Source organism: Eublepharis macularius, chromosome 12 (genome assembly GCF_028583425.1).
Source record: "Eublepharis macularius isolate TG4126 chromosome 12, MPM_Emac_v1.0, whole genome shotgun sequence".
NCBI lineage: Eukaryota > Metazoa > Chordata > Lepidosauria > Squamata > Eublepharidae > Eublepharis > Eublepharis macularius.
The window spans coordinates 61,524,557-61,596,645 of NC_072801.1; the positions used below are offsets into that span (position 1 = coordinate 61,524,557).

Sequence of the window (72,089 nt, forward strand, 5' to 3'; positions counted from 1 at the left end):
TTTAGTAATGGTTCACATAAAATCTTAGGTTAAGAAGAGCAGAAAGTGTTTGGAGCTTGGAGGGGCAGAATGGGAAGGAGTTTTAGAAGGAAAAGTGTAGGTAGGTAGCAAATTACACACCCGGATAATGTCTCCATGCCAAATTCCCTGTTCCCAAACCAGCTTTTTTCCTTCAATTTTTTAAAAATGAGGCTTTGTAACTTGAAGCTAGACCCTCATGCTTCTATAAATCTCTGCCTTTTCTTCAAGATGATAGAGGAGGCACTGCAAGCCTGAATTTTAGAAAGATCCCATCTTGTCTGCTTTTGCGCGTGCGCGTGCGCGTGCGCGCGCGTGTGTGTTATATGCTATCGAGTAGTTTCTGATTCATGGCGACCTCATGAATTAATGATCTCCAAAACATCCTATCACTTATAGCATTGTTTAGATCTCTAAATCATACAAAAGAAACAAAACAAACTATTTAAATAATATAGGCACTTTTATTTGTCTTTATTCTACCTTTTTTGCCTATTTTTGCATCTAATAATTTTATTAGAAATATGCATTGCCAATCTTTTTTTACTTTCCCCCCTTTGTCTCTTGTAATACTTTTTGCTTTAAATTTAAATTTGTAATTTTCAGCTATAGAATCAAAATACCCTCAATTTTTTTTTGAAATTCTGAGATTGTCCTATTGCGTATATAGGATGTTACTTTTGCTATTGTCACATGTTTGGATAATTTATTCTTCCATATCTTCAGATTCAGACATCATTCTGCCTTACATTTTGTTGCAAATACTACTCTTGCTGCTGTCGCCATGCTCTTAAATAATTCACAATGCGTTTTTGTAATACGACTTTAGAAAATACTTAAACATAGTTTGGAGAGTCATCACAATGTCTTTTGCGTTTCATGTATTTTATCCAATATTTTCTTGCTTTCTTGTATGTCCGCTACATGTGGTAAAATGTGGTTTCCTTATTCTGACATTTCCACCACTTTCTGTTATACTCTTTATTAGTTTTCGCAATGTTTTGGGTAGTAATATACCATCTGAAAAATATTTTATACCAGTTCTTCCTTAACATTTTACATACTGTAAATTTAATTTCTTTAGCCATAGGTTTTCCCATTGGCTCATGCCAATATTTTCTCCTAAGTTTACATCCTTTTTATCATGCAATTTTTTTATTTCCTCTATTGTGTATTGTGTTACAATGTTTTATATATTTTTCCTAATAAGTGCTTTGAGTCTCCCAATGATTAATTGTTCAAAAATGGGTTTCTCTCTTAACTGGCCTCCTCCATTGGCTATTCTTTAAATTTAGACACCATTTGATAATACAGAAACTATGGAATGTTTTTTCTATCTTGGATTTCTTGCCATGATTTTTTTTTTGCTTAGCCATCATATATGTATAATTTATACAAACAATTTTGGTTTTTATACTAATGTAGTAGGCATCAATTGGAGATACCCACAACTCGGTTGGCAGACTTATTGTATTTTTACATTGAAACCATATTCTTAATAATTCCTCAGTATATGTGCCATCTTCTTTTTGAATAGTTTTTGATGTTTTTTTAAATTATTAATTACATAATTGCTTTAGTATCACTTATTTCCAACTTGATATTTTTTTTCTATTTGGGTTTATAATCCAATCTGATAATCCATACAAGTGATTGCTTGGCAGTATAATTTAATATTTGGTACGGCTAAACCTCTTTTTTCTCATCCTGTAGTACCTTAAGTCTTATTTTTGGTTTCTTCCCACTCCATACAAAATTATTTATCATTTTTCATTGTTAGGGAAAATTCTTTCAAAAGTACTCTGCTTTAATTTTGTTTTCCATAACAGCCGTTACTCTCCCCATTATTCAAGACACCAAACTGTGATCAATGAAAAAGTATGAGTTTTATTACATTTATTTAATAATAAAGCTCAGATGCAAATTTTTTAAAATTTAATTTGATTTATATCCTGCCCTCCCCACAAATGGGCTCAGGGCACATCAGGGCAGGGCTCAGGGCACATCATAATTAAAACACAAACATGAACAATACACATAGACTACAAAAACTAACACACTTGGTATAAAAATAACAAAACGAAAGCAAGCAGTGCAAGCAGACCCCAGGCAGCAGCCTTGTAGGCTGGAGCAGGCAAGGGGCGGGGCCGGGCAGATGGAAAAGCCCAGCCCTTGATGGAAGAAGCTGCCTTGGCAGCAGCAGCAGCAACAGTGCAGGCAGACCTCTGGCAGCAGCCTTTGTAGGCAGAAGCAGGCAACGGGCGGGGCTGGACAGGTGGAAAAGCCCAGCCCTTGATGGAAGAAGCTGCCTTGGCAGCAGCAGCAACAGTGCAGGCAGACCTCTGGCAGCAGCCTTTGTAGGCAGAAGCAGGCAATGGGCGGGGCTGGGCAGATGGAAAAGCCCAGCCCTTGGTGGAAGAAGCTGCCTTGGCAGCAGCAGCAGCAACAGTGCAGGCAGACCTCTGGCAGCAGCCTTTGTAGGCAGAAGCAGGCAACGGGCGGGGCGGGGCAGATGGAAAAGCCCAGCCCTTGATGGAAGAAGCTGCAGCAACAGTGCAGGCAGACCTCTGGCAGCAGCCTTTGTAGGCAGAAGCAGGCAACAGGCGGGGCGGGGCAGATGGAAAAGCCCAGCCCTTGATGGAAGAAGCTGCCTTGGCAGCAGCAGCAACAGTGCAGGCAGACCTCTGGCAGCAGTCTTTGTAGGCTGGAGCAGGCAAGGGGTGGGGCTGGGCAGATGGAAAAGCCCAGCCCTTGATGGAAGAAGCTGCCTTAGCAGCAGCAGCAACAGTGCAGGCAGACCTCTGGCAGCAGCCTTTGTAGGCAGAAGCAGGCAACGGGCGGGGCTGGACAGGTGGAAAAGCCCAGCCCTTGATGGAAGAAGTTGCCTTGGCAGCAGCAGCAACAGTGCAGGCAGACCTCTGGCAGCAGCCTTTGTAGGCAGAAGCAGGCAATGGGCGGGGCTGGGCAGATGGAAAAGCCCAGCCCTTGGTGGAAGAAGCTGCCTTGGCAGCAGCAGCAGCAACAGTGCAGGCAGACCTCTGGCAGCAGCCTTTGTAGGCAGAAGCAGGCAACGGGCGGGGCGGGGCAGATGGAAAAGCCCAGCCCTTGATGGAAGAAGCTGCAGCAACAGTGCAGGCAGACCTCTGGCAGCAGCCTTTGTAGGCAGAAGCAGGCAACAGGCGGGGCGGGGCAGATGGAAAAGCCCAGCCCTTGATGGAAGAAGCTGCCTTGGCAGCAGCAGCAACAGTGCAGGCAGACCTCTGGCAGCAGTCTTTGTAGGCTGGAGCAGGCAAGGGGTGGGGCTGGGCAGATGGAAAAGCCCAGCCCTTGATGGAAGAAGCTGCCTTAGCAGCAGCAGCAACAGTGCAGGCAGACCTCTGGCAGCAGCCTTTGTAGGCAGAAGCAGGCAACGGGTGGGGCGGGGCAGATGGAAAAGCCCAGCCCTTGATGGAAGAAGCTGCCTTGGCAGCAGCAGCAACAGTGCAGGCAGACCTCTGGCAGCAGCCTTTGTAGGCAGAAGCAGGCAACGGGCGGGGCGGGATGGGGCAGGGCAGATGGAAAAGCCCAGCCCTTGATGGAAGAAGCTGCCTTGGCAGCAGCAGCAATAGTGCAGGCTGACCTCTGGCAGCAATCTTTGTAGGCTGGAGCAGGCAAGGGGTGGGGCTGGGCAGATGGAAGAAGCTGCCTTGGCAGCGGCAGCAACAGTGCAGGCAAAGCTCCAGCAGCAGCCTTTGTAGGCAGAAGCAGGCAACGTGCGGGGCTGGGCAGATGGAAAAGCCCAGCCCTTGATGGAAGAAGCTCCCTTGGCGGTGGCAGCAACAGTGCAGGCAAAGCTTCAGCAGCAGCCTTTGTAGGCAGAAGCAGGCAACGTGCGGGGCTGGGCAGATGGAAAAGCCCAGCCCTTGATGGAAGAAGCTGCCTTAGCAGCGGCAGTGCTCTCATGCTTTCGTTGTGACATATACATAAAGATCAACCATAGCAGAGAATCTTAACATGGGGCCACCCACAATCCACCGTACAATCCCAGATCATGTCCATGGCCACAAATGGCACAAAAGAATCAGACACCCATTGCTTCGTGGCACTGCTATGGCGCAAAAACCTGTTCCAAAAGCACAGATCCTTATGCGTCCTATGCCTTTTTATACGAACTCACCCAAAACTCAGCATGCAATCCCAAAACATGTCCGTAGCCACAGACTTAACCTCAAAAATAATCCATCCACCTCTTGATTGCACCATTGTGCCTCAAAACCCACGTTGGAATGCATGTATCCTCATGGATATTGTGGATTTTTATATGGGGTCACCCAATCACATAACATGTTCAGAGCCACAGACTGAACCCCAGAAGTACTCACCCATTACTTTTTGGCTGTGCCACATTGCAAAAACGTGGTTGGAAAGGATGGAACCTCATGGAGCCTCTGGATTTTTACATGAGATCCCCCAAAGTCACCATACAATCTAATACCATATCCATACCCACAAACTGAACCACAAAAATCTCCCACTCCCTATTTGAGGGCACCACCACACTGCAAAAGGTGGTTCCCAGCCATGGATTCTCTGAATTTTACACTGGGGTCGAATCCACATTCACCCATTACCCGCATGTTTATCGGATATCTTTCGTTTGCCTCCAATCCGCGATTTTTTCCTCTTTGTTCACATTCCTGCTTCCAATCCATCTTTCTCACGCGTCCCTCCGGTCACACGGCTGCTCGAAAACCGCTTTTTTGGGCGGGACCTTTTTTTCCTGCCCACTTTTTAAATTTTTTTGAGCGCACTTTTCCGTTATTTCGATCTTGCCTTATAAAGAAACATCATTCAGTGCCTGAATTTTACTGAAGTTTCACTTCCTTGGAGTGTCATTATTTCAATATTTCATAATTTCGATATTACAGTAATATAAAATAAAAAAAATAAAAAACAGTTAAAAAGGAAGTTTTGTGAGTCCGTTCTGAGGATGGACTTGCCCTGTGGCGGCGCCACGAAGGTGTGGACAGCTTTATCTTTGGGTCCCATTTTTGGCAATGGACATGATCGAGTATTGTATGGTGTATTTTGGGTGGCCCCATGTAAAAATCAAGAGGATCCATGAGGATCCGTGCTTTTTTAGCTTGTTTTTGTTCCGTGGCAGCACCACGAATTCGTGAATGCATAATTGTTTTGTTGCTCTCTGTAGCCTGGGACATGATCTAAGATATGACAGCCTTTTTGATTTGTTTCAATGTAAAAATCATATGAATTCATGAGGATCTGTGTCTCAGATTCACGGTTTTTTCACCGTGGCAGGGCCAAATATTTTTGGATCTGTGTTTTTTATATTTCAATCTGTGGACCTGGCTGTGATATGTGATTTGATGTTTCATTTGTGTTTTTCCTATTTAAAAAACCATAGGATCCGTGAGGATCCTGGTTTTACTTTCTTCCTGAAGTTTCTGTATGCTCAGTGAACACTGGATATGGAGAAAAATGTTCATTTTAAAAAAAGCTACAAGGAATTCTCTGCCACACCCCCATGGCCTGATAAAAACTAAGCCATTTTAGAAGTCTTAACAGTGCAACCCTAGAAGAGGCCTTAGACTGGAGTAACTGCTTAGGATTGTACTGAAAAAATATTAGGGCATAGTCAAGGGAAAAGAGGGGAGAGGAAATGGAAGAAACAAAGGACAATTTGCTGACTCAGCTTTTATAGTAGTCTGAAATGGGAAATTTGCATTTGATCTCAATAGTTTATCCCCTCATAATGTTTTTTTGGTCCTCAGGTGGGGAAAGCCGTAACCCTCTCAGGTTTGCTTAGCAGCCACTGCTGCAAAAAAAAACACAAAAGAAAACAGAGGTTCAGGGCTCGAATGACCCCAAATCGTTTACAAGAAAAGGATTACAGAGCTCAACAAACTTTGAGCTTCTGAGGAAATTTGGCAAGCAAAGTGTTACAAGGTCAAATTGTCCCACTTTAATTGTCTGAAATGAGTTGAACGGGTTCCTTCTTCCCAACTGCATTGTGAATTGCATGTTTTATCTTTGTTCTCTGATCGTGTGATCTAGTTTTATTGCACTGTTTATTGTGTGTATTATTTTGTTATTGTTCTGTAATCCACCTGGAGTTCCAGTGAGAAAGGTGGACAAAAAAATGAAGTAGGTGAACAGGAACCCTCTGAACTCATCTGTCTTGCCCTACTGAGTTGCTGGATGGGTGAAATTCCTCCCTTCTTTCACAACTCCTTGCAGATCTCCAACTTGCTGAAACTATTATTCACTGTTCCCTTTAAAATCAAACCCGATTTAAGAGCCAATACAAACGACAATGGTAAGAATAATGAGCACCAATGGAACTGTGAAGCTCATGCTGAACCACATTCTCAATTACATGACTACCACATGGAGCATGCACCAGAGAAGGGTGGGGAATGGTTGCAGAGCAAGCATGAAGTCCACAGGTTAGGGATCCTAGCAGTTTACCACCCCCTCTATTGGTAGCTGTTTCAAGCTGCGAAACACTCACCGATTACAAGCCCAGCAGTGCAGGGCCCCAGCCCAACTTACTAGAACATGGTGTGGGTGCCACATTGAGGAACGGGACACAGGTGGCACATAACAATAAAACTCTATGTAGCTAACTGAAATACTGTGTATAGCTGCTGTAATGGAACGAGTGTGTTACAATACCTATAACAACAGCGTAGGATTTCAACGAACAGCTTTCAGTACTAGACATGACTCTTCTGTCATATTTTGCCCCCGCCGTTAAAAATGTTTTCAGTCGCTGCAGATATTGAAATACTGTGCTGTCAGAGGAGAAAAATTTGGAGGCGGTGGGAGCTGCAGGTTGCTGCTCTGGTTGACACACGAGACGAGCGTGATGCGTTAAGTAAGAGGGAAGAAACTGAGAGAAAAGAGGCCAAGGGGTTCGGAGAAGAATGGAGAGTTTCAGAACTGCCTTGTAAAGTCTTACGGTATGCAAGTTTACCTAGAAACAAATATCTCTTCAGCCAATGCGACTTACTTAAGAGCATAGCACAAGATTAAGCAGCGAGCTAAAGAGACCGCAACGGCGCAGAAAGGGCGCGGCTGGAAGGCAGTTGCGTTGCGCGCGGCTGGAAAAGCCTCGTTCCCGCAGGGGGTGGAGCTAATAGGTTGGAAGCCCGAATGACGTCTGGGTTGTTATTGGACGACAGGCTGCCTATCATAACGTCTTTGTCCTCTCACGCGTAAGGTCGAGTGGAGGAAGGGAGCAGTTGGTGAGGCGAGGCTCCGGCTGGTGCGCTGAGGAATTGCTTGCGAGAGCCTTAGAGGAACTGCAGTGCTGATTCCCTTTTTCGACGCCGTTACATTCACTGAAAACCTTTAAAATAATTTACAAATAAGTAATTTAAATAATCTTATGTAAATGGATGAAGGAGCCAAAGCGGGACCAATTGGCAGGTGGTGCCTCAACAAAGGCACTTTAGTATTCGTCAAAGGGGCGGAGGTTTGGATAGAACAGCCCTCTTGGGATTTATTCTCACTTTACAGAATAAACCAGAAGAGGGTAAGTGGGACAAATAACCCCTAGCTGGAGCTCCCTACCCTGAGGGTAGACTCCTGTGTATAAGTCTGGATTTGGCCTCCCTCAGTAAGAAAGCTTTAAGAGTTGGTAGCCTTCCATTGTTTCCACAAGCTTTTGGCAGAGTGGTCTTCGTGTTTTACTTTGTGAAAGCAGTTGGCCTAGGCTTCTGTACCACCAAGGTTTGGGGCTCCCTCCCCACCCCCCACCTTCACTGGATTTATACGGTTCTTACGATGCCCTCTTTTCCCATTTTAGGCAGTGTTGTTCTAGAGAGAAAAAGCAAACAAGATGGACTGGATCAAATTGCGCACCTACTCTGAGAAAAGGAAGGCCCGAAAGAATGTACACTGTGCTTCTCCTGTGCCAGGCATGGTAGTTCCTGCTATTGTGAGCAGCAGGAGGAATGCCCCTGGGCAGTGCTTAGACCTGCTTTCCAAGCATAGAAGGCAGCCTTGTGCCAAAAGTAATAATTTCTGCCCTGTGCAACTCACTTTCCTTCCCACTTCCATTCCTGTGTGACTGTATGAAATGTGTTTTCTCATAAACAATGCTATAGGCTAGCTATGTGTTATATATGAGGTGAGACTCTAATTATAGGTACTGCCCAAATATTATCTTAATCTCAGTTTTTGATAGAGGAGTGGAGGATGGTGGAGTGTCAGTATGCATATGCTTAGATTCGTGCAAAATCTTTTTAACTAGAGTTTTAATTAGAGGCATAAATCAAAACTGACCAGGTCTGCCATTTATTGAGGAATTTCATAATGGCCTATTTGAATCATAATGAGTTGGAAGATTGAACTATTTCATTTTTGATGGGTCTTTAACTATTTCTTTCAAAATTAGTTTGGCTTTTTTGTTCAATCTATAGCCAACTGAGTTATAAAGATTCTTCTAAAAGCAAGATGTGTTGGGGTTACAGGTTCATCTCAGTTATATGTGGTTCTTATGTCAGTGGATCACTGCTGGCATATTTACTTATTAGTAATCAAGACCTGGTGCTTTATCCAGAGATTTCTTTAGGGGAGTCTGGCAATATTCACTTTAAAAAATTACTTTGCAGGGTCAGAAACAACCTTTTTTTAAAAAAATGGGGGTAGGGGTGGATCTGACTAAAAGAAGGCTTGTTTTCTGGGTCACTAAAATAAATTGCCCCTCTTGAAATGTAAAGAGCAGATGGCAAAGCTTACACAAACATAAGTCCTGTTATTTTTAAGGCAATTCAGGGCACAGGCATCCCTTTTTAAAGTAGAGGAATTGCCATTGCATAGCATGCTGTTCTAAAATGATTTTCCCATGTGAATGCTGAGTGGAAAAGTAAAGGATCTCTTTTACCTCAAAAATGGCCATGTGAGTCAGTCATCACAGTACCTATACTAAGAACACCCCCAAGGTTTTTAATTATAGATTGTTCACAGTGCATAAAATTGAATTTCCAGAAGGGGGAGTTTGTACCCTTTGGAAAGACGTAAAACAAGTTGGCTTCACATTTGTAATAAACTGATGTGGAAATAACAAAAGGTGAAAGAGTTGTTCTTACAGATCTCTGTAAAGAGAAAGATTAACAGTTGTCATAATCCCACAGGTCTGTTAGAATGATCTTTCAAACTGTTTTCCTTTGAGAAGGCAAATTCCCTCAATAGTCTTTTTCTTGTTCCCTTGTCATTTGCAGGAGCTGTATTTCCATTAGCCAATTTCCCACCCCATGTAGGGTATTTAGAACTTTATTACCTTGGAGAAAACATCTTTTTTGTGCCAAAGTGTGTGTTTTTGTTGAGGATATTTTGTAGATGCACTCTCTTCCCCACCCCCAAACAGAGTCACTTACAAAGGGATTAATTATGCTTATCTGTGATTGTTTTAATGATCATGCTAGTGAACAGCAATTTGATTATTTTTTGCTGGTATGATTTTTGTAGATATGGTACCAAAATGCATAGGGTAGAATTGCTTGTTCTCTTTTTTTTCAACACAGCAGAAACCAATCTTTGCTAAAATGTATATTCTTAAAAGTGCACAATTTTTTCCACACAATCTTGCTAATCTAGTTTTTGAGCAAGTGTTTGCTTTTCTCCAGGCCATATTGGAAATGTCAGTGCAAAAACGTTACCAGCAATTCGAGAAACCTCTACGGTGGACTACTTTTCAGCTGAGCAAAGGTATAATATTACACTCACATGAAATACCATGTAGATTGATCTTGAGGAGGATCTCAGCATGATGGTGTCAATTCATACAGTGTATATTTGCAAGCACTATGGACAGCCCTTCTCCTTTTTTGGTATGACTTGCTCTTTTGGTAGCATCTCCATAGTAGCCATAATGTAACCTCCAGTTTGTGAGGGTGTTGGATATCTGGATTATGTTCCAAATTAAGGCTATTTGCCAGGAAGAGGTTCCAAATAGTGGAGAGGGCTTGAACTGTTCCATGACAAATGTAGCCCCATAATTTTGTTATTTACTTTTCATATAGTGTTGAACCAAATTATAATGAAAACAGTGGCAAGGAGGTGAATGAAAATATCATTGAAATGGGCAGTAATACATTACAGGTATGAATGTTGTTAAATCTCTTAATCCTTAGTAAGTCTGAGCAGTATGTGGAAGGCAGGCAAAAAAAAAAGGAATTACCGCCTACATCCTGTCAAAATACATGTAAGAAACTTTGTATGCAACTAATGGTACAACGGTGTGCTCACTAATATTTAGTGATTATAAGATTACTTTGGGAAGCCATGTAAACTGGGAATGCAGGAAATACCATGGGGAGGGGGATCAGAACAACATTTCAACAAGTTAATGTTGAGGGAAAAGATAATTTTTTCCTTCTGACAAATGATTCAGTAATTCAGCCAATTGTTCAGCTTTGTATTCAGTACTACTCTGTATCTCAATAATTCTGATTTTAAAGTGGGCGTCTTTTCTCCCGCTGTTAAATAAGTGGTTATCAAGACAGCTTGCAATAGTTACCAGTATAACTGGTGGTAAGAATATATTGGTTTCTTAGTCAAAATTAAAACAGTATTGCTTCAATTATTGACCGTGTAAAACTGTGTGTTAAAGGGATATATGTCCAGGTGATTGTTTATGTGAATTTTGTGTGGTAAAAATTTCACGCTCTACCATTTAAATCTTCCACTGTTGACTTTAGGATTCTCTGCATTTAAACTCTGGAAGCAGAGAGAGCTTGGAAAATAGTGAGGCTAGTTCAGGTTAGTATGCTCAGCTGTGGTGTGATCAAGATCTTTACTTCTAAGTATGTATTTAGATTTTACTCGCATGATTAATATTCATGTAAAGTATTGCTAAATATTATTTTGGTTTCCTATGTCAACTCTATTGCCTATACTGTAGTGTTTCTAATGCAGGCTAATTTACATCGTTAGTTTTATTAATTAATGGCATAAAGAGGGGAAGAAATTCTGGAATAAATCTAGAAGTACTAATGAAGTATTTTCAGAATATTTGTAATGCTGGTAACGTAATGTTCGTTTTGTTAGTGCTCCCAAGTAGATTTGGATCTGCTGAACATTTAAATTAGTGTTGATGAAAAATTCAGTAGACCAGGATTTATCTGTTAATGTCTTGAGGGTGTGAATGGACCAGTAAGAGAGATTATAAATTAACAATTTGATCCTCTATTTTGTGCACTTGCTACTCACAGTTCTAGGTTCTCTTTTTCATGACTGTATAATGCTGCCAGGATTGGGGCATTGGCTACTTCCAGAAATAATAGAGAATGGTAAAGAGATTTCTTGACATAGGGAAATAGCAGGGATTAGGTAATTGACTGTTTGGTTTAGTGAAGTCTACTGTCCTATTCTTCTGGTTGTTTTGTAGATTACAATAGCTGAATCAATTTTCTTAAAAGTTAAATATTCTTAATGAACTACTGTAGCTACATGAGTATATATTATTCATACAGAATGTGTTTTACTTGACATAAAGAACAAAGATTCAGGTTTTTATCATGGAACCTGAATAATGTGGTTTCTGCATGGTAACTATGAGAATACAATATGTACTTTATTAACTGTACTTTTTGCACTTACTAGCTTTGTCACACACACTTTCTATTTGCATTCTGTTTTGTAAAACCTATACAGATATAGTCTGAATTGAAGATACATAGCTTTTGACAAAAAGAAAATCCAACCGTAAAATTTTGTATCCTTGTGTAGGAGTGGCTTACATGTTTGCGTAGAATGACTGTTTTCAAATGTTAATGATTCAAACATTTCTACACGTTCTGTTTAATTACAGGGATGACTCTACCAACAGGTGTTTCAGACTTTCTTCTGGAGTGCTTGGATTCTAGTATAGATACTAATATAGAATCTAGTGATGGAATAAATAGTTACTCATCACCTGAAACATTCAGGGATGAAAACGATACTATTTATACTTCATACATTGAAGATATGGGTGAGAAAAGATACTTATAAGAGCATATCTGTATTTCTCTTTCAGTGAATCCCGCATGTATGTTGTATATTTTGTGCACGATATGCATTAGTACAAGTAAAGCCAGTTTGGTGTAGTGGTTAAGAGCGCGGGACTCTAATCTGGAGAGTCGGGTTTGATTTCTCACTCCTCCACTTGAAGCCAGCTGGGTGACCTTGGGCTAGTCACAGTTCTCTGGAGCTCTCTCAGCCCCACCCACCTCACCGGGTGTTTTGTTGTGGGGATAATAGTAACATACTTTGTAAACCGCTCTGAGTGGGCATTAAGTTGTCCTGAAGGGCGGTTTATAAATCGGGTGTTTGTGTTGTTATTATTTTAACTGTATTCTTATTTGCTGAGTGAGGCACCTGGAAATAGTCATGTGGGAAAAAAATTGTCCTTCTAGAACATTACTGAGTGTTTCTTATTTATACAAAAATATTGTTCCTTTAATCAAACTGATTATTTTACTACATCCCTTATTTTTAATTTTTGGTCTGGCAGTTCTTGACCTCTCTAGTCCTGGGACTAAAGTAATCTATTCTGTTTTGGCAGTTTCACCTTTTCTGTATCTTAGTGCACTTTCACTTCATACCTTAATCATAGACACATTTGTTAACTCCCACTGAAATCAGTTGGATTTGCTCTAGAATAATTAGTTTACAAATGCAATGTTAGTATTGGTTATTGGGTAGTCACAACAAAGAGGAAAGGCTGAAGAGCCTAGAACTTTTCTGACCAGAAAAAAGACAGCAGTGGGTGGATGTGCTAATAGGTTTATACAACTTTGCATCATTTTTTTATGTCGCCTTTCTTGCTGCGACTCAAGGTGGATTACACAATGCAAGACAATTTAAATCTACAGGAAAGGGATATTCAGTAAACAATACAATAGAGGTCTGGATTGCGGAAATTTGAAAAAATGAGCAGAAATATAACCTGAAACAATATAACCTGACCTGAACCACTGGTCTGATCCAGCAGAGCTTTCTAATGTTCTTAACTTAGTGATTTTTAAGCTGTGGAAACAACTAATGTGGTTTGTCATTTTTGTTTAGAAGAAACCTGTACTAGTCTCAAAGGATATCTTGGATGCAAGAACTCTACCCTCCTTGATACCAGCAAAGCCAACAATATAGACAAGATAACACCACTGCTAAATTTTTCAAAGATATTTGGTAACTTATTGCATGTTATAGAAGTGTATACATCTGAAGTTCATTCCTTATCACCTATTCTGTGGATTACCAGACTGTTAGTGTGGCAAATGTGTCTGGGAATAAATCATTTGAGTGGGGATTGGTTGAAGGAAGTATGGGAATGATTAAGCATTTCCAACTTTCCATTTTTCCGTTGCCAGTTGCTGCCCTTTCAAATCAATTGCTGCTGTTTTACAGTTGGAAAGCAGTGTCCTAGTCTCCTAGATCTGTACCTTTTGCCAAATACTTGAAGACAGATTAAGGTTATCATTAAGGAATGCTTACTCTATGTCACCTTTTATTTTTAAGAACAGCATGCATTCCCTTCTGTCAGTCATACCTTCTCTGTAGTTCAAAGCAGCATTAATATGTAACACAAAGCTTTAATGATACTCATATTCTACACTTACTCATTTTTTAGAAAAAACATCGCAAGGTCAAGATGAGCACATTCCAAGGTAATATAGAAACAAAATACTTTGTGTAATGTCATAATTTGTTCAGCATGTACATCAGAATCACCCAAGACCAAAGCCAAGAATATTCCAAGGTCCAGCCGGCTACTGCCTCCAACATGTTCGGCAAAGCAGCTGCCAGTGTGCCGGGCAATTGGTACAACAGGCAGATAGCTAAATTTTCCTCAGCATCCTGCACCAGCATCCCGCACCAGGCTCACACAATCAATGCCAGCAATCTTTGGTGCAGGGAGCAGCCTGATGGAGAAAGGCTCTCGAATGATAACTGCCATTCCAATTCCATGGTCACTGTCCTGGGACTGATGAAAGACTGAGAATCCTGGGGTGGGGAGAGCTCTCTCAGGGTGATAGTTTCGCCTTCCCGTACTCAAGTCTAGGTCACGCACATCAGGTTCACCTTTGCAAAAAAACTGCTGGAGAGTAGTAGTCTTATTATTTATGGACCTGGTGTTGCATAGCAGCAGTGTCAGGAGAGGGCATTTAATCCTAGCCCCGCTACCAGCTTCCCTTGGGATGGGGCAAAGGTTGGAAGGAATCTGAGTATGACCATATCTCTGACTCCTTCTCTTACAAGTCCTAGCCCCACCGCCATACTTCCTTCGCCCCATGAGCACTGGGATCCCCAAAGCCATGCTGACCACCCACTTTGGAGATTATTGTGCCCCTAGTGCAACCATCCTACAATACAGGCCATGCTGTAGCCCAGGCACATGTAAAACAACAACCCTAGCTAGTAGGTAATCATTCAAACTTACACCCTAATCTAATAGACAAGTCTCATCTTCCCTAAATCCCAACCAGAACAAGACCTATTAAGCAAACAGTAAAGGGGCTATACCTACTGCATCCTGCAACCAGATGATACAAATAAGCAACCAACCCAGCCCTAGCAACAATAAACCAATCAAAGGGAAGACAAGACAACAATTAAGGCTGGAGTGTAGAATGCAACAGAAACACAAACAGAACCAGTCTCAGCAACCAGGAGCCAAGAATAGTACAGTAGTCTTGTTTTCAGTCCAGCCTCTGCTGTCAGATGTAGATCCCAGCCAGAGGCTTCTTATGTTAACCAGAGCTGGTGCCACAGTCCAGGCACTGCTTCCATGCACATATTCCACCACTCTAAGAAGCTCTGATGGGAGCAAAAGGATCTGGGGAAGCCAGCGGCAACCAGGTCACTTCAGGACTTTCTGAAAACACCAGTCTCTCCAATGATCTCATCTGGCCAACACACAGGCAGAGGGTGCTGGGCAGTGGCATTAGAGCCTTTTCGATTGTCATAGAGCCTTTTGGATTGTCCACGTTGATACCCTGGGCATCAGTTGCGCTGGTTGAGCTCTGCCAACTCCTCCACACTATGCCTGCTGGCAACAGCAGCCAAGTCGTCCCAAACCCAATAACAGCCTCGGCAGGGGCTCCAGTACCTCAGTGGACGCCTCAGTGCAGTGAATGGGCTCCTCAGCTATCTCAACAGTGCAAGACGCCAGCAACAAGCTTGTCATTTGTCCATGCTCCACAGATGTTCATAGTACACTGCAGGTTTCCCAGCTCCCAGTTTCAGTCAGCATTGATTTAACAATGGCTGCAGCCTGAGCAATTGGGCCCTCAACATTGAGAATAGCCAACAGGCAGCTTTCAAGCAGCTCTTAGGTGCAGGTCCACGAGCTATAGCAAACAGCAGCTGAAGCAGCCCTCCAGCTTCTCTGTTCTCAGCTCTGGCTTCTCAGCTCTGAGTTATGTCCAGTTACAATTTTCTAATGGCTTAGTCCCCAACCTAACCTAGACCTAACCTATGGGTACAATAACAAAAGTAGCCACAAAATACCATCTTCCTCAGTTTTTGAATGTTTATGGTTGGTTTTAGGGGTGTGCAGCCTCCAAAAATCTGGGAAGTCTGGATCCGGATTTCAGGGATCCCAAAAAATCCAGGATTCCTGAAATCCAGGAAAGATGATCTGATCCTGTTAAGGCATATCAGAGAATCTTGGATTTATTTGGCCATTATTGCCTATGGGAAAACTATCTTGGGGCTATATAGGTTGGGGGGCATTTTTCAAGCAAAATTCACCAGAATTTCATGAAACCTACTCCTGACTATCCTCTAATGACTCCTCCCCCCCCCCGAGTTTCAGGAAGATTGGACCCCAGCATCCAATTTTATTGGCCCCTGAAGAAGGTGCCCCCCAGCCACTCCATTGTTTCCTAAGGAGAATATATTTCCAAGCAGGCTCTCAGGCAAGGCTGCCAGTGGCCAAAAGCACAATCTCAAAGGCAACCTAAACCCAGAGAAAGCCCAACAGAACCAAACTCCCCTCAAAAACACGTGCCCCCTGCATAAGTCACTCTCCACTGATTCCTGTGGGGAAAACATTTCCAAGAAGAGTCTCGGGGAGAAACATACAGGAGAAAGGCAGCCAGTGGCCAAGAACACACTGTCAAATGCAAGTGGAAACCCAAACTGAAGCAAGAGAATGGATGGAATCCCACCAGAACCAAAGTAAATGAAGGGTACTAACACCATTTTTCCAGATTTGCCTGGATTTATCTGGGGATCTGGATCTAGATTTCCGAATCAGATCTGGGATACTCTGATTTGATTTGGAAAAGTCAGATGAAGGACTTCCGGTTGGGGGTAATGGCGAGACCGACGTGATTCGGAGCTCCGGATCATCCAAGCTGCTGTTTTTTGGCTGGTGGGGCACATGGATCGCCCACAGCCTCCTGATTTCAGCTAGAAATCAGGCTGGAATGCTTGAAGCCCTAAGAGTGAAGGGTCTCGGCGGGTGGGAGGCTCTGAATAAAGGGCTTTCCTCCCAAGCCTTGAGATCCTCCTCGGAGAAGGGCGGCTAAAATCTCTGCAGCAACTTTTGGAGTCATTAAATTGGCATAGGCTCGCTGTTCCCCCAGCCTCGGGAACAGAATTGGACAGAATTGGACGTTTGAAGCAGTGAGTACAACCCAAGAAGTTTGTGTTAAGATTACTATCTCCCCCAATGGACTGTTTTACTGAACAAAGACCAAGTTTTTAAAAGAATGAAAGACTGAGATACCAAGCTGAAAAAGCATACTAAAGAACTGAGCAGTTTAATTTGAGGTTTGAGAACGAGAAAAAGCCAAAAAGAGCTAAGAAAGAATATTGTTTTGCATACCTGTGGTTGGGGAGATAGCGACGCGGAGGGCGGATCGTGGGAATTGGAAGGCATGCTGTGAGACAGGAAGTGGAGGATAATAGACGGAGAGGAGGTAGAGATAGAGAGGCGAGGGAGAGGTCAGGAAGAACAGGAAGAACCGGAAGGAAAACAATGTTGGAAGAGGAAGTGAAGCACCCACCATTGAAAGTAAGGGAAAGGAAGCGGAAGTAAAGGGCACACCATTGAAAGTAAGAGAAGAATACTGTTGTGACATTGTTACCATAGAGAAAGGTCACCCGGCATTTTGCATCACAGAGAAACATCGCCCGACATCTTAAGGGAAAGGGAAGCCTCAACCGCCATTTTAACAGAGGGCAGACATTTAATATATTGATATATAAAAACAGAGACTTGAATTAAAAAGAAGACGGAGCTAAGAAAGAGAGCGGATTCGTGGGGACCCAAGGCAAATCCGATGGCCTCCAAAAAAGAAAAGGATTGGCAAGTTGCCATCGAGAATTTGGACAAGAAAATAACGGTGGGAAATAAAGAGATTCAGGAAATGGTACAACAACTACAGCAAAATTTAATGACGGAAATAAAAGAAGTGATTAAGTCGGAAATAATGGAGGTTACAAAAGATGGAGGCAATAAAAACAGATTTACAGAATACCCAACAAAAGTTGCAAGAAACACAACAGATGGTGCAGAATGGGGAGAAAAAAACGGAGGCCATACAGGCAGAGACTATGGGTATGGGTGATAGAATTGTGATGATGGAATGCAAAGCAATGGACAGACAAATTCGTATGAGGGCAGTCCCAGAAAAAATGGACGGGTCTGCTTTGAAACAAGTGGCTGAAATATTGGCAAAATTTTGGGGACAAACAGAGGAGGAAATGATGACACATTTAGATATCGTGTACAGAGTCAATTCAAAATACGCAGAACAAAAGAACTTACCAAGAGATATCATTGTCCAATTGACCACAAGGGGAATGAAGGAGGAAATTATTAGAAGACACTTTGAAACTCCACTGGAAATAGCTGGGACACGGGTTCGAATTATGAAAGAAGTACCGCGAAAAGTACTCCAGGATCGGAAAAAATATAGAGATTTGATACAAAAATTGAAGGCAGCTGAAATTAGATACAGATGGGAGCTGCCGGAAGGACTGACTTTTGAATTTCAAATATGCAGTGGACGTCCTTCTGATGGAGAATGGAAAAGACTTTCCTAGCTCAACTAGATTATAATTATGGAGTACAAATTAATTTCATGGAAGGTTAACGGACTCAATTCACCCTCTAAACGAAAAGCTGTGTTACATTGGCTATCCAAACAAAGAAGTAATGTGATTTGCTTGCAAGAGACTCATGGTAGAGATCAAGATGTTAAATATTTAATTAATAAGAAGTTAGGAAAGCAATTTGTTTCGGCAACCAAGCAAAAGAAGAGGGGAATTGTTATATATGTTAAGGAAGAATTGCAACCCAAATTAATAGTGTCTGATAAAAATGGAAGATACCTGGCTGTGGAATTTTTATGTAATGCAAAAAAAACCCTTGATGCTTGGATTATATGCACCAAATGGCTCTAAGGAGATATTTTTCAAAGATTTACAAGAACAAATGGAGCAATGGACTTATGATCAGATAATTTTAGCTGGAGACTTTAATGGAGTGGTAGATTTGCAACTGGATAAAAGTTCATCAACAAGTAAAGTAAGGATGGGGAAACTACCAAAGTCTTTTTGGAATTCAGGAACAAGAAAATTTAGAAGATATTTGGAGAAAATATAACCCTACAGCGAAGCAATATCCTTTTTTTTTAACTAGCCATCAATCTTTTTCCAGAATAGATATGATCTGGGCGTCTAAGGATCTGGCAGTATTTACAAAAGAGACTGACATTTTACTGAAAATTGGCTCGGATCATAATCCTGTGATGTAGAGATTCAGAAGGAGAAATAAGAAACGGAGATGGAGAATTAGTGAGGATCTTTTGGGCGACCCAGAATGTGTGGAGGTGCTTAAAAAAGAAACGAATTTTTGTATTCAGTATAATGTGGATAAAGGTGTGTCAACACATAAGGTCTGGGATACATATAAAGCAGTAATTATAGGTGTGTTAATGGATCTAAATGGTAGAGACAAAAAGAAAAAAGAAATGAAGTTAAAAGAGATCCAGGAAAAAATTATCCAAGTTGAACAGCAACTGAAAAAGAGGCCAGGTAAAAAGAAATTGTTGTATGAAATAAAGCTATTGCAAGAACAAATCAGGGTTATGGAAAATAAGGAAGTGGAGTGGGAATTGAAGAAAATGAAGCAAAAATCATTTGAAGGAGCTAATACACCAGGGAGATATTTGGTGTGGCAATTGAAGAAAAAGAGAAAAGAACAATAAGTAAAATAATAGAAGAGGGGAAGGAATTATATGATCAAGGATTGATTGAGAGAGCATTCTGTAAATACTATGCAAGACTATACCAAAAAAAAAAGTGGACTATGATAAGATACGAGACTATTTAGACATGATTGATTTACCTAAGGTGCCGGAGAAGTTGAAAGAGAAGCTTAATGCTGAGATAACAACAATGGAAGTGGGGCAAGAAATACAAGCTACTACAGTGGGTAAAGCTCCGGGACCGGATGGAATTACAGCAAAATTTTATAAAGTGATGGTAGAGGATTTAAAACATCTGATGCAAAAATTGATGAATGAGATATTGGAGGGGGCAGAGATGCCGGATACATGGAATGAGGCTAATATTACATTGATACCGAAGGAGACATTAGACTTAAGCAATGTAAAGAATTATAGACCAATATCTCTAACTAACAATGACTATAAAATATTTGCTAAGATATTAGCGGAAAGACTTAAAGCATGGTTAGTGGAGTTTATAGAAGATCAAGCTGGCTTTTTACCAGAAAGGCAAATAAAAAATAATTTACGAGTATTGCTGAATGCTATTGAGTATTATGACGAAAATCCAGGGAAGCAGGTTGGCTTTTTCTTTGTGGATGCGGAGAAAGCGTTTGACAATTTGAACTGGGATTTTATGTGTGCAACAATGGAGAAGATGCAGTTGGGAGAGAAATGTATACAAGCAATAAAGGCAATATATAAAAACCAATCTGCAAACATAATAGTTAATTCGGATGTAACAAAAAAGTTAGAAATCAGAAAAGGAACAAGACAAGGATGTCCGCTCTCCCCACTTCTGTTTGTAATGGTATTGGAGATTCTACTTAGGCAAATAAGGAAGATAATTTAATAAGAGGACTGAGAACAAAAGGATTTGAATATAAAGTGAGAGCTTTTGCTGATGATATAATGGTGATAGTGGAGGATCCAATAGAGTGCATGCCTAAATTGATGAAGAAAATGAAAGATTTTGGAGATTTAGCGGGATTCGTAATAAATAAGGTGAAGTCCAAAATACTGTGCAAAAATATGACTAAACAACAACAAAAGGAGTTGATGGATAAGGTGGAATGTGAAGTAGTGAACAAATTTAAGTACTTGGGAGTGGAAGTGACAGTGAAAAATATTGACTTATATAAGAATAACTATGACAAGTTATGGCAACAAATAGATAAAGATATGATTAGATGGAATAAAATGAACTTGTCATGGTTAGGTCGTATTGCAGTAATTAAGATGAATGTTCTTCCAAGAATGATGTTTCAACTACAGACAATACCTATTGTTAAAGACAATACCTATTGTGAGAAGTGGCAGAGAACGATGTTAAACTTTGTTTGGGCTGGAAAAAAACCCAGAGTTAAAATGAAAGTACTCTATGATGCGAAAGAAAGAGGAGGATTACAATTAGCAAATTTTAAATTATACCATGAAGCGATATGTCTGGACTGGCTAAAGGAATGGATGATATTGAAGAATTTGAAGTTGTTAGCACTGGAAGGATATAATAAACTATTTGGATGACATGCATATCTATGGTATGACAAAGTAAAAGCAGACTCTATGTTTTTACATCATTATGTAAGAAGAAGCTTGTTTTCTGTATGGATTAAATACAAGAAATATATGGAAGAGACTATACCAATGTGGATTATCCCTGTGGAAGTAGTAAATCCAAGAACAGAATATGCAGGGGAAGATTGGTTGACATATAAAGAAATTCTTGAGATACAACAGAATAATTATACGCTTAAAGGCAATGATGAATTGCCATTCCAATATGGATGGTTTCAATATATGCAGATAAAAGATTTGTATGAGAAAGACAAAAGGAAAAATGGTTTTAGACTACAAAATTCTGAGATTGAGAATTGTTTGTTTCAGGGAGGGAAGAAAATGATTTCTAAAATATATAAGATACTATTAAAATGGTTCACGGAGGAGGAGGTTGTTAAAGTTCAGATGGTTAAATGGGCAATAAACTGTAATAGGGAAATTCCAATGGAAGCTTGGGAAAAGGTATGGAAAAATGTAGTTAAAATTTCAGCATGTACCACGGTATGTGAAAATGTTTATAAAATGATGTATAGATGGTATTTAACACTGAAGAAGTTGGCCAATGGTAACAGTCAGATGTCTGATAAATGTTGGAAATGTAAACAACATGAAGGTTCATTCTATCATATGTGGTGGACTTGCGATAAGGCAAAACAGTGCTGAGGGGATATAGTTAAAGTTATGTCGGATATTTTACAAAGGAATCTAAATAAAACCCCAGAATTGTTGTTATTATGCATGAACCTAGAGGACAGAGTTATGGTATTTTATATGATTGCGGCGGCCAGAATGTGTTATGCACAGTTATGGAAGACTCAGGAGATACCATCTATGGAGGATTGGATTTTGAAAGTTCTGAACATGGCAGATATGGACAAGCTAACAAGGAAATTGAAAGAACAAGAAGAACTGGAATATACATCAAGCTGGGAAAAATTTAAGAAATATGTGGAGAAAAAGTGGGACATGAAGGGGAAATTGTGGTCTTTGGATAGTTGTTAAGGGGAGATAGAAACTTACTTAAGGTTAAGAGGGGGTATATTATTATATCTTAATGGTATAGTATAGAGATAGAGAGTTACAGTGTGGTAGTAGTATAAATTTAAGAGTAAATAGAACAATTATATGGGAAAGTATAAGATTGAATAACAAGATTGTATGGGTAATAGTAAGTATATACGATATTTTAGGGATGTAATAGAAGTAATAGATTTATAATACAGATAACAGGGAGTTAAGGAATAGTATATTTTATATATATACATGTACTTATTATATGGTTATATAATTTTTATACTCTTAATGTAGGTAGGTATTATATTATGATATAAGTAAATAGATTAGATATATATGATATATATTATTAGAGATTTTAGGATATGATATATTCTTTAGATTAAGTTGGGGATGGAAAACTGTTGGGAGTCACCAGAAAAAGGATGGGGGAAAGGATGGGGAAAGTGCAATGGGGTGGAAAATGGTAATGATTTGTATGTTTATATTGGTTAACCCATCCAATAAAAATTTTTAAAAAAGGAAAAGTCAGATGTAGCTGAATTGGCAAAAATCTAGCTTTCCCCCCTAAATACCAGCCTTGGAATGCACACACCTAGTTTGTTTTGTACAGCTCTTTTGTTTAGTTTAGCTCCACTAACTCCATGCAGAGAGGTCTCGGCCTTTTGGGAAAGCTATTAAAAAAATAAACATTTTGATTCCTGTAAAGGTGTGAAGATCTATCCTAGAGAGGATGTCTGGGATCTTGCTGTGTTCCTAGAGTGGTATAAAAGTTTCCCTTAACCACATCACAATCACTTATTGTAGAAAGATGGGCTTAATATCATCTGCCACCATCAAAGATTGTACCGTAAAAGGACCATTCATGGAACATCCTTTTGGTTCAAAAGGGAAATAATTGTTGCCTGATCAAAATATAGGAGTATCTGATGTCACACTGGAAATCTTGTAAATAATCAAAAGTATGTAGAGTCTTGCATTGAGCTAGTATCATGCTCTTAATTTTGTCTTTCCACAATGATTCCCAAAGCAGTTTTCAGCAGATCATGGGTAAGAACTGGGTGCTCCATGGATACAGCTACTTCTTAGGTTTGGGTGTTTGAGTCTTTATCTGTTGATCATGGGAGATGAATTAAGTGCTGACACATGAAAATTGTTGCTTTGTGGCAGCTATGCAGATTTCCTTTCACACATGACAAGCTCACACAAATGGATCCTGGGTTACAATGAGGAAATACTATACTGAGACCATCTTGAATGTAAAAGAAATATTTTTTTATTTTTTTCCCCTCAGTGACACACTGTCCAAAAGCAAACAGTGTTGTGAATCAACAAATGTGTCAACTACAGTAGCAGGTAAAATCATATTGTGTAAAGTAAATAGCGTACTGTGTGTACATTAGTGGATCTACTAATATATCTGTTTCTGCAGTATGATATTAAAATATGTTACCTGTTGTTAGTAAGGACCTCAAAACCTAGCTTTTAAAATAACACTTTATTTATATGATCTACTGTACTTTTTTCTCTTAAAGGAGCCCAAAGCAGGACTTTTTGCCTGGTGTGCTTGATGACAATCGGAATTGAAATTCCTTTAACTAAAACCACCACCATGCATATTGTTTTACTATCATCACTGTAACTGAATGCACATTCAGTGGTGTTAACTCTGGTGCATCATGCTCAGTCTGTGTAATATTTCGTTTTTAGTTCTTGGGCACATGAATAATGTCTGGGCACATACATAATTGCTTTCAGGGTTTTTTTCTTGGCTGACTTATCTGAATGATTGGTACCCACTCATCCCACAACTGCCATTTAGAATTGCAGTACTCCCACGCAAAAAGACTTTCCCCCCTATTAAAGAGTGGCACATATACACACTTAGAAATACATGATATCATAGACCAAGCTATTGAGGTTGGCCAGTGTTTGGAGTTGTTCAGCTTGCTTAAACTTATTTTGTTGTTTGAAGGGAAACAAGTGTATAAAATCCTGTCATCAAAGGAAAAAACACCAAAATCAAAACTTCCTGAAATCTCTGCACTACTGCCAAAACAAAGAACACAGGTGATGGCTTACTTTCTTAAAGGTTTTATCCTATTCCTCCTCCAGGAGTCTCAGAGAAGCCCACAGGAACATTGTTTATCCTCACAAGAATCCTCTGAGATAGGCGATGTTGTATAAGGGCTCTCCCCCTCAGGAAAACATATCCTGGGAAGACTCTTTTTCAGGAAGAGAGGACAGTAAAGATCTCAAAATGCCACTGAGAGGAGATGAGCAGCTTTTTTTCAGTGGGAATGCAGTGGAACGGAGTTCTGGCACCTCTCATGTCCGGTGGCCCCGTCCCCTGATCTCCAGACAGAGATCAGTTCCCCTGGAGAAAATGGCCGTTTTGTAAGGGGGCCGTGTGTTTCTCCTTCATTTCCCTCTTGAGAGTTCCACACCTCTTTTCTCAGAAAAAAGGGGGTGTTTGCCTCTATCTCCTGTGCTTTGGGAAATGTAACATCTACCCATCAGCTCATATTTGGGAAGCCAAGGTAATATCAGGGTAAATCTTAAGTTAGACTACTTAGAACAGAGGTCCCCGACCTTTTTGAGCCTGTGGGCATTTTTGGAGTTCTGACACACTGTGGTGGGCACAGCAGCAAAATGGCTGCTGCAGGAGACAGAACCAGCCACAAAATGGCTGCTACAGCTTACCTTCAGTCACAATGAATATTTTGCTGTAGAAGCAGTTTCTGCAAAAGCAGTGTTTTAAAAAAATCTGCTCAGCCAATCAAATCTCCTGTAGCCAATCAGAAGCCCTGCTGGGCAAAAGCCCCACTTGGCCCCACCCACTTTCTAAACACATTTAGCAGGCACAAGGAAAGGTATTGGTGGGCACAGTTGTGCCCATGGGTACCATGTTGAGGACCCCTAAGTTAGAATGCTTTATTTTTCTTTGTTTAGTTAGCCTTTTGCCATGATATTACCTTCCTTTCATTTCTATGTTCTGCAACAGAGTTTGTTTAGTAAGGATCTTTTAAGAAGAAGGTTGTGTACCTAACAGTTCGCTCATGCTTGGTACTTTTCATGTGCTTAGAGGCTCACTAGTGCTAAACTGCTGGTGAAATGGAAGCCTGAAAATCAGTTTGGTGGTGGCAGGTCTGAAGGAAATAAAGTCAAGAGAAGTGGAAGTGTGGGGTCTTGCCCTCTCATAGGCAAGTGCGCATCTTCTGTGGGGCGATAACAGGCTAGATAACAGATAAAGTGTTCCATAGTCAGCCAGTGACTTTCATGACAGTGTTGGAATTTGAACTTGAATCTCTTCGGTTTTCTTCATCTAACTCTCTAACCACTACGGCATATTCACTTGCTCTCATATGCTGCCTTATGCAAAAAAGATAGCAGTGCCAAGGTGTGATAGGTGTGCTGATCCATGTTACTAGTGTCTGCTGTTTTTCATAAAGAGTGGAGACATCTTGTTTCCATGCTTGGCAGGCTTGCATCTTCTCTCATTAAGTGATTGGTAGTATAATTCTTTATCTACATAATATCTTGCTACCTTATATTTAGGGAAAACACTCAATTTGAAATAATTTTAATCAGGGCAGGTACTCACGATGTTCTCCTATCTCAGTCCAATATCAGATGTCCAGGAGGTGCCAGTACTCCATAATGTCATGTGCCCATTGAAAAAACGCCCTGGTTTTAATACTCATAAGCTGTACTGGCACATGTGTGAAACCATTCCTGTTATGGATAAATCTGGACAGCAACAGGTGGAATAACAGTTCTCAGAATGATAGAGATGATGCTTCAGCTACAGAATGAATGCAGAATCATTTCTGAAGCAGTAAAGTGGCATTAAAGACTGAGTTTATTTAACCAGGACTATAATATATACTTGCCTTAATTTAGGGTAGGATCACAAAAGGAAGAACTACATGTTATTTCTCTAAACTTGTATATGTCAGTCAGCAGTAATGAGGCTTTTACAGAGGATCATCAGCAGGTAGGAGGGGTTGCTTAAACTTTCCTGCTTACTGATTCTGTTGCTCAAAGCTCTTCTCTTTAGACCCTTTCCCCACCTGACATACTTCCCTGCATGAAGCTGTCTGAGAGAAAAATGTCTAGTTGGAACAATTGCTGTGGAGAAAGGGTTGAGCACACCAGCCACTGATTCTCCTGTTAATGTTTTATAGCTTTGGGAGGTAAACATGGTGAAGCTTAAAATAAATAAATAAAACAGCGGCACTGTAAAAATATTTTTTGCTGTAGCTACTGTTAGTAGCACAGTTAGCTGAATAATCTGTGTGGTTTCAGCATGTGTGTGTGTGTAGTTGAATTTATAGAAATGATTTTTAAGTGCTAGTTGTATAATAATTACATTTTCCCATGCTTTTCTTAACCATGGTTACTATATGCCATCTAAATAAAATAGTTTTGCAGTGGTTCTAGAAAATTCTCGGACTTGACAATATTCCCATAAGTATTAGGGTATTCTCCATGAGTGCCTCTCTTTATATCCTCAAAGTTCATATTTGTCAAGAAGATATGGTTAGCAAAACCTCTTCTTAGTCAGTGGCTGTTCAAAATATGCTACTATAATCAGGTACAAAAGAAAGACTCATAAATTATTAAAAGTGTGGGTTGACTCTTAGCCATTTTTGTTGTATACTGATTTGAGTGATTCTTATTTAGATCACTTTTAGTCATGAGTGGTCAGTATCTTGTGCCAAGATCATTTGTGAAAAATACCACATATGATCACAAAACAGATACTAACCCATCACTACTCCAACATCAGTCTTAAAAGGAAAATATTATGATGTAAGATACGTCAAACGTCTGAGAGAATGGCAACCCATCAAATGTCTGACCAGATACAAAGCAAAGGTATTTTGGCTGAGTATTCTAGGATTATCTCACATAATTCTGTAAAGTAAGTAATTGTGAATTTTTTTGTTTTCCTCTGTTTCATGCATTCTGAGATATGTCAAGTAACGGACTTTGTGGTGCACCATGAAGCCTCTAGTTCAAATCTTTATTTTGCATTGAACGCCCTCCATGGCCTTAGGCAAACCTCTCAGCCCCCCTTTACTTGGCTGCTTCAGTAAGATTATAATAATTGTGTCCTGCTGTATGTCAGAATTATTGTTACAAAGATTGCTGAGAATGTTTATAAAGCATTTTGGAGCTAAAGAAGTGTTGCCTAAATGTTCTATGTTTCTTACTAAAGTTGGTTTTGCAACAATATTTATCTCTTGGTCTTACTATAGCTTGATGAGCAACAATCCAGAAACATGAAGCACAGAAAGAAGGTACATTTCAGAAGTTTTCCAGAAAGCACAGCGGCATCCTTCTATTCTGTTGCGCTTTCTTCTCCATCTCATGGAATTATAGCTGGAGAGTTAGTCTCAAAAGAGCCAAGTGCTGATATGGTAAGTTGGTATAATACGGTAATCCATTAACATTTAACGGGGCAGGGAGTGCAGGGATTGGAATGAGCTGAGGGTGAGAAAGTTGTTGGTAGGATTAGACCAGAAGTGTCTACACCAAAAAGTAAGGATCAGTGGAGTACTCCAGCTCTATTTTTGCAGAAGCTTGTTGAGCAGAATCCCACATCTATAATGAGAATTGTCCTTCCTTGTTTCTTCGATGTCCCTGGATATTAGGGGAGAGCAAAAAATATTTCTCTTGATGTGTGCGTGTTATGTGACGTCAAGTCGTCTCCGACGTACGGCGACCCTATGAATGAAAGACCTCCAAAACGTTCTATCTTTAACAGACTTGCGCAGATCCTGCAAACTGGAAGACGCGGCTTCTTTTATTGCGTCAAGCCATCTCGTTTTAGGTCTTCCTCTTTTCCTGGTGCCTTCCACTTTTCCTAGCATTATTGACTTTTCCAGAGAATCTTGTCTTCTCATAATGTGACCAAAGTAAGATAGCTTTAGTCTTGTCATTTTAGCTTCTAAGGAGAATTCACGCTTGATTTGATCTAGTACCCACTTATTTTTCTTTTTGGCTGTCCATGGTATGCGCAAAACTTTCCTCCAGCACCGCATTTCAAATGAATCAGTTTTCTTCCTGTCAGCTTTCTTTACCATCCAACTTTCACATCCATATATGGAAATGGGAAATACTATAGTTTGGATTATCTTGATCTTGGTTCCCAGAGAGACATCTTTATCTTTAAGATTCTTACCTAGCTCCTTCACAGCTGCTCTTCCAAGTCTCAATCTTCTTCTGATTTCTTCATTGCAGTCCCCCTGTTGGTTGATGATTGAGCCGAGGAATAGAAAATCTTGAACAACTTCAAGATTTCCTCATTGTCAACTTTAAAATTGTGTAATTCCTCGGTAGTCATTATTTTGTCTTCTTGATGTTCAGTTGTAATCCTGCTTTTGCGCTTTCTCCTTTAACCTTCATCAGTAGTCATTTTAAGTCTTCACTATTTTCTGCTAGTAATGTGGTGTTATCTGCTTTGCTGTAATCTAAACACAGGCTGATTTTCTTCTGAAATTCCCTGGTATGTTCCATTAGCCATCATAAATTTGCAATGTGATCTCTGGTGCCTCTTCCTTTTCTGAATCCAGCTTGAAGATCTGGCATTTCTCGTTCCATATATGGTAAGAGTCTTTGCTGTATAATTTTGAGCATCACTTTGCTTGCATGGGAAATTAATGTGATCGTCCAATAGTTGCTGCGCTCCTTGGCATCCCCTTTTTTGGGGATTGGAATGTAGACTTGAGTGTTTCCAGTCTGTGGGCCATCGTTTTGTTTTCCATATTTGTTGACATATTCTTGTTAAGATTCTGATAGACTCCATTTCTGTGGCTTGAAATAGCTCTATTGGTATTCCATCTACTCCAGGTGCTTTGTTTCTCTCAATTGCTTTGAGTGCAGCTTTTACTTTACTTTCTAGGATTTCTGGTTCTTCATCAAAAGATTCTTCGTCAAAAGTATGTCATCCTGGGGGGCATGGCGTCGATGTCGGGAGAGATGGATGTCTAGAGAGCGGGCTCCGTCTCAACCCTACCATAAAGCCCATTAAAAATACCCTCAATCACATTCTAATTGATCTAATATGAAGGGTAAGCACGAAAAAAATAATAAGAAACAACAACAAAGGTCAGTAAAGAACTTACAAAGCTATTTTGCAGCGTCGCAGCAAGAGGCGGATATAGAGGCAGAGGTGGTAGCGGGAATAAAAATGGCGGCCGCGGGAAACACTAATACACCTACCTCGGATTTAATGCTTAAAACGCTGCTGAAAGAGCTAGAATTAAGCATTTTAGATCGAATGTCAGATCTGGTGAAGCCATTAACTGACCAAATTTCAGAGCTCAAAATAGCTATGGACAATGCAGTTTAAAAAAACGGACAATGTGGTAGAGCTCAATGCAGCAATGCAAGACGACATTCGAGTGTTGCAAACAGAAAATGATCGTGTACAAACTAGAATTTTGAACCTGGAACTTCAAGTGCGCAGTCATAATTTGAAATTTAGAGGAATGGATGAGACTAAGAGCCGAAACAGATGTGACAAATTTCACGTGTTCTCCACGCGATTGCTCTAACACGTGTCTCCGGCAGGTTTTGCTGTTCACGTGCTGCCCGTGTGTTTCGGCGTAATCGGCGCCCCATCCTGCACGTGTTTGCGGTCGAACATCCACGGGTTCTCGGCGGTGCTTCTGTGATGTGCTTCCCTTGGCGCGTGCTCACATACCACAGCCGAAAAATAAGCCTTCAGTGGCTGTTCCTGAACTGGCCAGCAGGTGGCGTCCTGCGTTGTCCGCTACTATAAGTTTTGTGCCGAGACCAACAATGCACTCTGCGCGCACGGAGACCAGACACTTGCCAGGGATTGCTGGATGCAAATTTATGCTTGCAGCGGTACCCTTTCAAACACCGCGGACACCGCTGATGGCATGTGCGGTTGTGCCCTTTCCGAAAGCGCGGAGGACATGTGCTGTGCCCGCCGAATGGGCTTGAGGGCCGGCTCCCTTGGTGCATGTTTGTGGCAGAGAGGAGACCAAACTCTTTTTTCGAGCGTTAGGTTTGGAATACATTGACTTCAGAAAAAAGTCCTCCCCATGGATTGAGTTTCTCTGAAACTCAATCCACAAGACATACTTGTCAGTTTTGATGTTGTATCCCTGTTTACCAAGGTTCCAGTAAAAGACACTATTGCACTTAACAATCAGATTTTCCCAGAGGATGTAACAGCCTTATTCCATCATTGTCTGACAACCAGTTACTTCCAATGGGATAACGAATTCTATGAACAGATGGATGGGGTGGCCATGGGGAGCCCTCTCAGCCAAGTTATAGCAAACTTCTACATGGAACATTTTGAAAAAACAGCTCTAGAATCAGCTCTAGAATCAGCACCCCACAAACCTAGTGTATGGTTTCGGTTTGTGGATGATACATTTATCATTTGGAGCCATGGGGAGGAAGAATTGATGGGGGTTTTGAATCATCTCAACAACATCCACCTTAACATACAATTCACAGTGGAGAAAGAAATCGAGGGAAAACTCCCATTCCTGGATACCTTGGTCATCCGCAAAGCAAACTTTCAGTTAGGTCACAAGGTCTACAGGAAACCAACTCACACTGATCAGTACTTACACAAAAAATCCAATCACCACCCCCGACAGAAAAGAGGCATAATGAAAACATTAGTGGATCGTGCAAGACGGATATGTGAGCCACGCTTTCTCAATGAGGAAATTAATCATCTAAACCATGCACTTCAGGCAAATGGCTACTCCAGAAATGAAATCCGAAGAGCAATCAAACCCAGGATGAATCAAACAACCAAGGAAAAACAGTCTCCTACAGGAAAAGTGTTTTTGCCATATATCAAAGGAATTACTGATCAGATGGGAAAGCTTATGAAAAAGCATAACCTTCAAGCAGTATTCAGACCCACCCGAAAAATACAACAGATGCTACGATCAGCAAAAGACAGTAGAGACCCCCTCACCTCTGCAGGAGTATACCGTATACCCTGCAGCTGTGGACAAGTGTACATCGGGACCACAAAGCATAGCATCCAGACAAGAATAAAAGAACATGAAAGACACTGCAGACTTGGACAACCTGAAAAATCAGCAGTGGCTGAACATAGCCTAACACAAACAGGGCACAGTATCTTAATCTTATTCCAGGACACCAAAATACTGAACAACACTTCCAACTACTTTGTCAGACTGCACAGGGAAGCCATTGAAATTCACAAGCATAAGCAAAACTTCAACAGGAAAGACGAAACCTTCAGAATGAACAGAGCATGGTTTCCAGTTCTGAAAAACACCAGGCTAACAAAACACTCTACACCCGACAATAGCCTTGCGGAGAAGATTAGCACATCAAGCACCAATCCATATGCAAAAGAACCTCCTCAGGATATAGTGAAGCCTCCCGCCATTAGCGTTCCACACCCTGGGAAACTCTTACAGGATGACTCAGCTCAACCCCACCCCTCCTGAGTAGATATAAATGACCTGCCAACACCTTTTCCACACTGTGACACTGAGAGATCTCTGTCTTTTGGTGCTACACCTCTGAAGATGCCAGCCACAGCTGCTGGCGAAACGTCAGGAACAACAATGCCAAGACCACGGCAATACAGCCCGGAAAACCCACAACAACCATCGTTCTCCGGCTGTGAAAGCCTTCGACAATACATCGATTCTTTTAGTGTTTCTCTTCAGCTTTATTCTGAGTTTTTATATTAGCAATTCATGATCTGTATCGCAACCAGCTCCTGGTCTTGTTTTAGCTGAGAGAACAGAGCTTCTTCATCTTCCACTTCCACTTATGTAATCTATTTGGTTCCTATATTGGTCACCCAGTGATTTCCATGTATACAATTGTCTTTTTGGTTGCCTGAAGCATGTATTAGCAATGAACAGGTTGTTGGCTTCACAAAATTCTATGAGATGCTCTCCTGCTTCATTTCGTGATCCTAATCCAAATTTTCCAACTATGTTTGATTCTGCTTTATCGCCTACATTTGCATTCCAGTCACCTATAATTATCAGCATATCTTGTTTAGGGGTATGGTCAGTTTCTTCCTGGACACTTGTGTAAAAGCTTTCTATTTCTTCCTCCTCAGCAACTGTCGTTGGAGCATAAACTGGAATGTTGGTTATGTTAACAGGCTTTCCCTGAAGTCTGATTGATATTACTTGGTCAGACTTTGCATTGTAGCTCTTAACTGCTTGTGCTATGTCTCGTCTCACTATTAGAGCAACACCTTTTCTTTTGAGTTCATTTCGGCAGTAAAATACTGTATGATTTTCTGACTGAAAATGTCCTGAGTCGGTCCACATTAGTTCACTCACACCCAGGACTGCAATGTTTAAACGTTCCATTTCTTTATATTGTCGAAGGCTTTCACGGCCGGAGAATGATAGTTGTTGTGGATTTTCTGGGCTGTATAGCCATGGTCTTGGCATTGTAGTTCCTGACGTTTCGCCAGCAGCTGTGGCTGGCATCTTCAGAGGTGTAGCACCAAAAGACAGAGATCTCTCAGTGTCACAGTGTGGAAAAGATGTTCGCAGGTCATTTATATCTACTCAGGAGGGGTGGGGTTGAGCTGAGTCATCCTGTAAGCGTTTCCAAGGGTGTGGAATGCTAATGGAGGGAGGCTTCACTGTATCCTGAGGAGGTTCTTTTGCATATGGATTGGTGCTTGATGTACTAATCTTCTCTGCAGGGCTATTGTCGGGTATAGAGTGTTTTGTTAGCCTGGTGTTTTTCAGGGCTGAAACCCATGCTCTATTCATTCTTAAAGTCTCTTCTTTCTTGTTGAAATTGTGCTTACGCTTATGAATTTCAATGGCTTCCCTGTGCAGTCTGACAAAGTAGTTGGAAGTGTTGTCAAGTATTTTAGTGTCCTGGAATAGGATACTGTGTCCTGTTTGAATTAGGCTAGGTTCAGCCACTGCTGATTTTTCAGGTTGTCCAAGTCTGCAGTGTCTTTCATGTTCTGTTATTCTTGTCTGGATGCTACGCTTTGTGGTCCCGATGTCAACTTGTCCACAGCTGCAAGGTATACGGTATACTCCTGCAGAGGTGAGGGGGTCTCTACTGTCTTTTGCTGAACGTAGCATCTGTTGTATTTTTCTGGTGGGTCTGAATACGGTTTGTAAGCTGTACTTTTTCATAAGCTTTCCCATCTGATCAGTGATTCCTTTGATATATGGCAAAAACACTTCTCCTGTGGGAGACTGTTACTCGCTCTTCTGATTTCATTTCTGGAGTAGCCATTTGCTTGAAGTGCATGGTTTAGATGATTAATTTCCTCGTTGAGAAAGTGCAATTCACATATCCGTCTTGCACGGTCTACTAATGTTTTTATTATGCCTCTTTTCTGTCGGGGGTGGTGATTGGAGTTTTTGTGTAAGTACCGATGCATGTGAGTTGGTTTCCTGTAGACCTTGTGACCTAACTGAAAGTTTGCTTTGCAGATGACCAAGGTATCTAGAAATGAAAGTTTACCCTTGATTTCTTTCTCCATGGTGAATTGTATGTTCAGGTGGATATTGTTGAGGTGGTTTAAAAACTCCCATCAATTCTTCCTCACCATGGCTCCAAATGATAAAGGTATCATCCACCAACTGGAACCAGACTGTAGGTTTATGGGGTGCTGATTCTAGAGCTGTTTTTTCAAAATGTTCCATGTAGAAGTTTGCTGTAACTGGGCTGAGAGGGCTTCCCATGGCCACCCCATCCAGCATAGAATTCGTTATCCCATTGGAAGTAACTGGTTGTCAGACAATGTTGGAATAAGGCTGTTACATCCTCTAGAAAAATCTGATTAATAAGTGCAATTGTGTCTTTTACTGGAACCTTGGTAAACAGGGATACAACATCAAAACTGACGAGTATGTCCTGTGGATTGAGTTTCAGAGAACTGATTGTGTTGATGAAATGTTCTGAATCTTTGATGTAAGACATGGTTTTTCCGTTGTGGTCCTGTAGAAGATTGGCTAGATGTTTAGCTAATTCATATGTTGGTGAACCAATGGCACTCACGATGGGTCGGAGTGGGACTGAATCCTTATGAATTTTAGGGAGTCCATATAGTCGTGGTGGCTGTGCTTCTGTCTTGCATAGTTTTCTGTGCATGTCGGGATGAAGTGAGGAATTCTTGATCAGCGCATTAGTTAGCCTGGTGATTTTGCAGTTTGGATCTCGTTTTAATTTTTTGTAGGTGGAAGGGTCCAGGAGTTCCTTAATCTTCCTTTTGTATTCTTCTGTTTTCATGATCACTGTGGCATTGCCTTTGTCAGTTGGTAGAATAATGATGTCTGGATCCGCATTGAGGGTTTTGATGGCATTCCTCTCCGTGCGTGTTATATTGCTGGTGGGAAGTTTTGCCTTACGTAGAATCCTGGCCGTCTCTCCTCTTATTTCCTCAGCTTTCTCTTCAGGTAGATGATGAATGGCAGCTTCCACATTTGCAATGATGTCTTCCACAGGAATTTCGGTGGGGATGACTGCAAAGTTCCTCCCTTAGCCAAGATGGAGGTTTCTTCTGGTGAGAGTTGACAATCCGTCAGATTGATGACAATGCATGCATGGTCGAGCATTGGGTTTGTCTGTCTTTTTTCCTGTAATTTGTTAAACTTCTGCTTCTGTCTGGAAGTATGGCTGGTAAACACATGTTCCATCTTTCTGTAGGTGAGATTATCAATCTTGTCCCAATCATGACTTCTCATTTTGTGGCTGGTGTTGATATCCAAGGAGAATAGCTCCTTGTCTGTGGCAGCAAGTTCTCTGAGGGTAGTATGGATTCTCTCACGTAAGAGGGCCTGTTCCAGACGGTCATAAATGCGGTTAGCCTGTGGAGTTTTGAAGATTCTTTTTGTTCTGAGAAAAGATGGAATGGTTTGCAGAATAGGGATACACATTTCTTGTTTTACAATTTCTAGCTTACCTGTTTTCATACTTCTCACGTTCCATGTTCCTATTATGTGTGTCAAACAGCTTTGGACGTTCCTTTTGCATCTATTCACCTCTGCAACTGGACATCCTTTTGGTTTTAATCCAGTCCCATCATTCTGAATAGTGCTATTCGTACTTGTCCTTGGCTCTTCCCCAGTAGCCAATTGAGTGCCATCCAACCTTGGGGCTCCTGTCGTCCAGCACTATTATCTTTTTTCATTTTGGATTGTCTCATCATAGGGTTTTCAAGGTAAGAGATTAGCAGAAGTGGTTTACCATTGCCTTCTTCCACTTTGCAATACTAACCAGGGTTAGTTGAAGTGACACTGCCGTTGTCTATGAAAGGTCCTGCACCAATGTCACCTTCCACTACTGCTGCTGCCCAGTAGAATTCTTCCGCTCCAATCACCACTGGAACATTCAATTCTCTTCTGCTGATGTGACCGTTGATTCCTGAAGGGGGTGGATACATCTTAGCCTGGTGTCTCAGCTTTGACCCTTCCGCCTTGAGTGACGCTCCAGAAGTTTAGACTCTTGACCAAGCCTGTGCTCCTTTTTTAAAAAAAAACATTTTTATTGGATGTGTTGACATACAATTCATTTGTATCTTACAAATACATTCCCCCCTATATCCATAGATGCATCCCAACTCCTCCCCCTCCCCCCTTTTCTGTGTAGACTCCCGACAGCACTATGGTCCCATTTTTTCTTATCATTTATTCTATATTACTTCTCATTTGTCCCTACTAACTAGAGGTAAAATCCTAACTTACCATTTCTTAATACAATTCTATAGCTATTAATAAACTATCAAAAGGCCATCAAAACAGGACTTCCGGTTTGGGCTACATGGAGGTCTAACGCAGCTCAGGGAGCTGAGCTGTCCAAGCCGCTGTTTGTAGGGCTGGAGGGGGCGCAAATTGCCCGCAGCCCCCGGTTCTCAGGCGGAGAACTGGCAAGTACGCTCAAGACCTCGAGGGCGCGTTGATCTCGGGTGTGAGGGGGGTTCTACGCAATGAGCCCCCATCCACCCTTGAGGTCCCACCCGAAGAGAGGTTGCCGAGATCTCTGCAGCGACTTTGGAGTCACATTCTGGCATAAGACCTGCGTGCCCAAGCTTCAGCAACCAAAAAAGGGAATTTGATTTGATTGGATAAAAGAAGCAGCGATTACAACCCAAAGGAAACGTTTAAGAAGGTAAAGATTGCTATCTCTCAATTCGGGACAGATTACAAATAAAAATGAAGGGATAAAGGAGTTTTAAAAACTGCAAGAGACTTGTTATATAAAGGAGGGATCTCCGGTAAATGAAACGTTGAAAACTGACATTGTAAAAAGAAGTTAAAGCAGAAAAAAGGCTATTGTTTACATACCTGCGGTCAGAGAGAGATAGCGAACAGTGAGAAAGTTTTAACAACGCAAGAACTGCGGGGAAGGAAGAGGAACAGGAAGTGCGTCAAAGTCATAGAGAGACTGGAAAGAAGCGGTTTGCTAAAAATGGAAGTATAAGATCACCATTTTGAAAGAGGGCAAAGCTGTGACTTCAAGCAAAACGGAAGTAGGCCATCTTAAGTGAAGATAAGGGCGATAGCTTCAACATAAAACCATAGAGAAAAAATGCCCGACATTTTGGACTGCGTAAATACTATTCTTAAAAAAATTAATTGAATATAGACTTTTAAAAATAATAGAAAGTGACAAATCAACGCCACGGAGCTGAGGAAAAGAGCTGACTCGTGGGAGCGAGGCAAAGCGAGCCCCACGATGTCGAAAAAGGAGTGGCAAATGGCGCTTGAGAATTTGGACAAAAAAGTTTCAGAAGGAAATAAAGAACTTAAAGAAATGATGCAAGAGAATTTAAAAGCTTTTAAAGAGGTACTTAAATCAGAGATGGCAGAACTTACAAAGAAAATGGATCAACTACAGAATGACTTGCAAGCTACACAGCAAAGACTTAATGTAGTAGAAAACACGGTTGATACCCTAGCGGACGTACAGAAAACGGAGATGCGAGGAATGAAGGGAAGAATGGCCGTAGCTGAATGTAAACAAATGGAAAAGCAACTTAGACTTCGTGGGATTCCGGAGACGGAGGAAAAATCAGCCCAAGAGCAAACTACAGAAATTTTGGCGGAATACCTGGGGAAAGGAGAAGACAAAATCGCAGCATTCCTGGACGTGGCATACAGAATCAACTCAAAATTTGCAGCTCAGAAGAAATTACCAAGGGATATAATTGTGCAATTTACGACCAGAAGTATTAGAGAGTCAATTGTGAGTAAACAATTTCAAGAACCATTAGAAGTCGATGGGAAAGTTGTGAGAATTATGAAAGAACTGCCCAGATCGGTGTTGTTGGAGCGGAAAAAATACAGAGAGCTGGTCCAGATGCTAAAGGATATGAAAATTAGATACAGGTGGGAAATACCAGAAGGACTGGCATTCGAATCTGGGGGAGTAAGGAGGAACATCAGATCTGGTCACGAGTTGGAAATTTTTATCAGGAATAACGAAAAGGACTTACCAAAAAGTACAAGAATGTGATCATGGAGTGTAAAATTATAACTTGGAATGTGAATGGACTAAACTCATCTTGCAAATGTAGGGCTATTTTCCACTGGCTTCTTAAACAAAAATGTAATATTATATGTCTGCAAGAGACACATATTAAAAAGCAGGATTTAAAGTATTTGAAATTTGCAAAGTTTGGAAATGAATTTGTAGCTGCATCTAAAAAGAAGAAGAGAGGAGTTGTATTGTACATTAAGGAAGAGCTGCAGCCAAAATTAGTGATGAGTGATGCAGAAGCTAGCTATGTAGCAGTGGAAATAACCTGGAACTTAAAGAAGATTTTGGTGATGGGGATTTATGCACCTAATGGCGCAAAAGAAAATTTTTTTAAAGACCTACAAGAACAATTTGATGAGTTGACCTATGATCAGATAATCTTAGCAGGAGACTTCAATGGAGTTACTAACTTGGAAGAAGACAAGAAATCCAAATCTGCACAAAAAAAAGAGAGGACTTTTGCCAAAGTCGTTTTTTGCGATTAAGGAACAGGAAAGTCTGGAAGATGTATGGAGAAGACAAAATCTTAAAAACAGACTACACTTTCTATTCGGCAAGGCATTTTACATTATCACAAATTGATATGATCTGGGCTTCTAAAGAATTGGCATTGTGGACTAGAGATGTGGAGATAATGCCTAAGGCAGGCTCAGATCATAATCCAATTATGTGGAGGTTTGGAAAATACACAAAAAAGAGGATGGAGAATAAATGAGGACTTGCTGCAGATAGAAGATAATATGGCGTTGCTACGAAAGGAGACCAAGTTTTTCATACAATATAACATCAACAAGGATGTCAATTTACAAGGTATGGGATACTTACAAAGCTGTAATAAGAGGAATACTGATGGATTTAAATGCAAGAGACAAAAGAAGAAAAGAGGAGAAGAGAAAGGAAATAATGGAAAAATTTAAAGCCAAGGAGATACAACTTAAGAAAAAACCAGGGAAGAAGCGAATATATCAAGACATTAAAATATTGCAGGAACAATTGGTGGCAATGAATAATAAAGAACTGGAGTGGAATTTGAAAAAAACCAATCAAAAATATTTGAAGGTGCGAATAAACCTGGTAAATATTTAGCCTGGCAGTTGAAGAAAAAAAGAGAGAAGAAAACTATAATCAAAATTCGAGAGGAAGACAAAGTATTATTAGACCAACCAGCTATTAGTAAGGCTTTTTATAAATTTTATGCAAAACTGTATCAGAAAAAAGAGGTGAACAGAGATTCAATAGTGGAATATTTGGAGCGAATGAAACTTCCAAAGATGTCAGAGGAAAGGAAAGAAAAATTAAATAGGGAAGTGACAGAGGAAGAAATAAAAGAAGCCATCCAATCAACGAAACTAGGGAAAGCACCTGGACCGGATGGACTAACGGCAAAGTTCTATAAAATGATGACTAACAAATTGGCACCTTTTCTGAGGGAGGTAATGAATGAAGTGATGCAAGGCCAAAGGATACCATAGACATGGAACGAAGCCAATATATCATTGATTCCAAAAGACGGACAGGACTTGACCAATGTTAAAAATTATAGGCCAATTTCATTGCTGAATAATGATTACAAAATATTTGCAAAAGTATTGGCGGAAAGGATAAAGGGATGGCTGATGGAATTTGTTGCAGAAGAACAGGCTGGATTTCTACCTAACAGACAAATCAAGGATAATTTAAGGACAGTAATAAACGCTATTGAATACTATGACAAACATTGCGATAAGGAAGTTGGTTTCTTTTTCGTGGATGCGGAAAAAGCATTTGATAATTTGAACTGGGACTTTATGTTTGCCACTATGGAAAAGCTGCAATTGGGAGAAAAGTTCATACAAGCTGTTAAAGAAATTTATAGAGACCAAAGTGCAGCGATTGTAGTGAATGACGATTTGATCAAAAAATTGAAAATAAGTAAGGGTACAAGACAGGGTTGTCCACTGTCTCCATTGCTGTTCATTTTGATTTTGGAGATATTGATGATTCAAATACGGGAGGATGACACAATTCGAGGCATAAAAATAAAGGAATTTTCCTACAAGGTCAGAGCATTTGCGGATGATATAATGTTAGTAGAAGATCCAATGGAGAATATGCCAAAGATAATAGACAAAATAAAAGAGTTTGGAGACTTGGCTGGATTTTATGTGAATAAAAAGAAGTCGAAAATATTATGTAAGAATATGACCAAGCAGAAACAGCAGGAACTAATGGAGTTAACAGACTGTGAGGTAACTAGTAAAGTATCTTGGTATTGAATTGACTGCGAAAAATATAGACTTATTTAAAAACAACTATGAGAAATTATGGACACAAATAGAGAGAGACCTGATGAAATGGAACAAATTGAATATCATGGTTGGGAAGAATAGCAGCAGTAAAGATGAATGTTTTACCTCGAGTGCTGTTCTTGTTGCAAACAATTCCAATAATCCGAGACTCTAAACAATTTGACAAATGGCAAAGGAAAATTTCAGACTTTGTTTGGGCAGGAAAAAAACCACGTGTGAAAATGAAAGTATTACAGGATGCGAAGGAGAGAGGTGGTTTTCAACTACCCAATTTAAAATTATACTATGATGCAATATGCCTGTTATGGCTAAAGGATTGGATAACGTTAAAAAACCGTAAATTGCTGGCTTTGGAGGGACACAAAAAATATTTGGATGGCATGCATACTTGTGGTACGATAAGGTAAAAGCAGACTCCATGTTTTTACAGCACTATATCCGGAAAAGCCTCTTCACAATTTGGAAGAAATATAACGTTTACATGGAAGACGGAATTCCATCATGGGTGGTTCCGTATGAAGTAATAGATCCAAGAACTGTCGATAATGAACAGCAATGCTTAACTTACAAGGAGCTAATACAAATACAACATTAAGAATGAAAACAGAAGAATTGTCTCCTTGTTATGGATGGTTTCAATATAGACAGATTAGAGATCTTTACAATTCCGATTGTCTAAAGGGAGGAATAAGAATGGAAAATTCAGAACTAGAAGAAGTGATATTGCAAGAAGATAAGAAAGAAATTTCAAAGATTTACAAAGTACTCAAAGTGGCATACGGAAGATGAAACAGTAAAAGTCCAGATGGTGAAGTGGGCAATAAATTTTCATAAAGAAATAACAATGGAGGTGTGGGAGCACCTGTGGAAAAACACAACGAAGATATCAACTTGTACCAATATTAGGGAGAATGTATATAAAATGATTTACAGATGGTATTTAACACCAAAGAAAATTGTGCTAGGTAAAACCAATATGTCAGATAAATGCTGGAAATGCAAAAAGCATGAAGGATCATTGTATCATATGTGGTGGACTTGTGAAGTAGCTAAACAATACTGGGGAAATATAATCGAAATGATTAATGAGATTCTACGAATTCAAATAAATAAAAACCCGGAATTGTTGCTACTGAACCTGGGAATGGAAGATGTTCCAAAGCAGTATAGAACATTGTTATTTTATATGACAACAGCGATGAGACTTTTGTATGCGCAGAAATGGAAAGTACAAGAAATACCAACTATTGAGGACTGGATCTATAAATTGCTGTACATGGCGGAGATGGATAAAATGACAAGAAAACTTAACGATCTCGAACCAGGACAATACATTGCGGATTGGGGAAAACTGAAACAGTACCTAGAAAAGAAATGCGATGTGAAAGGAAAACTGTGGCAGTTTGAGAGTTTTTAAAATGTAGCAGATAGAAGAGAGAAGTGACTTTACCATTAAGGGGGAAATTAACTATTATAATCTAAGCGAGCACTATGATTAAGAAAATATTTTTATTCTTTCTGTGTATTATGTTTAAGAAAACAATATTATTTAGAATATTAAGATTAGCCAGTGGAGAGTTGAATAGATATGGGATTTATCATAGTATAAAAAGAGAATTTTGTTTGGAATACGCTTGGAGTAAGGGACAGTATATAAGTGTTATAGTAGAATATAAGTGAAAGATGGGTTAATAATAAGGGGGTTTAAGGGTTGGAAAGCTGTTGGAAGTCGATGGGGGGGAAAGGGGGGGATAAAGTAAATTAGAGAGGATGGGGATGTATTTATTAAAATATGTAATGAACTCACCAATAAATTAAAAAAAAAAGGCCATCAAAACATATTTCTTTTGCACATATAAATTTCTTCAAACCATTCACTTATAATTCCCATTTTTTTTCTTTAACATACATTTACCTTAATATTTTCCGAATCCTTTAATTTAGTTTATTCTCTACTATTACACTTTAAATTAAGATTAGCAATTTAACCTTTCTCTTAATTCCTTCTACAATTTTATATATAAATTTACCTAATATCAATTTGCATAATTAACTTTACATTACATTTCACAATTTTTCCATTTATCTGAAAAAGACTTTTAACAATTTAACCTTCCTCTTACTTACTTCTACCATTTTATATATAAATTTATTTGGTATCAATTTGCCTAATTAACTATACATTACATTTCCCTTATTCAATTTATCTTAAATAACTAATTTCTTCAATTAACTTTTGATCTTAAAAACAACATACATCCCAATTCCAAAAGGTAGAAAATAAACTCTTCAGACTTTCAACTATGGCCTTAGTCTTTTAAGTAACTCCCACTTGTAGCTTGATTCTTGTATTCATGTTACTTTTCCCGGCTTTCTTCTTCGCTTGAATTCTTCTATCACTTGGTAGCTTCTTCTGCTTGAAGTAACTGGGGATGGTTCTCTCTTTCATGCTTGTTGCTAGTACTTGCACTTGCTTCTTTAAAAATCCTGGTAGCTCTTCATGCAATTCTTCTTGCAAATACTGCTCCGTTTCTCCTCTCCCCTCACATTTTTGTTGCTTGCATCCTGCTGTTTTGTAGTCAATTTCTGCCACCTGCTCCTCTCCTTGCATTGTCTGCCTAGTTACTTGCTCCTCATCTCTCGATTCCACTTCTGTTTTAAATGTATCCTTAATACTTTTAATTAGACTTTCATTCATTTCCCAAATAAGTTGTATCAATGCTTTGTGACCCTCTGCAACTTTTTCTCCCAGCGATCTTATAGCCGATCCCATAGCAGCCTGCCGTTCCTTCTCCACTCTCTTCGAGTTTACATTAAATTTCTCCCCCCCCCCGACATCTTCTTTATCTTTTGCTTTAAATATTCGTATTATTTTAATCTCACCAGATATCGGGCGGAGAGTTTCTATGGCAACTCTGTGGTAGTTCAAAGTAATGAATATCCACTTCCTCTCGCCTTCTCGCTGCTATGTCTCGCGTTGTTTCTTCGGGGTTTTCTTTGCTGCTTTGCTTCCTGCTTTTCCAAATCAGGCCTCTCTAGGCAGTTCCGCTCGTTGTTCTTTTTACATTCCGTTCTCTCGCAATATTTGCTCAGCCGTTCCTCCACCTCCTCCCCTTTTCTCACGGCCAGCTATCTTTCTCCAAACCGCAAGTATGCATAAACAAAAGTTATTTTCTCTTCTTTTACACTTTATAGTCTATCAAATTCCAAATCTTCCTTCAAGATGCCTTGCTCCTGTCTTATTCTATCATCTCAATCAACAATTTTCCTTTTTAGTAGAAATTTTCCTTCTCTTTTAAAGTCCGAAAGCCAGATAAAGATCTTTTACCTCGATTTGTTCCGTTTGGGTCTTTCATGCTGCCTCATTCGTTACCAGTTAGCCAAATCTGGTTCTGAAGCTTGGATCCTGGCGGGCTTATGCCGAGGAATGGCTCAGAGAGTGCTGCAGAGATGTTAGCTCGTCCTTCTTCGAGAGTACCTCAAAGCGATGTGGGGGATCCATCGTCCTGGACCCTCCCCCCCCCGCTGAGATCTCACTCTCTCTGGAACTTGTAGCGTTCTGGCTCCTCTCCTACCTGGATAGGAGTGGCAGCCGGTGATCTGAGCACCTGGCCTGCCCAAAACAGTCACTCTTGACGGTCCAGCTCCCTGGACCGGTTCAGCCCGCCATTAGCCAAACCGGAAGTCCTTGACCAAGCCTGTGCTCCTGACGGTGTTGCTCTCAGCTTCACTGACACACTCAGACCCCCTCACCGCATTAAGGTGTGTATCCAAGAAGTGGATTTCTCTTGATATTGTAACTAAAATCAGTCCCTGTATACAGCCTGACATGCCAGAGAGTGTCTTACAATTGTACAACTCACACACAAGATTTGGGGATAATTGGAATTGTTTCTATCTGTTTTATATGTGACTGTTGTATATGTGTTTATGATAATAGGAAGGAATTTCCTGACCAATATGGTATCTGAGAGATGGCTAATTGGTCCTATCTAGATTGATTCTAAAGTTCCAGGAACTGCTTTTGTAAAGGAAATCTAAATAGATTTGATTGTTTATCTTGCAAAACCAATGTCATGCTTTAGTTAATGCTGTGCTATGATCAAGAATATGAGAACAGAAATTAGTTTAGTTTAGTTTATTGTTATTACGATCCGGGATCAGAATTTGCATCAGCATATACAGTAGTATCTAACAAATACATTGATTACATGTCTAAGCATATCTAGAAAGCTGGGCAATATATTTAAATACATAAAATTGTTAGATATTGGTTAAAATTTCTTAAGAGAGTTATGGTAATCTATCTAATTAGAACAGAAATTATACATTTCCCCTCTTTCTGAATGCCTAAAGTCAAAAGTTATTGGGGACAGTGCTCATAATGTTTTAAAGTTCAGAGATCTGGTATAAAATGATGCCCCATTCGTTTGGCTTTCTGTGTATGGTCAAAGGATCCTCTTTGGAGGTGAACCTATAACTGATATTAATGGGGATCTTTTGGCTAGGTAGCAATATTGGACGTCTCTATGGCTGCAGAGAAAATAAGTAGGGTTATTATGTTCTATGGATGCACATTTCCACTTCCTAGAGTCTTTGTTTTAAAAAAAGATTTCAGTAAACTCATAGTAGAGAATCTTTTGTAGGATGCAGAGACCAAAGTGCCTCCTAGCAATGAGTTTCAGAGGTTTGCTGCATCTGAATATGGAGATTCTCTTTACTCTTTAAATAGCTATTGATGGACCTAACTCCCTTTTATAGTTTACCTTGTAGTATTGTTTTAAGTTTTATTTGAGAGAATTAAATGTTTTGAATAGCTATTAATTTTTAAAATAATTATTATCTCAGTGACTATTTACTTGGACTTAGTCCTATTGTTTTCAGAGAAATCTATCTCCATGCAAGATCTTTCTTTTATCTAAAACCTGTTGTGCAGGAGCTACATCTACTCTATTGTTCTGTGCATTTCTCCATATTCTGTGACAGTTATCCTCAGTTGGATCAAATTATTATTTCCATTTTTCCAACAGCAAACTAAAACCCATATGTCACAATCCAAGACAATATTAAGTACACTGCAGCTCACTGAATAATTGGGCTTCAGCATGGTTTATACTGCATTGGATAGTGGCTGGTGGCTTTCTTGTGGCCACGTGGTGCTTTAGAGATGGCCTTTGAGGCTGGATCTTGTTGAATACAACCCTCTTCATGTCTGTGGGACCATAATGACTGTTCCCAGCTGTCCCATACAACATGTGTAGCTCCAGTCTACATAATTTCATTGCCTAAATTCTTAATTAAGAACTATTTATGAAAATGGCTGTATGATCAAAAATGTTCACTGCTGCCCTCAAAATGAATTCAATTTATTCCTGGTTAGATTAACGTGCTGTTAGAGAAGAATGAGTATCAAAAGGATTTTCCTCCTGTGAGGGAATTAAATTTAGAAACAAAACTAGAAACTGAAACTGCAGGTACAGTGACATTTTCTGGAAAGGAAACAGAATAGCTGATGAGCAGCAAAATTGGTATTATGTCTGTGTGGGAGATGAGTTCCAGTGCTGCAATCATGGGAAAAATTAAAGCATTTCCGAGAGCCTTTACCTCTGAACACCAGTGCTGGGAGGCAGCATCAGGAGAAGGCTTTGGCCTTTGTGCCCTGTTTGCTGACCGTCTTGGGCAACTGATCCACCAGTGTGTGAAACAGCATGTTGGACTAGATGGCACACTGGTCTGATCCAGCATAGCTCTTTTTATTGCTATTGAATTCAGCATTCCTACACCCATAAAATTTAGAGGTAAGGTAAATACGTTTAACAGAAATCTTACCACTTTCCCTCAGTGTGAACAGTAAAATGAAATGAAATGTGTTGCTCATTAGTTTTTAACTATCTTAGACTTCTCAAAACTCATTTCATGAGCTGCTAAGAATAATATCCATGTAACTACCTTACATCAAATGTTTCTCAGGGCATTTATATAACTAAAGTAGAAATTGTGGGGCCACATCAATTGATACTGTTCTTACATGGAAGATACCAACTGTGCAGGAAGCAAAATATGAAGCTGCATGATACTAAGACAGATAATTGGTTCAACATTGGCAGTCAGAGAAGGCAGTATGGTAGTTCTCTAGGGTCTTGGGCAGGGAGATGTATTTCCCAACAGCGCTACCAGAAGTAATTTAACTGGGGAACTTAGGGACTGAACATTGGACCTTAGTGATGGCAAAATTGATGAGTTACATAAATAGAAGGTGAATTAAAGAATCTGAAGAGAAATGGAGAAATTATTTTGCTTATAATGGATAAAATTTATAAGATATCTCAGTCCTCTAAATTTGAATATGATTGCACATTGATATATTTTATAATTTAACTGTAAGATAAAGATAATTGGTAGACTAGATCTTATGGTAGATAATACTGAAATACTGGTAAAAAGTTAAAATGGTTAAGTAATACATAAGTAATAGGTAGGGTGAGATAAAAATGAATCAATCTAGACCCACATATCAATTACTCAGCACTGGTTTAGAATACAAGATTGCTGTTGTTGCCTTATTGATAAAACTAGTGAATCTGATATTCAGGGACTGTCAAATCTTTCAGCATTTTCACAAGTGACCCTTGTGTCTTTTTCTAAAAAAACAAACAATTGCTATTATACCTGAATCATGTTGAGATGAGTTGGGGAGGGGAAACAGTGCCATCCTAAGCAGAATTACATCTTTGTAAGTCCATTGAAATCAGAGGGCTTAGAAGAGGTGCTTAGGATGACTGTTTCAAGGAAGAGGCCTATTGTCCTCCTTCCATATGACTCTGTCAAAGTGTTCCTAAAAGGTACTGGCAAAGCTGAAATAGAAGGTTTCCCTAGCAGCTTGCTTCACAGAGTGTAAGGGAACATAGATCTGTATTAATTATAAAGTTTTGTGTGTTTGCTTTGGTTTTATATAGGTCAACTTGTCAGTGCAGAATGTGGCAGCCAATGAAATTTTTTCAAACACAACTAACCCGAATTTGGAAGAACGTGCATCTTCAGAGAACATTGTTTTTCAGGTTATATTATTTTCCCTTTTGTGCTGATGGTAACCTAAAATACCTTGAGAATACTTTTGCATAATGGAACTGCATGAAAAGGATTTAAACACTCAAATCATTTGAATTGAGAAAACAGATGTAAAGGTTAAGAAGACCCCACAAGTTCTTTACTTGCTACTCTCCTTCAGTTTATCAGACTGTTTCAGCCATTCATAACATTCCTTTCTCCCTCCTTCAGTTAAGCTGCCTGACCTATCTTTTTAAAGCACGTGCAGTATTCATTCATCCATCCATCCTTCTCTTTATTTATTTTTTTAAAAGAAGCATTTAAAATCAGTTGCCAAACTGTTACAGAACTTTGTGGAGAATTGCCTCATTGAAATTGTAGGTGCTTATTGTAGGTAGCACTATCCATAACTAGCCTTGGCCACAGTTTTTCAGAAGTCCCTCCACCCACCCAAGCGTGACCCTGGAGAAGGGTATGGTACATTAATATTGAACGTGCTGAGAAGAGCCTCTGTATCATCCCCACTACTCTACCAGTGTTGCATCAGTCTTTAACCAAAGAGGAATAAGGCAACACACCAGGCTGAGACCCTTTTCATTTGATGGCTAAATGAACACTTGCACATATTTATTTTGGGAAGCTTAGAAAGGATTTAGGATCTCTTGTTAATGTGTTGTCTGTGTATAGGTATTTTAGAAATGTTCTTTGTGAATGGACCCAGTACTACTTAAAGTGGACCCAGAGTTTACACAAAATAGGCAAGCATAGGAAATAAACCTTTCTGCTATCCCTCACTCCTATCCTAGATGGGAGTGTATATTTAGATTCTAACACTTGGTTAGAGGGCCATATTGAACTCAGATTACACACTGTAAGGACTTGTGACAAAGTGATAGGGCTCCAGAGCAAGTTTGGAAGGAAAAACCATGGTTTTAATATGGTAGGGAAACAGTGATTATTGAGTAGAATACCAAATTACAATGATGAAATAACAATAATATCAAGCATGTATGTAGCATCCAATACTAAAAAGCTAGAATAAAATGCTCAAGGTAACATCCATACACTTGTTCAAACTCAGGAGAGATGTTTGGGGTGGGGGACTGTAAGGGTCCCTGTTTCTCATAACAGGAGTGTATGGGTCCCTGTTGTATCAGTAGTAGCAGAGAAAACAGGTTATATTACCTCTCCTGAACATTCAGGTAAGCGCAAGTGCAAGCTTTCCCACTGGGTGGAGGTATGATAGAAGTGTTCCTGACATGGGAAAACTTCTAAATAAGGAAGGCAGGGAGGACGTGTGCTAGGGGTTGGACTTGGTTATCTTACTGAAGTGTCAGGGGGTAGGTGAGAAAAGGGTACTTAAAGGTAGATGTCACCAGTTCACTCTTGTGGCAAGACATGCAGTCAGACAAGAGAGCACTGTGCCTAAGAGCTCCTTGTTCAACTGAAACACCTTATACAATGGTCTTCAAACCTTTAGTTAGTTTTTTTCCCTCAAGACTACTGTTATGTCAGGGGCATTCTTTCTGAGTTTATGGCATGCCTTCTAAACTAGCTATTGTGCTTCCATGGCTGTGATGAGATCAGGGTCGCTTGCAGTTCCTACCTGTTATGCCAACTTGCTTCCTATTATTCTATAAGCAAACAAGGAAAATCCTTAGGCTCACAGTACTCTGTATGGCAAGAGACTGGTTGCTCATAAGCCCAAAGACACGGAGAGGTGAGAGAGCATCCAACACGTCGCAACACTGGTTAGATGATTAGGTGCTCTCAGACCTACCATTGGGTCTTTTTACTCTAGAATATATTTTATTGACATCAACCAACCTATAAAATATAAAATTATGAATAGTATTTAAAATCACAACTGAGTGCAATATGGTTACTTATACACTGCTTTCCCATTATCCTGAAATCTCCATCCTAAGTTGAAAAACCATAAATGACTCAAGGATTTTCTACATGTCCATCATTTGTTAGAGTAGTCTCACCTGTTGTATTAGCTGTCGAGTACATTCTTATCCCATCTTTTTTCTACGGAGCTCTCTGCAGCATACATGGTTCTCTTCTATTTATCCTCACAGCAATCAACATGAGAAGGGTTAGGCTGACTGGTCCACCCACCAAGTTTCATGCCAGAGTAGAGATTTGAACTTGTATATCCTAGATCCTGGTCCAGACCTATAGCCACTATACAATACTGGGTCTTCATTTATTTAAAGTATTTTTTATTGCTTTCCGTTGCAACTTAAAATAGTTTTGTTTGGATTTATACTCCTGGAGTCTTTCCCCAAAATATATGTGTTCTCCTTCTGAGGTGAAGGACATCTTGGGTGTTTCCCACCATCCAACCAGGGAGGCAGGAATTTACATATTTTTCTCCTCCTGTTGGTGTGTGGTTCACCCTTTCCTCCATTCTTTCCTGCCTCCAGGGAGAGCTGTAGCAGCAGCGCTTCGAGCTGCTTCTTAGGCCTACTTTCACTTTCAACTCCAGCCTTCTTCCTCAATTTTTTCTCCATCTTATCCCTTATCTCTCCTCCTCCCTTACCTACCGCTTCTCTTATCCTCCCTCACTAATTTCTTTCTCAGAGCTCACGGGTTTGCCCCAACCTTTGGGGAATGGAGTCAGACGTTAGCTTCTTGGAAGAGGAGGAGGAAGCGGCACTTCCAGTAGCCGCAGCCATGGCAAATTGCCAGCCATCCAGTGCTGCCCTGTCTTCGAGTCAGGAGCTGGCTCCCGGCAACGATACAGCTCTGGAGCTGTGTGTGCCCGCCAAGAGGGCAAAGACGTCGGTCTCGGAGGCGGCAACAACGGCGCAGCTCTGCAAGGACATTGAGCGTGGTGCCTTGAAACAGACAAGCAAAAAGGCAGGAAAGAGCAGCAGTAGACGCACCATTTCCCGCATGGGCCAGATTGTTGGCCATTCCAGCCTCCTGGCGGGAGGCTTCTGTTCTGCCCTGCCAGACTCGGAGCAGGAAACACCAAGCTCAGAGATCGAAGCCTGCAGGAGGGGCAATGTACAACCCGACATGGGGGGCGGGGGCTCAGTGGAGCTATTTACTATGATCAGGCAAGCCATGAGGGACGAGCAAGCAGAGCTCTCGCAACCCATTTCCCAGCCCAGCAGTGAGATGTCTCCCCCCGCTTCCCCCCACCATGACAAGGACAAGCCTAGAAAGGCAGCAACATGGCCACCAAGGCGGCTCAGAAAGCCACTCAGATTAGAATGTCCAATTCTAAGTCCCATTGGGCAGAGGGGGCCTCTTCTGATAGTGATGAGAGGGAGGAAGGAGAATTCCTCTCAGAGGAAGAGGAAGAGGTCTCTATCCCAGAGCAGCCTAATAGACTGTTTACGTTTGAAGATTATCAGTGTCTCCTCTCTAAATCCTTATCAGCACTAGAGCTACAAGATAGGAAAACGGGGGAGGAGGAGGATAACCCCAAGTCAGATAAGAGGGGTATCAGACCTAAAGGGAGCAAAGAATTCTTCCCCAGAGCTAATACCTCTGAAAGAGTTTTCCCATTCCCTGAATACGTCGAGCGACAGCTCAAAGCTGAATGGGAAATGCCTGCTGCCAATAAACAATGTTCCCCTGCAGCCAAAAAATTATATGCCTTACCTTCTTATGCAAATAAGTTATTGCAGGTCTCTTGGATCGATGCTCCAGTGGCCGCTATCCAGACATCAGGCCTTTTTTCTGAAGATGAACAAGGAGTGGTGAAAGACAGCCTAGACAGGAAAGCAAAAGTTTCTCTCAGAACATCTCACAAGGCTGCGGCCATGTCCATCAAGGCCTCAGCCACGGCATCCATAGTCTCAAGGGCATCCGTGGTCTGGGTGTGTAAGCTGATCCAATTGATGCCAGATGGCAACAGACGGTTGCTTGAAGGAGCAAACAGGATTCTTAAAGCCAGTTTCCTTTGCAGCGGATGCGACGCTGGATGCCATATCTTTCTCTTCTTGATCTATAGCGTCGGCAGCTGTAGCCAGATGATTGCTGTGGCTCAGAGCATGGCAGGCGGACATCCGATCTAAGTTCGTCCTGATGATGTACCCTCTCCAGGGATACAAGCTGTTCGGGGAACATCTTGACAAAGTCCTGGTGGAGACAAGAGACAAGAAAAAGGCGTTACCTAGAAGCCTGCGGAGGACAGACAGATGCCCCTTCATCCAGCCATTTCGATCCTTTCACTCCTTGGCTAGACCACGACAGGACTCAAAGCACTCATCTTGTAACCCGGCAAAGGGCAGGGCTCCTTCACCTCTAAGTCCACCAAACACTTTCAGAACAGAGGAGAAAAGCGGAAGTTCGAGAACAAAGCTCCCAAGTTATGATTCACCTCAAATTCCAGTCGGGGGAAGGTTACTTCATTTCAGCCTAGTGTGGGCCGACTCGGGAGCAGACAGTTGGGCCCTAGAAGTGGTCTCCAAAGGCTACTCTCTTCTTCTGGATCGTTTCATCACTTCTCCCAACAGGAAAAACCCCTACCGGAAGCAGATCACCATGCAAGTGATCCTCCACCTGCAGGACATTCAAGCTACAGAACTAGTACCTGTCAGAGAGCGAGGTCAGGGCATGTATTCCCTATTCTTTATAGTGCCAAAAAGGAGCGGCGACTGGAGAGCAATTCTGGACCTGGTTTGTGAACAAATTCCTGAAGATAAGGTGCTTTCGCATGGAAACTCTTTGATCTGTGGTGGAGGCTCTCCAGCCAGAAGAGTTTCTGACATCAATAGACCTCATGGAGGCGTATCTTCACATACTGATCCTTCAGTCACATCGATGCTTTCTCTGGTTCAGCGTGGGCAGCAACCACTATCAGTTCATTTTTTAAAAAAAAGATTTTTATTGGTGAGTATACCTTTCAAATTTAATACATACGTTCCCTCAATATCTAATTAACCCTATCCCCCACCCTTTTCCTCCCCCCTCCCTATCGACTTCCAACAGCTTTCCAACCCTTAACCCCTCTTATTACTTAATGAAAACCCTTACTCTAAGCACATTCTAATTTTTTTCAGATATTCTATCATATATATCAAATATTCTATCGATATAGTATACATCTATCAGTTATACTATCAAATATTCTATCAATACAGTATACTTGTATCGGTTATACTATCAATATAGTATACATCTTATACCCCTCAATATAGCAGAACAGTATAATATAATATAATATATAATATAATATAATATAATATAATATAATATAATATAATATAATATATAACAAAAATCTTAGTTTGAACATGTTCTATTTCTTTTAAGCATATTTTCTATCAAATATATTGCTGTCAATATAATATGTATTATAAAACCTCTACTGTGTGCCCTGCCACCAATGTGGCACAGCACGCAACACTATATTACGCAGTCATTATATAATATACAACCTAATATATTACATATAGTATATAGTATATATATATACCCCACTAGTATATTTATTTAACTATACTCTTATTCATATACTCTGAGAAAAGAAAAAAAAAATTCCCCTAACCCTTATACTAGCTTAGATTATAGTTACATTTCCCCTATATGGTAAGATCCCCTCTCTCTCTCTTATCGACCACTATCAGTTCAGAGCTCTTCCCTTCAGCCTCGCAACGGCCCCAAGGGTCTTCACCAAGGTCCTCATCAATCCCATTGTACAGCTCAGAGAAAAGGGAATACACATCCATCCATACCTAGACAACTTGTTGATCAGGGCCAGTTCACGAGAGAAGGTGAACCAAGACACATGGATGGCTATTCATTTCCTGCAACTACATGGCTTCCAGATAAACCTGAAGAAATGTTTACTTCTGCCCACCCAAACGATACAACACCTAGGCATGATAGTGGACACCAAAAATGTTGTATCTTCCTCCCCAAAGACAAAATTCAAAAAACCAAGAGTCTGATTGGATCAGTAATCCACAGCAAGGCGATTCCTCTGATGACCCTATCCAAGCTCATGGGCACCCTCATGGCGAACTGCGAAGCCATAATGTGGGGCCGGCTGCACCCTTGGCCACTCCTATCCTTTTTGAGGCCTTACCAGTTCCTCATCATGACAAAAGAGGACTTACTAATACAAGTGCCCAGAAAGGTCAAGGAGAGCCTCTTATGGTGGTCCAGGAACAAGAACCTGAATCAAGACAAGAGTTTCCTGACTCCCCAACCGATCCAATTATGCACGGACGCAAGTCTCTCAGGCTGGGGGGCGTCCCTGGAGGGACGGCCTGTCAAAGGTCTCTGGTCTCAAGAGGAGTTGACCTTGCCAATCAGTCTCCTTGAACTGAGGGTGATAAGGCAGGCTCTGATGGAATTCTCAGACAGGATCGTGGGGAGAGACATCCTCATTCGTACAGACAACATGTCTGCAAAGTCTTATATCAACAAGCAAGGGGGTACTCGTTCATCTGCTCTGCTCAAGGAAGTGCTCAAGATCTTGTCTTGGGCAGAATCTCACCTGGCATCAATCCGGGAAGAGCATATCAGGGGATTGGACAACATTCAAGCAGACTGGTTGAGCAGGAAGTCTATCCTCCCAGGAGAATGGTCCTTGAAGAGGGACGTGTTTCAAGCTGTAACAGAACACTTCAGTCTTGTCAGTCTTGGACCTATTCGCATCCCACCGAAATCATCAGTTGCCTTGGTTCCTGTCCAGATACTATCACCCTCAAGCCGAAGGCACAGACACTCTCACGTCGCAGTGGCCCCAGGGCTTTCCCACCTATTCCGATCCCTCCAAAGCTTCTGAGGAAGAGAATAGAGCAGTGAGCCCTTACCATTGTGGTTGCTCCCTGGTGGCTGAGACGACCGTGGTTCTCAACTCTTCAAAGATCGATGGTAGAACCTCCTCTATTTCTTCAGTCAGCTCTGGACCTCCTGTCACAGGGTCCCATATGGCACCCTCATCCGGAGCGCTTATGTTTGACCGCTTGTAAGTTGAGCGGAGTTCATTGACAGGTCTGGGATACCTCCCCAAAGTTGTTGACACAATGATGGCTTCCAGGAAGAGATCAGCCATAAAGATCTACAATACATCTTGGAAAGCATTTGTTAGATATACCAAAAGGAAGAAGGTAGACCCTCTTCACCCATCTTTGAGTATGATCTTGTCCTTCTTGCAAGACGGTCTAGACTCTGGTTTGAAACCACCTACCTTGAGAAGACAAGTTGCAGCCTTGGCTTCTGCTCTTCCAGTCACCAATGGTCTGAAGTTTTCAGGGCACCCTCATATTCAGTGCTTCTTAAGAGGGGCATCGTTGTTGAGCCCACCAGTGGTACATCGTTTTTCAACCTGGAGACTTAAATGTGGTGCTCCAGGCATTAACTAAGCCTCCTTTCGAACCTGTGAAGGAAATCCTGCTGAAATGGCTGAAATTCAAGACCCTCTTCTTAGTGGCCATAGCCTCAGCAAGAAGGATTTCAGAAATCAGCGCTTTATCACTGAAGCCCCATCTGTGTGTGTTCCACAAGGACAAAGTGGTCTTGTGCACAGATCCCACGTTTCTGCCAAAGGCGTACTCTAGATTTCACAGATTGCAGGAGATTAGTCTTCCATCCTTCTGCCCAGATCCAAGGCATCCCAGAGAGAAAGAATGGCACTGCCTAGATTTGAGAAGATCCCTCAAGGCGTATCTAGCTAGGACGGAGAACATCAGGAAAACAGATTCCATTTTTGTTAATGTAGGTCCTCCCAACACGGAAGATGTCCTCTGTGGCTATAGGTCAGAGCATTCGATCCTGTATCGCGGAACCATATAAAGCGTCTATCGAGATTCCAGAGGGAATCACAGTTCATTCCTTAAGAAGTGCGGCCACTAATGCAGCCTTCAGAAATCAAGCATCTGTGGAAGAAGTATGCAAAGCTGCCACCTGGTCTTCAGTAACTACCTTTGTATGACATTATAAACTGGACTGGTACGACTCAGCGGATGCTGCATTTGGAAGACGAGTGTTGCAACACACAGTTCAAGACGAAGACCATGTCCCACCCAAGGGGATATAACTGCTTTGGGATCACCCAAAATGTCCTCCACCTCAGAGGGAGAATAGGCCTTTGTACACTTACCGTGAAGGGTCCTTCTCCTCTGAGGATTGGAGGACATCTTGCCCTCCCAGGTTCTTCGTCTTTCTTACCTTTCTGTTCTTGCTGTTGACTTTACTGCAAACGATGTATTGTCGAAGGCTTTCACGGCCGGAGAACGATTGTTGTTGTGGGTTTTCCGGGCTGTATTGCCGTGGTCTTGGCATTGTAGTTCCTGACGTTTCGCCAGCAGCTGTGGCTGGCATCTTCAGAGGTGTAGCACCAAAAGACAGAATCTCTCAGTGTCACAGTGTGGAAAAGATGTTGGCAGAAGTCAGACCAATATACTCTTTTGCTTATAACTCAGACTTGGCATGTGGCAATCTTGCCAAAAATGTTTAGTGACACCGTCTTAAAACTTTAGCCATGGTGAAAGTGACTTCCCCTGTGGACTGGGGAAGGCAATGACAAACCGCCCCATAAAAAGTCTGCCAAGAAAACATCGTGCTATGACTTGGTGCTTGCACAGGCGACTACCCTTTACCCTTTACCTATCTGTGATCTGATTAATTTTTTCTTTCTTCTCTAATGACTACATTATTATACAGCCTTTAAAGGCTGCCCAGTGACAAAAGCTGTAGCAATCCCAATAGTGGCATGATATGCATACCACGCTACTGCTTTTGGCTCAGATCATCTAGGATCTTTTTAAACACTAAAATGAGGTAAAGGCAAGCCTTGAACTGATTGGTTAACTATGTAAAACATCTTTCTCAGAAATAAAGATTTTATCCCCTAGTATTTATATGATGGTGGCCAGCTCCTCTTTAGCATTAGGCTAAAGTCTTCTTGAGTGTGTTTATGTTTACATAGGATTGGGCTGTTAGCACTACAACCTTTCTGCAATTTTTATTTTAGAAGCTTTCCTTTAAAAAGATCTACAAATGAATAATTTCCCAGTGGTGATCCCTTTTTTCCAGTGTCTGCATCATCCACCAGAAATCTGCTGTATTGTTAAAGCTTCACCAGAATTTAGATCACTGAAAGTTGTCCAGACTCCACTAAACAGACCAATACTGTTACCCCCAACAGGAGTAACAACAGGTAAAGGGAAGTTATGCATAATTTTCCTTTTTATGTCACGGCTGTTTTCTTTTTGCTGAAGATGCTGGAATTGAAGAGCAAATTTGTTTTGATCCTCTTTTTTTGCCTTTTTCACTGTGATGTGTTTAATAATGAGGCATGAACTCATTAAAGTGCCTTTTGCTGTTAACAATTGGTTTCACATTTCCATATTTCACTTAATTCTATAGATTCAAAAATGCTAATAATGGGATTTTGGATAATATGCATATTTTTCCTTCAAAGCCTTCGGAGCTGATGGGTGTAGCTTTATGTATTGTAACTTGCAAAGCATTGAATGTCTTGATGCATTTTGAATAAAATCTGGCTTCAAGAACATTACTTTAAAGACTTCATTCCCCAATGCAAATTTATTTTTCAGATATTATTACCAGTGACAGAAACTGGATCTACAGTGATAACAGATGAACACTTCCACTGTTTCTCAGAGCATGACAAAAAAACAAGATTGGCAGGGAAGAAGAAGAAAGAAAGGGGAGTACCTTATGGAACATTGAACAGTTGCTTTGTATGGGCAATAGAGGCAATCACGAAAAATAAAGTGCCCTCAAATCATATTTGAACTCATAGAGTTTAGATTGTTAGCCATGTATTTGTGTTCTGTTGATTTCAGTAACACGTTTAACTCCTTTGAATTTCACTCAAAGTGTTTGTCTGTAGTAGCTGAGATATAAGACATTGCATATTTATTTGTATTACAGAATATCTTCGAAGCAATTAAATGATGATCAGTTGAGGGATATGAAATCTTCTGTTTCCTTGCAGCAAAGTATTTTGGTTCTCTAAGTGCACAATTTGAAACCTTTATTCGGTTTAATGAGAAAAGAGAAGCATGAAAAAAGTGAGACTGAACTAAGACTTGTTTGGATTTTGCTTTTGAAGAAAATTATGGAAGAATAATTTAGGATTCTTTGCAGACATGAGGATTTCTGAATTCTGATAGGTGAAAATACGTTCATGAATGTTGTAAATATTCTAGTTTGTTTTTTATATTTCATTTTCCTGTAATGCTAAGAACTTGGTATTGCTTTGAACATTTCTTTATCCTCTTGTCAAATGTGTACTGAACATAAATCTGTTGACTGATTTCAGCAACATTTGTCACCAATGAAGGACAGCCGTGTCTACTTTTCAGTCCTAATATTTCCCCTTAACTTGGATTATGAAATTGTATTACATATACATACAGATTTGCATAATGAGCTCTAAGGTCCCTGTACTATGAATGCTTCTATGTAGTTAAAACTATACATGTTCTATTAGTTTCTTAAATATTAATCAGCTGTTTCTAAAATGAGGTTTTATCCCTTAACATTGGACTTAAGAATTTCTCTGTTCCTGATTACTGGCTGTGATTTAGTATGCCCTTAAATCAAAAATACATACTGATAGGTACCTATTGGAGTAGTGTACCAAAAATCAGGAAGGAAGATGTTTTCAAGTTCTATATTGAAAACAAGATCTTTAAGTCTGCATATCAGGGACCCTTTGACTATTTTCATTTTGTCTTAAACTGCACAGCTATTCCACGTGTATTTTTCCTAACGTGCATGGCTGCGGTTACAGTCAGTGTATATAACTGTCATGCAAACTCACACAGGAATGAAGTATCTTCACCCAACTATTTTTTTTAATCAAATTTCTGAAGTTCAGTGAGTATTCAGAAATATCGTGTGTTCTGGTTCTGTGTTAAGGAATGCATTTTCTGGTCATCTTGCTTTCTAGAAAATTAATTTTCTGAGACACAAATAAGTCAAAAGCAGGAAAGTCATCCTTGCTGGGATATAGGTATGTTCATTTTGCACTGTCTTCCTCAGGTATTAATATCCTTGGGTAAGAGACCATAGTGTTTTAAAGGCTACACAGCTTCCTAGGTGTTTTGGAAAACAACATCAAACTTTGAGGTCAGTGCGTTTTGAAGTTTCGCCTCTGATGGAAGACGGAAGCCTTCGATGCTGTTGACATAAGCACAGCAGCATACTCTGAATGACAAGCTTCAGATTACAGCCAGGAACCATCTGCATGACACAGCTTTGTCAGTGCAAACTTCATGTTACATAAAATAAACCTCTACAAGAGGGGGAGAGACTGTTCTGAATAATTTTAGTCAGGCCTGATTCAGATATAGGTGTGTACTTAAGAAGCCTTGAGTGTCTAGTTAGCTTTTCTATATCATTTATTTTCTAGCTAGAGGTACATCAGAGATAATGTTCTAGGTTCGTTCCTGGGTATTGTACACAAGTAAGACTATTACGGAGTCTCTGTGTCCATTTTAAGCCTTTATTATTACAAAATAATTATTCAGTATTCTTAATAGCAGCTCAATCAATAGAAAATCATGCCATCCATTATAACTACATAGATTATTAAAGGAGAGCAATTACATGAGCCCCCAAAAGTATCTTACCCAAAGATATGAAGGTCACAGTCAAGGAGCCCCTTCTAAGAGGAAGCTCACAATCAAGTCCTGTCATATTTATAGGGATTCAAAATCTTCTCTTAACAATAACTTCAAAGGCTCAAATTCTTGGCTAAGTTATTACCTTATGACTTCGTACACAAAACAAGGTTATCTATATTTGAAATACCTTCTTGAAGCATAACAATAGTAATTTCATTCTCGCTACTTTTTTCTTAACGAAGGCTATATAAAATTAGTGATTACAAGTTTCTTAAACACCTGAATAACTTTTGCCCCTCTACCAATACATCTATCCTTGAATAATGTTGCCATTCTCAATGAGCTTAGCCATTCCTGTCATTCTCAGATACTCTATGCACCTGGGTCTTGGTACATTGTATATATTGATGTGAGTTAGAGATGGCTCTATATGGCAATACAACTGTGTAACTATTGTTTTGTGTGTCTTTCCAAGGTTGTTAGATCTAGGATTCTAGACTCCCTTTGTGGCCTGTCATTACAGGGGCTGGGCTAGCCCTTTTTTCTGTATGCAAAGGTATCTTGGATGACTTTCTTGGACATATCCAGTAACTGTTCTCCTGTAGTTTTAGCCATATCCATGACACTGTTCCTGACAAAAACCTTATTTTTGTGTGTCAGGAGGTGGTGGAAACAACACCACACTCCTGCTCCTGCTCCACTCCCCATAGGGTGTTACCAGAACTGCTCTTTTATTATAATGGGGAATTAGCTATAGCAGTCTGTAACTAAATATTAAGCGCGGATCATAACCTATGTTTACGGAGGTCCCGATCCCAGACACTCTAGTGAAAAAGAGGCAGACAACGAATAAGTTCCAAACACGTGTATTGAGTGTAGCGTAAGCCTAGCTTGCACAATCATACAGAGAACACACAAGACCTAAGAAATACAGGGTATGAAATACAGAGACGTTCGCATTAGCTGGTTCCCAACGATGGTAAGGGAAATACTCACAATCCTGGAGCGAAGCAGAGACACGGCAGCGAGGGTGGCCCAATGCCAGCACTGGAACCACAGACGGACAGCAAGGAGGTCTGGATAGGGAATGGCCGAGGCACCGAGTGGTCTGAGAGACCAGCTTAAATACCCCAAAACGTACCCTGGGGCTGGTGCTGTACTTGGTGGTTCTCACAGATTAAAACAAAGGGTCTAATGGGTCACTGAATGGCTTGGATGGGCCACTTTGGTAATCAGATTGTGATAAGTGACACCTCAGGAAGAGGGGACAAAAGAGGGAGGGGGAAATCCAAGTGGGCTGAAAGGATGTTCCAGCGGACAGGGCTTGTCCTGATGTCATCAGCTTTGGAATGCGGAGGTTTCTTTGAGATGCATTCTCTAAGTGCTTGGGATGGTCAGCACTTAGCTCTTCTCCGGGGCGGCTCCTAAGATATGCAGAGCGGGGCGAGGGGCTCTCGCTGCGGACGTGGTGTGCCCGCTTCGCCGAAATGGCTTCTCAAAGCAGTCTTCTTCCCAGGGTCTTCTGGCTGCCTGAGAACATGGATGCCGGCTGGGCATAGCTGGGGCTGGTTAGCAGGTTGCCCGGTAGCGAGGGCAAGCTCGGCGACCGGCTCGCGGGAGGCTCCAGGCGGGAACTGACCAGGGAGCGCCTAGCCAGGCTCGCTGGAGGTTTCCCCGGCAGGCGCCCGGCTGCTAGCAGCGGCTTGGGCCCATATGAGGCAGACTTCCATGGAGGCAGGGGAAACAACACTTTAAAACACAGTCCAAAGCAGGGAACAGGCACGGTCCGTGGCAGATGGCAATGCAGGCACGGGGCACACTTGTAACACAGTCCAAACGCACACTAGGAAGTCCAGATACAGGTCAGGGCAGGGCTGCCCAGAAAGAGAGTCCTTTGTGCAGTCACCCAAACATGGAGTCAGTAAACTACACAGTCTATTGCAGCAGCAAGATAATTGACACGCAGGCAGGAAACTGACACGTGTATCAGAACACACACGTGCAAAGCAATCTTTGGTGTAGCAGTGAAACAGCAATGCAGGAAACTTTAACACAGTTCATGGCAGGCCTTAAAGCAGGGGAGGGGGCCTACTTGGCAACAATTCCCCCCCTCGGAGACCCCGGGACGCCAGGCGCGCGGGTCTCCGAACTTGACTTCAAAGGCGAGGTGGTCAGCAATGTCCGGTGGTCGAGCTTCGAGCGGAGAAGGAGTGGGAAGGGAAGGGGGAGGAGGCGTCACTCAAAAATTTAGCTTGGAGAACCACCTAACCGAATAAGTGCAATTTAGATCAGCCAATGGGCTGCAGGTCTCTGGGTTCACACCAGGGGGTGTGCTAAGTGCAATCGTCAGAATAAATAGCAATAATAGCAATTCATAGTAGTATAGGCAGCAATGAGCAATTCATGCATATAAATAGCAATAATTCATAATTGTGTACATGGATTAATTCATGATTGAAGGTAATTCATACGGAATTCATGATGGGTTAAAAGCACTAAAAACCAGGAGCAATTCATATACATGGATTAATTCATAGACATAAGATTAAAAGCAGGGGCAATTCATAAAGCAGGATTCATAGGTGAGGGAATAATTCATATAGGAAAGTGCAAGTTAGGCATAGACCAATTCATAGAGGGTAGAGTAATTCATAAATGGTTAAAATCATAAATACATATATATATGATTAAAAGCAATAAACCAGGAAGTTAAAACCAACTCATAGATAAAAGCAGCAATGATAAAAGCAAGTGCGAGGAAATAATTCATGAGGGTAAGCGGCGGAGGGGCTCATGGGGGCAGAAAAATAAACTCTGCGATTAAAAACCAAATCAATATGGCTGGATTAAAATCAAATTCATAGACTAGAACTGCCTCGGCGGAGGGAGTCGGGTTAAGAAGGCAATTCAAAAGGTTAAAATCAAATTCATCGGGATAAAGTTCATGGGCGCACTTGCAGTAGATAGAGGGAGGGACTAGTTCGGGGCTAAATTCATGGGAGTTAAAATTCATAAAAGCAATGGAAAGAAATTCATAAAACCATAGAGTAACAAAGATCACAGACGGCTCAGTCCGCAGTACAGCTGCTGGACTGGGTTGCATATTTACAGGAACGAGCAAACTTAGTCCATGTGTTCCAAAACACACTTCCACCCCCCCTTGCTGTCTGCGTCAATCCGCAGGGCAGGGTCGGCAGGCGGCGAGAAGGGCTTCAGACACACAGTTCTAGTCCTCATGGAGGTGGCGCTGCTGGCGGTCGTTTGGAGACGGGCCGTGGGCCGGGAGGCAGAGTAATATGTCCCCCCCTAGTCCACAAGAGGGCCTCGGAGCGGTGTCCGGCAGCGAAGCGTCCATGGGGCTGGTTCAGGATCCATACATATAAAGGCACAAGCATAGTTCATAATCACACAAGCAATAAAACAAACAAGGGTTAAAGGAGGGCGCCAAGAATAACCATTAGGGCAAGAGGAGGTCTGGATTATAGTGATCCAAGCGGTAAGACAGCTGGAGTTGCTGGAGCTGTCGGCGGCTCCAACAGCCCAAATAAAGCAGTGAGGCACATAGTAAAACTTGAAAAGCCAAAATAACAATAATCGGGTGCAAAGCCAAATTGTAAATTCCAGTGGCGGTGGGGCTCCAGCCAAAGAGGGTTTCCCACCACGAGTGCTCACCCGTGGTCTTGATCCGTTGGGCAAGATCCAAAATCTCCTTTCCGTTGTGGGACACAACCAAAGCAGTGGTGTCCCCGTCCCTCTGGATGCTCTGGAGGGTGCGGTGGAGCTGCGGGTGTGCCAGGAGCTCGTGGATTAGCTCCAGACCGATGCCAAGGGAGATGGGCTTCACATGTCGATAGATGGAGGGTGCCACCAGGATCTCTTCTTGGGTCCAGACCGGTACCGTGTAAGTGAAGTCGCAGGTTGCCACCGAAGACAGGTTACAGAAGCAGCGGTTGACTCCCGGGATCACGGGCCTAAGCTGGAACGAGTTCAGGATCACAAAATCGCAGGCCGTTCGTACGCAGGCACATCCTTTCCCAATGTAGACCACAGCGGAGCTGTTCTCCCGGACGACCTCAAAGGAGCACTCGTTGAGGGCGTCGACTTGCGGGGCTACACAGGGGTGATGAGGTGCAAAGGCTTGGTCTTGGCAGATGAAGCCGGTCTGGTCTCGATGCTGGCACCCTTGGAGGCTGACGAGCTGCCATCCAGTCGGGGTGAAGCGGGCCCAATGGTCGGGGTGGCGGGCGTAGAGGACTTCGGTATCGCTGACTTGGAGTCCCAGAGGCACGACTGGATACACGTGGAATGACTCGTGCGCACTGGCCGTTAATAAAAATAATTTAAGTTCCTGGGTGGTCGGTGAGAATGAGGAATTTACAAGGGACCACCAGGATTCAAGCTCCAGTTCTATGGGTGACAATTTGGGCATAATCAATCTTTTAATTTCCAGGGGCAAGTGCCCGTCCATGGCTTGCCGAATTAGCCCCATGGCCACAGCCTGGTTTAATTGTTGGGCTTGCATACATGCCATGGCTATTGACATGTTGCGTTCCAAAGACTGTGTTCCTTTGAGTAGCAGAGAAAAATCTCTTTCAATTTGACTCTCCCAGTTAACTAAAATGGAGCTGATCTCGTGTTGCCCATTCGAAATGGAATTTAGGGACTGCACCACCGGTTTACCTAAGTCGGAGATGCTAGTCGTGACATGGGCAAACTTATTAGCGAGAGTCTCAATGTTGACCGAATCCATGATTGCTAAGCCTCCGGCTGCAGGAGCAGTCCAGTCGGCAATGCTTCGTCTGGCACGCGAGAGAGAGGGAGAGGGATCGATCCACAGTTGTAGCCATGCATTCCAACCCTTGCTACCGGCCTCCAGATAGGGAGCGCACTGCGGCAGCCTCTGGGTTACATTTAGTTCAGCTAAGTCTATGCGGATCTCTTTTAAAGACATTTGCGGGCGGACTAGAACTCTCTCTCGAATGTCAGTTTTCAAAACATGGGAGCCCACTATATGCGTGCCGCCTTGGCTTAATTGTTCATTGCTAGCAATCAAAGGGTCAATTTGGATGGTGTGGGTCTCCTGGGTCCGGATCAGCAGGGAATAATTGCCTGGTTCGTGAGTCAAATTTACAAAGAGCAGCCCAAGCCGGTGAAATTTCTCTACTAGGGGCTTGGTTTGGCATTCGGGCGTCTGCTGAACCAGTATCCAATCGGGTGGGCCATGTTTGGCTAGGTCTTCTTCTTTTACAATCCAGGTCAGGTTCTCCCAGCGTTCTATAGCAAAGGAGAGAACTGCACCTGAAGGGGGCGTGACAGTGACTGATGCAGACTCAGTGGCGGTGGTGCCTAGTAGGATGGTCATTCTGAAGGGGTCTCCTGCCTTCCATACTGCGGCCGACACTAAGATAACTTCACAGTATGGTCCGAAAGCCTCAGTGACAAATGGCGAGGTTTCGAAGTTGGCAGGGGTGGTATATTTGTCTACCACCGGGACTGCGGTGGGGGCTGGCCTGATACGGGGAAGGAACATACAAGGGATCGGAGCGAGAGGTGAAACTGTATCAGTAGGCGAGTAGCATACTAGCTCCTGGGACATAGTTTTGACTCCCACACATAAAATAACCAGCTCTGGGGGTCGGATCCACTGCTCTTCGCAACTGCGGAAGTTAGTGCGATCCGTGGGGGTGGTCATATTGCTCTGCTGCACAACTTTGCAGACCATCATTTCATTTTCTGCTAGTGTATTGATACATCTCCAGTGTGGGTAGGGCATTAATTTGGACGGGCGTCCCTCTATTAGGGTGCCTGCCAGCACGAGCAAACACAGAGTAGCCAGGTGCCTCATCTCCTGGCCTTCCTTTTCCTTTGTGGTGAAAATATCCTGGGGAGACCTGCGGATATAAGTACAGGCTCCCTGAGTTTCTTGCAGCAAAATGAATGAAGTAAAGCAGGGAAAAAGGAGGGCGTATTTCTGCCAGCACTGTATGTTAGGTGGGGCTCGAACGAGAAGTCCCGGAGCACTAAGCGAGCCTTCCAGCTTGTTGCTCTGGGGAACTCCTGTACGAAGATTTCTTTCTAAAGCGTGTATATTTCAGGGGGGACGTCTTTGCGTCGGGCAAGGGTCGGCTGTACGTTAGGCGGGATTATGCAAACTCGCCCCAGGGGTCCCTGGGTGCCTAGGCTATGTGGCCTTCAGGTGCCCCTTGCTCGGTGGCGGGCTGCTTTTATTTTGCGGGCTGAGAGCTATCGGTCCGGCTCGGCCTGGCCTTGCCGTTTCAAAACGAAAAAAAAACTAGAGAGCGGTTTCCATTAACTATAAGGGTTGCTGCTAAAGGAGACCTTCGTTCTATTTTTCTAAAATAATTTTTAAGTAGGGGTGGTTAGGGTTGAAGGTATGTTTTATGATGGTTTGCTTTTGCTTTGCCTTTTTCCCTCTGCTTTTTTTGCAGGACCTCATGTATGTATTTCGGCGGACCATATTTTTTCCTAGGATCAATTTTTGGAGGGACTCCCTCGGGAGGCCCCAATTTCATGTTAAAAGAAAGAAACACACAAAGCAAAAGCACACGGGTGTGGGGTACTTTCGGGTTGCCCTCACTTGGAAGGCCTGGCATGGCTTCATTATAACTTCAATATGTCTCCCCCCCTTCTTTTCCCTTGTACGGTACGGGCAAGGGAAAAGATTACGTGGGGCGGGCGGCTGCTGACGGAAAGGGCCGAAGTGGAGCCGAGGGCGCTCGGCGGCGTTTATCGAAAAGCGGCGGAGACGGCCGAGATCTGCCGGCGCCACTGGGTCTGGGTTATTCGGGGGTCATCTTGGCGCGGGGGATCCTGGCTATGTAAATGAGGCACGCTGCCCCTTGTGCGTTGCGAACGCACCTCAATAACATATTCCAGAGGGCACACATTTACAGAATACTGGCGGGTCTTTTACTTTTGCACTAAAGCGTACTGGCTGGTGGCGCCGTATAGCAACTCACCATGACGACTATGAACATTAGTAAAAGAGGGATGTTGGGCTATCTGGGGGTCCTTTTCCAGGGGAGGCACGGCCCTCAAAGCCAAAGCCGACCATCATGCGAAAGCGTGGGTCTGGCAGGTGAGACCCCGAATCTACGTAGATGCGGGATCTTCACCAGCACGGCGGGTGAAATGTTTTCAAATACAGAGATCACCTTTATTGGTGTGTCTCCAATATTGGAAATGCATTCACTCTTGGGCTAAAGCCTCTCCAAACACTTTCACACACAGCAAATCTCTTTTGCCTGTGCAATTTTTTTTTTCCCGAACATGCGGCTTACAATCCAATTAAGAATCACTCTCGGTGGTGGTCCTATTTGGCTTTGGTTGCCGTGTCTTCCCCAAGGGTCCCAACTGTGGGGCCCGCCTAATGAAGTTAAAGAATAGAACTGGAAAAACTTTTGACATTCACACCTATATCTACATATTCTACTGTTTCTTTTATACTAAGGCTAAAAAGGTCTGGTCTAAGGGGACACAGGGTATCTCTGGCCCAGGGTGAAGGGATATCTGGCGAATCACTGGGCAGAGGGGGGCTGGGCTGGTGGCGGCTCCCCCAGGGTCATACACAGGAGGGGCAGATTGCAGCGGCTTCCCTTTCCATTCTTTTAACTGAGAGGCGTGAAAGTATTTTAACCAAGTGCCTCCTGTCTTTCTCTGGATAGCTACCTGATAGACGGCTGGGGAGACTCTTTTCGTGATGGGGACTGGGCCCTGCCATTTGGCTGCTAGTGAATGCGCCTTTTGCGAGAACTTTCTATACAGAACGAGCTGTCCTTCCTCCCACTGCCTGGGGTTCCTGACCCATCCTAATTTGCGGTCCATATCTTTCTGAGCGGTGCCCAACTTCTGGGCCACTTGCATGTGGACAGCGTGTATGGATGAGAGCAGATCCTGGACCCAGGCGTCATTAATCACTACGGGCTGCATATCAGAAGGGAGCTGCGTATCTAGCCAGAAGGCTTCCGGGAGCTGCATTCTTCGCCCTGTCATTACCATATGGGGGGTGAGCCCGTGAACTGCGGTGGTGCCTCTGATGGCCATTAGGATTATGGGGAGTTTTTCATCCCAGTCTCTCCCGGAGGAGCGAACCATTTTGCGGAGAGCCTCCTTGAGGGTCCGGTTGGTTCTTTCTATGGCGCCCGAGGCTTGAGGGTGGCCGGCTATGTGGAAGCGCTGCTGGATGCCTAGCGCCTTGCACAGCTCCTGGGTGACTTCTCCGATGAAGTGTGAGCCTAAATCAGAGTCCATGACTCTCACGATGCCCCATCTTGAAAAGACATTGTTGAACAATAGTTTGGCTGTGGTGGCTGCATTGTTGCGCTTGCACGGAAACGCTTCGACCCATTTGCTAAAGGGGTCTATGACAGTGAGACAGTAGCGATTGCCGCGAGGAGTGGGGGGAAGGGGGCCGATAAAGTCAATCTGTATGCGAGCCCAGGGTCCGTTAATTCTCTGATGCTGGAGGGGGGCTCTAGGTCCGGTGGGGTCTGCATTGACCATAGCGCAGGACAGACAGTTGTCCACCCATTGCGCTACTTCGGTGCGCATGCCAGGCCACCATCCAACCTCTTTTACCCTTTCCAGAGTCAGGTCCTTGCCTCGGTGTCCCTGCTCGTGGACAAACTGAATCAGGTCGGCCCTGACTTCCAGTGGCACTACCCAGTGGCGTTCGCCGGCTGCATCTACTGCCCAAACTATGCCTTCCTCTTCTCGGATCATTAGTCTTCCTGTCTGATCTCTCCCTGCGGTTAGGAGGTCAGTTATTTCTGGGTCAGATAGCTGTAGTTGCGCTAGGTCTAGTGTTCCCGTAGTTCCCTGAGCCTGGCTGCGGGCTTGTGCTCGAGTGGTGACAGGGTGTAAGGGGCAATCGGTAGCTGGTTCCAGTAGGGGAGCATTCTCAGTGGCGGCTGCCTTGGCTGCGAGGTCTGCCTGGTCATTCCAATAAGCGGTCTCTGAGTTTGTCTTCTGGTGTCCCTTGACATGGGTAACCTGCGTTGGGCCTGAGCGGGACTGAAGGAGTGCTGCTACTTGCTGCCATAGCTGTAGGTGGGCTACGGGTTTCCCATCGCTAGCTCTCCACCCCTGATTCTGCCATACCGGGAGCCAGACCGTGGCGGCTTTGGCCGTCCAATCCGAGTCTGTGTAAATGGCCAGCGGGCTTTCTGGGGGCTCAAACTCGAGCACTGCCAGAAGCGCTTGCACCTCAGCCGCTTGGCTGGAATGGGGGCGGGCTGGACCTTTGAGAGTATGGGCGTCACTCACTCGCACGGCGCCGTAGCCTGTCCGAGGAGAGCCTCCAACGTGAAAGGAGGAGCCGTCACAGAACCAGCATGTGAAGCCGTTCTGTCGGGCTTCCTCTAGCGGGACTCCCCAAGTGACTGGCCAGGCAACCTGCGGTGGCGGGTCCAGGGGGCACTCGTGCTCGGTCCCGGTTACCAATAGGCCATAGGGGGCTAGAGGCTCGGTGGTCTCCTTTTTAAATTCCACTCCGCGGTTGACTAGGGCCAGGGTCCACTGCGCTATGCGGGCGTTTGAGACTTGTCCGTCTTGTATTTTTCCCGACAGGATATATTTGAGAGGCGTGTGAGTGGTTTGAACTATTGTACGTGAACCTCCTATGATAAATTCCCAATGGGTCAGACTCCAAACTAGAGCAAGGCAAGTCTTTTCGCATGGGCTGAACTTGGTCTCTACTGCGGTTAGGTTGCGAGAGGCATAGGCTACTACTCTAGCGGTTCCCGCTTGCTGCTGGGTGAGCGTGGCTCCTATGCTCTTGTCTGATACTGCTAACTGAATAAAGAATGGCTGGGTGACATCTGGATGGGCTAGGGCCGGGGCTGCGGCCAGACTGCGCTTTAGCTCGGCTAAGGCTGTCTGTTGCTCCGGTCCCCACTCCCAGGGAGTGTTCTTCTTGAGGAGGGCGTAAAGGGGGCGAGCTTTGTCTGCAAAGGACTCGATGAAGTCTCGGGAAAAGTTAAAGGTTCCTAGAAGGGCTCTGAGGGAGGGGACATCGGTGGGTGCAGGCAGCTTGGAAATGACCTCCATTCGCTGGGCATCCGGGGTGCGACCCTCGGGTCCCAGGGTCAGACCCAGGTACTTGACGCTGGTCTGAACCAATTGGGCCTTTTCCCTGCTTGCCTTGAACCCAGTCTCTCGGAGGAGTTCCAGGACTTCCCTGGTGATTTGGCGGGCTAATTCTTCCGTGGGGGCGTGGACCAAAATGTCATCCACGTAGCTCAGTACGTGGGGCCTCGAGGAGGGTTGGAGGCGTTCCCACATCTGAACTACATGGGCATGACAAATACTGGGGCTGGAGTGGAATCCCTGGGGTGTCCGTTTGAATGCGTATTGCTGGCCGCGGAAAGTGAACGCGAACTTGTACCAGCAAGACTCATGCAACCGGATGGAGTGGAAAGCGTTGGCCAGGTCTATGACCGAGTAGAACCGGGACCCAGCGGCAATGGCCGTTAGGATCTCATTGTACTTGGCCACAACCGGGGCAACTGGAGGGGTGGTGGCATTCAGGGCACGGAAGTCGACCGTCATTCTCCAGGTCACTCCATCTGCTTTTAGAACTGGCCACAATGGGGCGTTGCAGATGGACTGCATCGGGAGTATGACGTCCCACTCAAGGAGTCCTTCTATAGTTTTGGCTATCCCTGCCTCAGCTTCCGCTGGGTACTTGTACTGTCGTTGGGGAGGGGGGTCCTTTCCTTCAATCAGGACGCAGGCGCCCTTCACTATCCCACACTCGGCCTTGTCTGTCACCCACACTTCGGGAAAGTCCTGAACCCAGGGGTCTCCTGTGATGGGGGCGAGAGGGAGGGGGGCCTTAAGGGCTGCGCACCGATGGATTGCATTGACGAAGTCTGGGCCTCCTGGGATGCGCCACAGGAGCCCATTTGCTAGGTCAATGGTCAGTCCCTCGGCACGGAAAAATGGCATGCCCAAAAGTCCATCATCTTCTCCCCGGTTTGCGCATGCCGAAATCCGGGTGGCCAGGTTCCCAACGGAGAGGGGGATATCCTGCCAGACCTGGGATTCCTGCATGCCGCCTCCAAAACCGGCGAGCTGCATGGTTGTGGGGGTCTGGGTGCCCTTCGTAACTAAGGTGGGCCGGAGTATATTAAGTGAAGCTCCGGTATCGATGAGGAGGGTGGCAGGCTTCTTCTTTTCCCCGGGAGTCCCGATCCCTGCCTTTACTGTCGGTCTCCCCCATGTGTCCGGCTTTAGTTTGGCAACTATGCCCACGGAAGGAGACTGGGACTCGGGGCAACCCTATTCTGATCCTGCACACTGGTCGGTGGAAGCGGCGCTTCCTCTAAAGGGGTTGTTGGGGCTCGGGCGTTCCCGGACTGCAGCTATCGGGGGACTCGAGAAGGGAGGGTCTGGCGGTAAAGGGGGCGCTGACGGAGGTACTGGGGGCTGCTGCTGGTCTTCCCACTCCATGATCGCTTTCATTAGAACGGACGTGGGCTTTCCATCGAATAGCTCCATGTTCGCTCCAATGTTTTTGAGGCGCATCCACAGTTCCCAACGGAGGGAGTCCCTGGACTGGGGCGTGCTGCCGCGGTCCCGGTAGCCCTCGTGGTCGCCCTGCGATGCTCCCCAAGCGTTAGACTGATCTGGAGGCGGGTAGACCTGATGATTGTACGGGTGTGATGCTCGCGAGTGAGAAGGGGCTAGGGGCGCCTCCTGTAATCGGGGCTCGTGGGGTCCCTGCTGGGAGGAGGAACTGTAACTCGGGGTGGGCGCAAAGGAAACTCCCGGGCGGTAGTCCCTTGGCCCTCTTCCCCGGTTAAAGCTACTGCTCCTTCCCCTCAGGATCCCTCCCCTTGCCTCCGGGTACGGGCTGCGTCCCTGTGGTCGGTACTGAGAGTGGGGGCCATGGTTGGCATAGGTGACTGCACTTATCGGCTCGCTCTCCTTTCTACGAGAGGCCGGGGACTTCACATGGCGGATGGCGCCGGTCTCTCGCAACAGGCCAGCAATGCTCCTGATGCGGGATTCCAGCTCTCCCCATGTAATGCTCCCGGGCTCGACTCCTGCTAGGGCTAGGCGAGTGGTGCTGTTGAGTCCATCTATGACTGCCCTCCTGAATTCTAAGTCGTCGAAGTCCGGCATGTCGCTCAAATCTAAATCTACCTCGTCTGCTAGTTCGGCTAGGAGCTGCTTTCTGGCTAAATATGCCTCTGGATCCTCTCCGGGTTTTTGAGACTCTGCAATGTATAAGGCCTTCAAGCTCTTGGTAGGCCAGAGGAAGGCGCACAATTCCTTCATGGCACCATACTGACTGCGAGTGGCTAGTCTCCGGTTAGAAATATATGCGTTGAGAGAGGTGACTATTTCGGGGCTGGCACAATGGCGAGCCAGCTGAGCTACATCGGAGCCACTGGCGGAGGGTTGGGACATGGTCACGTGAGCAAACCATTGTATAGCTGAGTCTCGGTTCAGGGGTCCCATTCGATCCGCTATGGCTTGGAGCTCATCGGGCCTCCAATTGCGGGTCTCTTTAACTATTCGGTCTGTCTTCCTGCCATCCTCGTCTGTGGAGACAATTTCTTTGGTAGCTATCGGATGGAGGGGCTGTGGGGCGTCCGCAGGCTGGGGCGAAGGGGGTGACCAGCTATCGGTACTACCTTCGGGGAGGGCCAAGAGGGCTGCGGGATGCACGGCTGAGATTACGGCCTGCTGCATTCCCAGGTGCTGCTTTAGGGCCTCTAGCTCCCTCTTACAAGCGGAGTGGTCCGCGGAGGTTACCTTGGAGTGATTGTGCTCTGCCATGAACTGGGCGGCATGGGTTAGCTTAGCGATTCTTTCCTGTCCCTCGATTACTGCATGCTCAGCCATATCGGCACGAGCGGAGGCCGCTTCAGCCTTGTGCTGGGCGTCCTGAAGGGCAGTGGTTAATCCTTGTTTTTCCAATATGAAATTGACGCGTTCAGCGCGCCACTCAACTGCTTTCTCCTCATGGTCTCTTTCCTGTTCGGCTAGTTTGGCCCTGAGACTCTGGATTTCTAGATGCAGGGCGTCCTGTTCTCGCTTTGCTTTTTCCTCTAGCTCCTTCCTTTCTTTGTCTTGGGCTAATCTGAGCCTCTCTATCTCCTGCTCACTATCTTCCTGCGCTATATGTAATTTATTTATCAGGGACACGCTGTCCTGTAAGGCAGTGAAAAGTGCCCAAGCTCCGTATCTGTCCTTCTTGCTCGACTTGGGTTTCTCTTTCTCACAAAAATCTTGGAAGGCACTTCTGACTATCTGGAGCGGGTCAGGTCCCTTGAAGGAACCGGCTTCCCAAGGGCAATCTCCATTCTTCACTAGCCACTTCTCCAGGCGGGGCACGGTGGGGTTTGCCCGGTACATTTTTACTTTCGTTTAAGGCTGACCTCGGGGGAGGTTAAAGAGTGGATCAGCGACAACAGGGGTGGGGTGATTAAAGCTGCTCAAGGGTTTTAACAACTTCTTCCTCTCTATGTCCCTTTTGGGAGGTTTATCCTTCCCTTAGGTCCTCAAGGGTTTTTACCAGGGGGTTTTAAGGTTCTACTTTTAGGTTCACAAGGGGATTTTTAAGGGTTCTACACTCGGCTCTTCTCCACCGGGGGAGAAGGAAAATTCCTATTCCCGTCTCAAGCTTGCTTACAAGCCACGGGACCAGGAAAAGTTTACTGGCTCAGAGGGTGCTCTCAAGCTCTCTAAGCCCAAGAACCAAAAACGCTCAGTGCTTCCAAGCCTCTGCTCAGAAGCCAAAGCTCAGGGGTCTCCCAAGCCTCTGCTCGGAAAACCAAAGCTCAGGGGTCTCCCAAGCCTATGCGCTC

General features: G+C 42.8%; 1 protein-coding gene across 1 annotated transcript; it reads left to right on the forward strand.

Annotated features, from left to right (window-relative positions):
- Positions 1-7,861: 7,861 nt before the first annotated feature.
- On the forward strand, positions 7,862-56,329 carry LOC129338715 (meiosis-specific kinetochore protein-like). Its single transcript, XM_054993147.1, has 13 exons — positions 7,862-8,036; positions 9,651-9,732; positions 10,047-10,125; positions 10,725-10,785; positions 11,837-11,966; positions 13,070-13,194; positions 13,637-13,673; positions 23,119-23,180; positions 23,800-23,894; positions 27,089-27,250; positions 46,588-46,689; positions 55,688-55,811; positions 56,212-56,329. Exons 1-13 carry the CDS (start codon positions 7,862-7,864, stop codon positions 56,256-56,258), a joined length of 1,281 nt encoding a protein of 426 aa, XP_054849122.1. The 3' UTR covers positions 56,259-56,329.
- The last annotated feature ends 15,760 nt before the right edge of the window (positions 56,330-72,089 follow it).

Bases quoted from the DNA above. Each gene is read 5' to 3' on its own strand.
- LOC129338715 (XM_054993147.1), top strand. From the start codon at position 7,862: ATGGACTGGATCAAATTGCGCACCTACTCTGAGAAAAGGAAGGCCCGA. The intron at 10,126-10,724 runs GTATGAATGTTG...TGTTGACTTTAG, and splicing joins TGGGCAGTAATACATTACAG to GATTCTCTGCATTTAAACTC. The intron at 46,690-55,687 runs GTTATATTATTT...CCTTTTTTCCAG, and splicing joins CAGAGAACATTGTTTTTCAG to TGTCTGCATCATCCACCAGA.